The 69,046-nt window shown below is 54.3% G+C and overlaps 2 protein-coding genes and 1 long non-coding RNA gene across 9 annotated transcripts; 2 read left to right on the forward strand and 1 right to left on the reverse strand.

Annotated features, from left to right (window-relative positions):
• Window positions 1-4,104: 4,104 nt before the first annotated feature.
• CARD19 (caspase recruitment domain family member 19) lies at window positions 4,105-22,125 on the forward strand. Of its 4 annotated transcripts, none has more exons than XM_010375115.2 (6): window positions 4,105-4,321; window positions 16,144-16,286; window positions 19,188-19,341; window positions 20,679-20,738; window positions 21,023-21,094; window positions 21,798-22,125. In XM_010375115.2, the coding sequence occupies exons 1-6, from the start codon at window positions 4,315-4,317 to the stop codon at window positions 21,911-21,913; spliced, it is 552 nt and encodes a 183-aa protein (XP_010373417.1). In that variant the 5' UTR covers window positions 4,105-4,314; the 3' UTR covers window positions 21,914-22,125. The 4 variants fall into 4 exon arrangements, 2 of the variants coding, with proteins under 2 accessions (XP_010373417.1, XP_010373418.1); XR_749301.2 differs by having other exon boundaries at window positions 4,142-4,321; window positions 16,144-16,297; XM_010375116.2 differs by lacking the exon at window positions 20,679-20,738.
• An 8,733-nt stretch (window positions 22,126-30,858) lies between these two features.
• NINJ1 (ninjurin 1) lies at window positions 30,859-44,043 on the reverse strand. Of its 3 annotated transcripts, none has more exons than XM_010375117.2 (4): window positions 43,620-44,043; window positions 35,834-36,062; window positions 34,346-34,509; window positions 30,859-31,598 (listed from the first exon to the last, which is right to left on the reverse strand). In XM_010375117.2, exons 1-3 carry the CDS (start codon window positions 43,692-43,694, stop codon window positions 34,355-34,357), a joined length of 459 nt encoding a protein of 152 aa, XP_010373419.2. In that variant the 5' UTR covers window positions 43,695-44,043; the 3' UTR covers window positions 30,859-31,598; window positions 34,346-34,354. The 3 variants fall into 3 exon arrangements, with proteins under 3 accessions (XP_010373419.2, XP_030775537.1, XP_030775536.1); XM_030919677.1 differs by having other exon boundaries at window positions 30,866-31,598; window positions 35,834-36,002; window positions 43,620-43,784; XM_030919676.1 differs by having other exon boundaries at window positions 30,866-31,598; window positions 35,834-36,005; window positions 43,620-43,784.
• On the forward strand, window positions 43,196-50,601 carry LOC115893944. Of its 2 annotated transcripts, XR_004053987.1 has the most exons (3): window positions 45,605-45,775; window positions 45,970-46,135; window positions 50,001-50,601. It is a non-coding gene; the product is annotated as an uncharacterized LOC115893944 (long non-coding RNA). The 2 variants fall into 2 exon arrangements; XR_004053986.1 differs by lacking the exons at window positions 45,605-45,775; window positions 45,970-46,135 and adding an exon at window positions 43,196-43,267.
• Window positions 50,602-69,046: the final 18,445 nt, after the last annotated feature.

The following is a 69,046-nucleotide window of genomic DNA, read 5'->3' on the forward strand; positions in this document are numbered from 1 at the left end:
CTCTGGGTTGGGCATATGTTCAGGAGATCTTGTTGAATAAATCAATCAGTGGCTGAACGGATAAATGATGGCCCCTGGCCATGTGGGAATGTGGGAGGAGAATGTCCTTGCCCCTCAGTGTTCAGGTCCTTCATCACCCGCCATCACTTCTTGGCCTGGATACAGTTGGCTTCAGCCATGAAGGTCTCCCACAGCTCATGGGGGCCTTGTGCCTCCTGCTGTGGCCTAGGAACACCGTCTTCAGCGTCAGCCTCTCGGGGAGGCCACCCTGTCATCTTTATAGCATCTGTCCTTGCCCTCCTATCCTTAACCCTAATTGTCAACAGAGCTATCTGTGTGCATTCATTAAGTGCCTCCTGCATGCCAGCCTTTGTGGAGTGAACACTACAGCACAGATAATGGTCAGTGGGGAAACCATCATGAGGCACGGCTAGCGCTCTGAAGAACTGAGACTGGGGGTGGGGTGTGGCGGCGAGTGATGTGGTCCAGAAGGGCCAGACTCCAAGGCGGGGCAAGGATGCTAGGCAGGGAGCTGGGGAGAACATTCTGGGTGGTCACAGCACACATGAAGATTTGTAAATGGCAGAGGTAGCTCCTGGAGGAACAGGAAGGCTATGAGCCCGGGGTGGGAGAAGAGGACGGTCAGACTCAGTGTTATGGCCTGTGGCCGCCATGTGGGTACTGGGCTGTGGGGACAAGGATGGGGCACGTCTCGCATCTCACAAGAGACGTGAGAAGGCAGCTGTCACCTTCCAGGCAAGAGATAACAGGGATGGTGGTCACCGAGGTGGGAGCAGGGCTGGGCTTGGAAGGCAGAGCCCACAGGGGCGGGGTGCAGGTGAGAAGAGGCCTGAGTGAGGAAAGGCTGGCCCTATGAAAACCAGGGGGAAGTGCCCCCACCCAACCCAATGCAAAGAACCCCTGTGGAAATTAGCTTTGCCTGTATAATTTTAAAATTCTTCCTGCTTTCTAACGAGATCAAGCATGTGAATGGCAAGAAAATCCGAAAAAAGCAAATAGTAAGATGGAGGCCGTTCAGAGGAGCGGGGGAGTGTGTGTGTCAGGGCCCTGGCTTCTATGACATTCACAAAGATTCTCTGCTTGACCAAACTTTGGTCAGGCTCCTGAACTTTCTCCTTGGCCCATCTGTGAACTTCCTTATAAAATCCAGTTTCAACAAAGAATCCTCCTAGTGAGTTTAGAAAGAACTCCCCACCCTGGATACCTGATCACCCTTGATACCCAATCAGGGTCCTCAACCGCACCATCCCCCAGGTGAGATCTCATCAGCCCAGGCTGTCTTTGCAAGAATTCTGTCAGCTGGAGTCCCCTTCACCCCGATGTTTCCTCTTCCTAATTTTCCATCCTCAAAGCCCCCTCCTGTCCCAAGTGTCCTTGCTGTATTTGGAGTTGAGCCCAGTTCTCTGCTGCTGTCTCTCTTCCCTTATCACAAGAGTCCTGAATAAAAATCTGTTTTTACATCTGTAACCACAGTCCAGCTCTGGTTTTTCTTTGACAGTGTCCAAGGGCGGGACTTCCTGTCACATCTCAGTTCATTCCTCCTAAGGGGCCCCCCCACTTTCCCAGGAACTCACTTTCCATTTGGGGTCCAGGCAGCCATAGCTGGCAAGAGCTAGCCGGGAGGGAGGATGCATGTGCTATGCCTGGGAGAGGGGGAAATGCCCAGGACCAGCCCTTTGACCATGGGGGTGACCATGCCTGCTTGTGGCCCCCGTGGTGGGCATCCAGGCTGTAGACCCCTGGCTGCACTAGCAGCTGTCCTGCTTTCTGCCGTGACCTTCCATCCCATAGGCTTGGAGGGCACAACCCAGAGGGCACAGGGCTTTGAGTCCCTGCATGCAGGATTGGGTTCCTTGAAGTAAATTCTCTTCAAGCCCTCAGGTGGCCGAGGAGCAGCGACCTGTACTTGGGAGGCCACACCTGGCTGCTAGACTTTGGGCAAGGGGCTTCATGCTGCAAGCCTCAGTTTCCCTGTCCATCACATGGTCGGGGCAGTGCTGAGGGTGCAGGAGTGGTTGTGAAGGTGGGATGCTAGCTTTCCAAAAGGGGCTGGGGTCAGGGCTCCCTGAAGGTGGGCAGTGCATGGAGCCACTGCGGTCCCCACTGTGTCTCCCTTCCACTCTGTCCCCACCCTTATGGCTCTGACATCACTCAGGGGCAGGAGTGTGTGCAAAATAAACCCAGAGAGCTAAGTACTGGACGCCATAACAGTGTGATGGATGCAGAAGAATTGGGGTCAGGCCACATCCCATTGGGGCAAAAGAGGCCCTCTGGGGAAGCCCCCTCTGGGTCCTCCAGGGGAGCACCTGGAGCCCAGAGCCAGCCTGGACTTACCCAGGCACACAAGCAGATAAGAGGCCTGGAGGGACCCACAGGTTGGGCCACTACCCTCCTGCCCTGGGACTGGCCCTGTCCATGGGCCTGGGGCAGGCTGGGTCTGATGGCAGCCTGGCCTCCTGGGGAGCCTGGGCAGGGGCTCACCTTCAGTGTTTAGGGACAGGGGTGGCTGCTGTGTAGTGGCCATGACTGGGCCCCAAGAGTTTTGAGGTTTCCAGGTGACAACTGCACCCATTCTCCTGATGCCCCATATGCTGGCCCTGATGGGAGGTCATGGCACAGGGGAGAACTGAGGCACAGAGACAGATGGCGCATGAACTGCAGGGACCACAGTGTTGTCCAAGAAGGGGACACTGTGTTGGGCCCCGATTCCGGGTCAGGCTCCAGCATCTCATATTAGAGCTGCTATGAGGGAACGGCCGACACAGGCAGAGAAGGAAGCAGGAGGGCTAACTGCTGCTGCTGGCTGGGAGGGCGCTGCTTTGCTTCCCTTCATGGGTCTCCATCTCCTGGCTAGGGCCCAGTGCATTCACATCATATGGGGCTGGCGTCTTTTTGTGGTGGGCACCGGAGCTGGAAAGGCCAGGCCTACCAGAGAGGGAAAGCGGGAGGGAAGGTGGAGAGTTTGCCTGAGGTCACTCATTTTACAGTCCAGGAAACTGAGGCTCAGGCAGGTTAAGTGACCTCCCTAGTTACGGTCACACTGCCAAGCTAGTGTCTTTTGAAGGTGGGGGACTGGAGTCCCCCAAGAAGGCGTGGCCACCCCTCTCCTCCCCCCTGCGAGGTCACACCGTTGAGTCCTTCTCCCCCGGATTTGGGAGAGCATCACTGGGCACTGTCTTCTTTGGCTGGTCCCTGCGGCGTACTGGAGGCCAACCGGTCTTCTGCCCCAGGCCTGGCCCTACACTCCCCAGGGCCTGACTTTCTGTATGCCCTCGGATCAGTCACCTCCCCTCTCAGTCTCAGTTTCCTCAGCCGAGGGGTGGGGCGCGAAGCCGAGGGCGGGGCGGTGGACTGAGCCGGCCGCCGCCCGGCCACCTGGATCCCGACTCCGCCACCCAGCGCTGCAGGGCCCGGAAGGGCGGGCCCAAGACGGGCGGGGCCCCGGGCAGGAGCGGGCGCGGCCACGAAGGCGCGCGGCCGCCGTAGCTCTGGCAGCGCTGAGGGTGGGACTCGGCCGCAGGCAGGGCTCGAGTGATAGGCGGGGCTTAAGGCCGCTGCGACGGCGTTGTAGGCGCCGGCAGGACCGGGGCCCAGCAAGGGGAGGGACTCTGGGCCCCTCGCGGCGCCTTAACGGACGCTGGGAGGGGCGGGCGGGCGGTCCGGTGGCGCCCGCCCACGCCCGCAGTGGCTGGGTACAGCAGGAAGGGGCGGGGCTCAGGGTCCCTGGACGCCCGGAGGCCGACGCTGGAGGGGAGCGGGACTCGAGTGAGGGGCTGGCCCAGGGCTCCTGGAGGCGCGGAAGCCGTGCCGGACGAGGCAGAGCCCCAGTGAGGGGCGGGGCCCAGTGGGTCCTTGAGGGTTGGAAACTTTCGTCGGAGGGGGCGGGGTTCAGGTGCAGGGCGGGGCTCAGGACTCCTGAAGGCGCGGAAGCGGACCTCGGAGGGGGCGGTGCTCGAGTGAGGGGCAAGGCTCAAGGATCTTCTTAGTGGCCTGTCCCTGGACGACAAGGGGGCGGGATTCGGATGAGGGGCGGAGTTTAGAGCCCTGGCGGCGCCGTAGCGGGCGCGGAAGGGACGAGGCCTAGCGGGAAGGGGCAGGGCTCGCCGAGGGGCGGGGTTCAGAGCCCTCGAGTCTACACAGCCGAAGCCGGGGGGTGGGTCTAGCCAAAAGGGGCGGGCGACTACGGCCTGCGGGCGGCGGTCACTAGAGCGGCTGTACTGGACGACTGACCGAGGGGCTGACGCGCGGCGGGGTAGACAGCTGGGGACTGCGGGCGGCGCTGTGTCCGTCGCCATGACAGGTGGGCACGGGGCTGGCTGGGCGGCAGGGATGCGGGCGCGCTGGATGGGTGGCCTGGCCGGAGGGTCCGGCTGTCTTGCGAGTTGCCTGCAGGCCGCGCCTGGGCTGCGGGGGCCGAGTGACCTTGGCCCGTCAGCTGCCGGTGGTGCGCGGGTGCACCCCTGCGAGGTGGTGGGTGTCCCGGGCTTCTGCCTGGCGGGGCCGTGCCAGCCGAGGCGGGGTGGGGCACGATGGGTGGTGGCCAGGTGAGGGGCCTGAAGAGGGCGGGGGCGACAAGGCAGCTCCGGGGTGGGGCTGCATAGCCAGGGTCTGGACTCGGCCACTGCCAGTCTGTGTGTTGGGAGGTGTCCCGTGGTGGGGAATTTGGTCTGAAAGAGTAGGAGGTGGCAGAAATGACAACAGAGAGAATTCACAGCGGTCCTGCTGGGATTCTGGTCCTTGCAACCACCCCAACGACCTCGCAGCACAGGCGAGGCGTTCCTCGGCTGCATGTGGTTTCTGTGGTACTCTTGGAGCCTCCCAGACTCTTGGGGGTCCACGACGGTCTTGCCCCTGTTTAGGCCTAAGGGAATCGGGGACAACGACTGGACCCTCCAGTGTTGTGCTCCACACTAGTGGCCCCAGCCCAGCCTTCCTCCCCAGGGCCTCTCTGGGGACCTGCCCACCATCCTCCTAATCCCAAACAGGGTGACCCTGCTCTGTGGACCTTCCCCTGTTGGAGAAGCCCCATGAGGGTGATGGGCTGGTAAAGGACCCCACGGCAGCCCGGTCAGGGAGTATGGGGGTTCCCAGAAGCTATACTTGATTCTCACTGTTCTGCTTCATGGAGCGGAATTGGCTCAGGGGCTCAGGTTGGCCCTAGAAGTCCCTAGTCGTCTCTCAGTGCTCTCTCGCTTGAGTCTCAGCCTAGGTCCTGCACACAAACAGGATCTCATGGCTGGAAACTGATGACTTCCAGCCTAGGCCACAAGAGACCCCCCAGCCGCCACCTGCTCCCCTTTGTCCTCCCTTCTAACCCTTCTTATTTGTAGCTCTCATATCTGAGCACTTACTATGCATTGGACCCTATGTTGGGTGATTACTGTCTGAAAATGATCAGATGGGGACCGGGCGCCATCGCTCACGCCTGTAATCCCAGCACTTTGGGAGGCCCAGGCGGGCGGATCACAAGGTCAGGAGATCGAGACCATCCTGGCTCACATGGTGAAACCCCGTCTCTGCTAAAAATACAAAAAATTAGCTGGGCGTGGTGGCGGGCGCCTGTAGTCCCAGCTACTAGGAAGGCTGAGGCAGGAGAATTTCTTAAACCCAGGAGGCGTAGCTTGCAGTGAGCCGAGATGGTGCCACTGCACTCCAGCCTGGGTGACAGAGCGAGATTCCGTCTCAAAAAAAAAAAAAAGAAAAGAAAATGATCAGATGGGGACATGTGGAGTATCTTGTCTGTGTACAGATGGGGAAACAAAGTCAAATTGTGCCCTGCCCAGGCTGGAATTCCTTAACTCCCTTTGTGAGTTCATCAGAATGCGTGGGACACAACTCAGAGCTATGTTGGTCTCCAGGGAGCCCTGTCCCAGGGACTAGGTGTTGGCAGAGCCTGAGGCCTTGCTGTCCATTGAGGAGCCTTCCTGCACAAAGGGACCCTGTCCCTTGCTCTCTGTCAGGGAAGCTTGCTTGCATAAGGGGACCCTGGAGCTGGGGGATCATATCAGGCAGGGGTCCCTGAAGGCTCTGACTGTAGGCCTCACCTTTTCCAGTGTGTGCTTCCTGCCTGCTGGGTCTACTCACTGGGCCTGGAGACATTCCCTCACAACCCTTAGTTTTGGAATGGAGAGCCAAGGCCCATGGAGCACAGCTCTGGGAGGGTCACAGGAACAGCCCTGCAAGTCTGCAGACCCATAGTCCCAGGCTCACCACCTCCGTGCACCAACTGGGGTCCTGCCTCGCGCCAGCCCTCGCTGCGAGCAGCACGTGTGAGCCAGTGCCTGCAGAACGCTGAGGAGGTGTCTGCGTGGGGCAGGTGCTTGACAAGTTACCCCCCTAGGCTGTGCTGGGGAGTGAGCAGTTTTAGTTGGGCTGAGCACTGAGACAAGGGGACTCCCGGAAGAAATACGGGAGGGGGCCGGGCGCGGTGGCTCAAGCCTGTAATCAATCCCAGCACTTTGGGAGGCCGAGGCGGGCGGATCACGAGGTCAGGAGATCCAGACCATCCTGGCTAACAAAGTGAAACCCTGTCTCTACTAAAAATACAAAAAAATTAGCTGGGCGTGGTGGTGGGTGCCTGTAGTCCCAGCTACTCGGGAGGCTGAGGCAGGAGAATGGCGTGAACCCGAGAGGCGGAGCTTGCAGTGAGCCAAGATCGCGCCACTGCACTCCAGCCTGGGGGACAGGGCAAGACTCCATCTAAAAAAAAAGAAAAAAAAAAAACAAGAAAGAAATTCGGGAGGGGAAATTGATGCCCAAGTGTCTGGACTCCAATTGGCTGGGGATGACAGGAACTTCGGAAGCCCTCTTGCACGTAGGATAGCAAGGTGAACATGAATTAACCAGGTGGAAACCGAGGAACAGGTATTCTCAGCCTGGGGCAAGGTTCCCAGACAGGATGGTGCTGTTGGGGACTGCCAAGCAGGAAGTCTCATGGGCCTGGAGGGCCGGGTGAGAGTGGGTGGGGCCAGCTCCCATGGAGCCTCGAATGCCAGGCTGAGGGCATCAGTCTGAGCTGATAAGAAGGTTCATGTTGGGGTAATAGAGTGGGGGTCCATAGTCCTGGTGCCAACTTGGCAAGAAGAAAGGGGATGTAGGGCATGGTGAAGGCTTGCCGGGTCTGTGCCAGAGCAAGCCATCTTCCTTTGTCCTGTAAAAACAGTTCAGGGACTTGTTTGTGGGGAGCTGGCACTGAGATGGTTTCCTTTCTCGTGCCTTTTCTGGCTTCCAAGTGCTGCCTGTTTGTGTGCACAACTCGCAACCACAGGAAGCACAGAGCTCCCAAGCCGCGGAGCCTGGCTTCAGCCCCCAGATCTTGTGGCCTGTGCCAGCTGACTCACAGCTCATGGTGACTCATGGCTGTGCAGCAGCGGAGGCGCCGCCTGGCTAGCGGCTTGCAGGGCAGGAGGAGGCCGCTACAGGATGCTGGCCACCGTGCCCTTGGGCCTTGGACCATTCATTGCAGAACTCTTTTTTTGAGACAGAGTCTCACTCTGTCACCCAGGTTGGAGTGCAGTGGTGCTATCTTGAGTCACTGCAACCTCTGCCTACCAGGTTCAAGGAATTCTCCTACCTCAGCCTCCTGAGTAGCTGGGACTACAGGCGTGTGCCACCCCGACCAGCTAATTTCTTTTGTATTTTTAGTAGAGATGGGGTTTCACCATTGTTGGCCAGGCTGGTCTTGAACTCCTGACCTCATGATCCACCTGCCTCAGCCTCCCAAAGTGCTGGGATTATAGGCGTGAGCCACCGCATCCGGCCTGCAGAACTCTTTAGTGAGCACCTACTGGATGCTTAGCCAAGTGGGCAGTGCTGGGGAGGACAGCCTTGGGCCTGCTCTTGGTCTGGCAGGGAGTAGACTGCTGTCTCTGATTACAGTGAAGTCGCATGTTAGTTAGAGAGGCAGAATGTCTGGATGTCAAGAGGTGGTCCTCAACACGGCTGTGCCTGGGCCTGGATCTTGATCTGCCACTTCATATCTGGTTGCAGTCTTGGGCAGGTACCTTATCTTCTCACTGTGCCTCAGTTTCCCTATCTGAAAACGGCATTGGTGGTTGTCCTTATGTTGCAGGGCTATTGGAAGGATGAAGGTTGTAGGTAGACGTAGAGCTCACAGAGTGCCAGATGTATGGGATTGCTCTGTGAATCCTGGCTAATTCATCTTAGTTCTTTTAACTAGAGGACTGCAGGCGCTGGACCCAGACTGCCCAGCTGGGCCTGTGCGTGTGGCCTTGGCAGGCCACTTGACGTCCTTGCGCTCAGCTTCCTCACCATGGTGGGGCTGCTGACGAGTCCACGTAGGCTGCTGGGTGACTCAGTGCAGGTGAGGGCTGAGCCAGCCCCCAGCCATCTGCCTCCTTGCGCGGCCCATGGCAAGTGGCTTCAGCCAGATGATGGGGTGGCTGATGGCCTCAACGTGGGCATTACCAGGGACCCTGTGAACCAGGATGGCCCCCTGTTGTCCTTTGGAGGGCAGGTATCTGTGGGGTTAAGGATATGTTTGCGGGGTTGCTTGGTGAATGCCAGCCCACACCCCTACACTGTGAGCCCCTGGAAGATGTGGATGGATCTGCCCATCACCGTGGTCCCCAGCCCGGCGCAGGGCGAGCATGCTGAGATGGGCTGTTCTCACCTGGGCCTGGGTCTGTAGGGTCTGCACAGGGCCCCACAGAGCATGGCTGCTTTTGGGGCGGGTCCACCTTCTGGGGTGCAGAAAGACCAGCCAGGAGGAAGTGGCAACTGGAAAGAGGCATGAGAAAGTAAAACAGTCTGCTGAGTCTGTGCCTCAAGGAGGAAACCCAAGAGGGGGCCCCACTATGTCCAACACGATGACACTGTTTTTGTTTTGGTTTTTTCTTTGAGACAGTCTCACTGTTACCCAGGCTGGAGTGCAGTGGCGCACTGTCGGCTCACTGCAACCTCTGCCTCCCAGGTTAAACGATTCACCTACCTCAGCCTCCCTACGTGCTGGGATGACAGGCGTGAGCCACCACGCTCAGCCTTCATTTCTTTTTAGCACTGAATAATATTCGTTGTATGGATAAACCAGAGTTTATTTATCCATTTACATTTTTTTGTGAGAAAATATACAGAAACATAAAATTTACCTTCTTACCCATTTTTCAGTGTACACTTCAGTGATACTAAATACACTCACAATGTTGTGCAGTTGTCACCACTGTCCACTTCCAGAGCTTCTTTATCATCCCAAACAGAAATTTGGTACCCGTTAAACAATAACTGCCCTTTCTCCTTCTGCTCACACCTCCTGGTAATCTATTCTATTTTCTGTCTGTATGAATTTGACTCCTCTAAGTACTTCATATAATTGGAATCATATAATATTTGTCCTTTTGTGCCATGTTTATTGCACTTAGCATAATGTTTTCAAGGTTCATCCATGTTGTGACATCCATGTATCATAATTTCCTTCCTTTTTAGGGCTGAGTAATATTCTGTTGTACATAGGTATATACCACATTTTGATAATTCATTTATCTTTTGGTGAACATTTGCACTGTTTCCATCTTTTGGCTATTTTGAATAGTGCTGCTATGAAAACCAGTGTGCAAGTATCCATTTCAGTTCCTGCATTTATTTATTTATTTATTTAAGACAGAGTCTCACTTTGTTGCCCAGGCTGGAGTGCAGTGTTGTGATCTTGGCTTAGTGCAACCTCTGCCTCCTGGGTTCAAGTGATTCTCCTGCCTCAGCACCCTGAGTAGCTGGCACTACAGGCGAGTGCCACCATGCCTGGCTAGCTTTTTGTATTTTTAGTAGAGACGGGGCTTCGCCGTTTGGCCAAGCTGGTCTTGAGCTCCTGACCTCAGGTGATCTGCCCAGCTTGGCCTCCCAAAGTGCTGGGATGACAGGTATGAGCCACCACCCCCAACTGAGTTCCTGCTTTTTGTTGTCTAAGGTATATACCTAGAAGAATTTCTGGATCACACAATAATTCTTTTTTTTTTTTTTTTTTTTGAGACAGGGTCTCACTGTTGCCCAGGCTGGAGTGCAGTGGTGCGATCTCGGTTCACTGCAACCTCTGCTGCCCAGGTTGAAGCGATTTTCCTGCCTCAGCCTCCCAAGTGGCTGCGATTACAGGCGCCTGCCATCACACCTGGCTAATTTTTGTATTTTTAGTAGAGACCGGGTTTCACCATGTTAGCCAAGATGGTCTCGATCTCCTGACCTCGTGATCTGCCTGCCTCGGCCTCCCAAAGTGCTGGGATTATAGATGTGAGCCACCATGCCCAGCCATCATACGATAATTCTATGTTTAGATTTTTGAGGAATTGCCATACTGTTTTTTTCCACAGTGGCTGCACTATTTTACATTTTCAGCAGTAATGCCCATGAGTTTGAATTTTTCCATATCCTCACCAACATTTGTTATATTAATATATAGCTATCCTAATGAGTATGAAGTGATACCTCATTGTTATTTTTATCTGAATTTCCTTAATGATTAATGTTGACCATTTTTTCTTTTTCTTTTTCTTGAGACAGAGTCTCATTCTGTTTCCCAGACTGGAGTGCAGTAACACAATCTCGGCTCACTGCAACTTCCATCTCCTGGGTTCAAGTGATTCTCTTGCCTCAGCCTCCCAAGTAGTTGGGATTACAGGCACACACCACCATGCCCAGCTAATTTTTGTATTTTTAGTAGAGACAGGGTTTCTCCATGTTGACCAGGTCAGTCTCAAACTCCTGACCTTAGGTGATTTCAGGTGATCTGCTCGCCTCAGCCTCCCAAAGTGCTGGGATTACAGGCGGGAACCACCGCGCCTGGCCTGATGAGCATTTTTTTGTGTGTTTGATGGCTAGTTGTATATTTTCTTTAGAGAAGTGTCTATTCAAGTTCTTTGCTTATTTTTGAATTGGGTTCTTTGTGTCTTTTGCTGTTCAGTTGTAGGAGTTCTTTATAGAGTATGGATACTAATCCCTTAATGAGATATATGCTTTGCAAATATTTCTTCCATTTATGCGAACTGTTTTTTCACTCTTTTTTCCCACTCTTTTAATTAAAAATAGGGTTTAATTCTAGACTCTCTTATTCTATGCCAGTGACCCATATGTCTGTCTTTATGATAGTACCACATTGTTTTCATTATTGTATCTTTTTACAGTAAGTTTGGAAAGCAGGAAATGTGAGTCCTCCAACCCTGTTTTTTGTTTGTTTGTTTTTTAAGATTTTTTTCGTTGTTGGCTCTACAGGTATTTTGTTTTGAAATTCTATATGAATTTTAGGATGGGTTTTTCTGTTTCTGCAAAAAACTCTTGAGATTTTGATAGAGATTGCATTGAATCTGTAGATTGCTTTGGGTAGTGCTTGCAGCAATGTTTTGTGGCTTTCAGTGTACAAGATTTTTGCCTTCTTGATTAAATTTTTTCCTAAGTATTTTATTCTTTTCAATGCTATTATAAATTGAGTCGTTTTCTTAATTTTTGGATTGTTCATTGTTAGTATGTAGAGATGAAATATTTTTGTGTGTTGATTTTATATTTTGCAACCTTGTTGCATGCTTTTAATTAGCTCTAACTTGAAAGAAAAAGATTTTAGGATTTTCTGTATATAAAATCATGTCATCTGTGAACAGAGAAAATTTTACTTTTTCCTTTACAATTAGGATGCCTTTTATTCTCTTTTCCTTTTCTTGCCTAGTTGCTCTGGTTGGAACTTCCAGTACTATGTTGAATATAAGTGGTAAGAGCAGACATCTTTATCTTGTTCCTGATCTTAAAGAAAAAGCTTTCAGTCTTTCACCATGAAGGTATGATGTTAGCTGTGGGCTTTTCATATAAAAATGTCCTTCAATATATGAGGTGGGATGATTCCAGGAATCCCCTCAAAATCATCTGAGGATGTTCAAATCCCTTATATAAAGTGCTATGATATTTGCACCTACACACATCCTTCCATATATTTTAAATTATCTCTAGGTTACTTATAATACCTAACACAATGTAAATGCTATGTAAATTGTTGTACTGTATTTTTAAAACTTGTATTTTTTTGGCTGTAGTCTTATTTTTTATTGCTTTTCCCCAAATATTTTATATTGGCTGTTGATTTAATCCCTGGATATGGAATCTGCAGAGACAGAGTGCCAACTCTATGGCCTTTATCATGTTGATGAAGTTTCCTTCTGTCTTAGTCCATTTTGTGCTACTATAACAGAACACTTGAACCTAGGGAATTTATAATGAGCAGAAATGTATAGGCTCATGCTTCTAGAGGTTTGGAAGTCGGAGATCAGGGAGCCAGCATCTGGTGAGGGTCTTCTTGCTGTGTTATCCCATGGTGGAAGGCAGAAGGAATGCTACAGAGAATGAGAGGGAGCAAGAGGAAGAAAACAAACCCGAAACTTCAAGCCCTTTTGTAATTGGCATTAATCCATTCATGACGGTAGAGCCCTCATGACCTGTACGCCTCCCATTAAGTTCTCTCTCTCAGTGCTGTTCCTTTGGGGATTAGGTTTCCAATACGTGCTTGTTGACACGTTCAAACCATACCATCTTCTAGACCTAATTAATTAAATATATCAAGAAAGGATGTTGACATTTATCAAATGCTTTTTCTATGTCAACTGAAATGGCCATGTGTTTTTTCCTTCATTCTATTAATGTGGTATATTTCATTGATTGATTTTTGATTTTTACATGTTGAACCATCCTTGTATTCCAGGAATAAATCAATGTATACTTCTTTTAATATGCTGCTGAATTTGATTTGCTTGATTTTGTTGATTTTTTCCATCAATATTCATAAGGAGTATTGGTCTGTAGTCTTTTCCATTTTTCCTTTTTCATAGAGACAAGGTCTTGCTGTATTGCCCAAGTGTGGTCTTGAATTCCTGGCATCAAGTGACTCTCCTGCCTCTCTCTCCCAAAGTGGTTTTCTTTTCTTGAAGTGACTTTGTCTGATTTTGGTATCAGGGTAAAGCTGACCTCACAGAATTAGTTATGAAGTGTTCCCTCCTCTTCAGTTTTTTTTGTAAGTTTGAGAAGGATTGGTATTAGTTCTTCTTTAAATTTATGGTAGAATTAACCAGCAAAGCTATCTGGTCCTGAGCTTTTCTTTCTTGGGATATTTTTCATTATTGATTTAATCTTACTAGTTATTGGTTAGATTTTCTATTTCTTCATGGTTTAGTTTTGGTGGATTGTGTTTTTAGGAATGTTTTCATTTCATTTAGGTTATCTAATTTGTTGGTATACAAATGTTCATAGTATTCTCTTATATTCCTTTTTATTTCTGTAAAGTTCATGGTAGTGTCCTCACTTTTATTCCTGATACTAGTAATTTGAGTCTTCTCTTGTTTTTCTTTGTCAGTCTAGCTAGTTTTGTCATTTTTATTGATGTCATCAAAGAATCGACTTTGGTTTTCTTGATTTTTCTCCACTGTTTTTCGATTCTGTATTTCATTTGTCTTCACTCTAATCTTGATTATTTCCCTCCTTTGGTGAGCTTTGGGTTTAGTTTGCTCTTCAAGCTCTCTGGTCTTTACTTTTTCCTTTTCTCACTCCTTAAAGTGCAATGTTAGGTTACTGATTTAAGATTTTTTTAAATATGTGCATTTGCAACTATAATTTTCCCTCTCAGCATTGCTTTTGCTGCATCCCTTAGGTTTTGGCATGGTGTAGGGTGTGTGTGTGTGTGTGGGTGTGTGTGTGTATGTGTGTGTTTCCGCTTTTCTCATGTTACTTCCTAATTTCCCTCATGATTTCTCTTTTGATCCATTGGTTTTCTTGTTTGTTTGTCTGAGACAGAGTCTCGCTCTGTCACCCAGGCTGGAGTGCAGTGGCACGATTTCAGCTCACTACAACCTCCACCTCCCAGGTTCAAGGAATTCTTGTGCCTCAGCCTGGCAGGTAGCTGGGATTACAAGCGTGCACCATCATACCTGGCTAAGTTTTATATTTTTAGTAGAGATAGGGTTTTGCCATGTTGGCCAGGCTGGTCCCAAACTCCTGGCCTCAAGTGATCTGCCTGCCTCAACTTCCCAAAGTGCTGGGATTACAGGTGTGAGCCACCATGCCTGGCCCCATTGGCTATTTAATTTTCACATATTTGTGAATTTTTTAGTTTTCTATTATTGGATTTCTAGCTTCATTGTAGATGGTCAGAAAATATATTTTATATGATTTCAACCTTTTAAAATATATTAAAACTGATTTTTGTGGCCACAAACTTGTTTTGCGGCCTATCTTGGGGAATGTTTCATGTGCACTTGAGAAAAATATCTATTCTCTATTGTTGGATGGAGTGTTCTATGTATATCTACCAGGTATAATTGGCTTATGGTGTTGTTGAAGTCCTCTATTTCCTCATTTATCTTCTGTCTGGTGGTTCTATCTCTTACTGAAAGTGGTGTTTTGAAGTCTCCAAATATTATTAGAGAGCTATCTGTTTCTCCCTTCAACTCTGCCAGTGTTTGCTTCATACATTTTGAAGCTGTGATATTTGGTGCATATATGTTTAAAACTGTTGCATATTCTTGATGAATTTGTCCTTTTATTAATGCATAATATACTTTTTAATCTCCTGTAATAGTTTTTGACTTATAGTCTATTTTGCCTGATGTTAGTATAGTTACCTCATCTCTCTTTTGGTTACTATTTGTATGGGAATTTTTTTAGGTCCTTTCATTTTCAACTTCTTTGTGTCTTTAGATCTAAAGTGAGTCTTTTGTAGACAGCACTTAGTCGTCTCATATTTTAAAAATCCATTCTGCCAATCTATGCCTTTTGATAGGAAAATTTGGCTGGGCGCAGTAGCTCATGCCTATAATCCCAGCACTTTGGGAGGCCGAGGCAGACAGATCACCTGAGGTCAGGAGTTTGACACCAGCCTGGCCAAAATGGTGAAACCCTGTCTCTACTAAAAAAATACAAAAACCAGATGGGCGTGGTGGCGTAAACCTGTAGTCCCAGGGGGAATTGCTTGAACCCAGGAGGCAGAGGTTGCAGTGAGCCGAGATTAGGCCACGGCACTCCAGCCTGGGCAACAGAGCAAGACTCTATCTCAAAAAAAAAAAAAAAAAAAAAAAGGAAAGTTTAACCTATTTACATTTGAATTAATTGCTGATAAGGAATGTATTACTACTGCCATTTTACTATGTCTTTCCTGTATGTCTTGTAGCTTTTTTGACCCTCATTTATTCTATTACTGCCTTCTTTTGTGTTTTGTTCACTTTTTATAGCAACACATTTAGATTCCCTTCTCATTTTCTTCTGTGTTATGTTCTATAAATATTTTCTTTGTGTACATGGGGAAACAGGACAAGCTGCCACAAGCATGTAAGGTGATGCACATGTTCAGTCCCTCTGGGGATCCCGTGCGCCATCCTCTCCATGCCCTCCTGTCGTCATTCCACTGCTTAGCCTTGAAGATCTGTCATTCTAAGAAACATTCTTAATGGAAAAGTGGTACAATGATATTGTAATGGTGATTCTGGAAAAAAAAGAAAAGGCAAATGAAAAGCATTTCTAGCCCTCTGGGAGAACTCACTGGTTTACTGTTGGTAGAAGCTTCTTAAGGCCTTGCAGACACACTGTGTCCCATGGTGATCCCAGCACGGGCCACCCTGAGCCCTGTGTCCCTGTATCTGTGCCACTGTGAAGATCTGAAGAGCCCACGTGTGAGCATTCTTGATCTCAAACTCCTGAGCTCAAGTGATCTGCCCACCTTGGCCTCCCAAACTGTTGGTATTACAGGGGTGAGCCATCGCACCTGGTCTGAGCCACCATGCCTGGCCCTGGGCATTCTGAGCCACCTGTGCCACCCTAGGCCCCACCTATTTCCTGATGGCCCTGCAGGTGGCCCATGAAAAGTAGAGTCTTAGCCCCTCTGAGTTTGTTTTCTGTGATGAGCTCTGTGAAAGTGTGTTTCCAGCACAACTCTTCACTTCCATCTTCTGGTGAGGCAGGTTGGCAGGCCAAGGGGAGCTCTCAGCTGTGCAATGCACACCACACGGGCTGGGATGGCTGTGATTCTGTGGGTGCACCCTCCTGGTGGGCACCCACTTCGGGGGTGATGCCCTCCTGTGGTGTCAGTACAAGGCTGTCGTCTCTGGTCCCCTTGGGCTGTGCTGGCTCATGCCCCTGTGCTGTCTGTTTTAGATCAGACGTATTGTGACCGCCTGGTGCAGGACACGCCTTTCCTGACAGGCCACGGGCGCTTGAGTGAGCAGCAGGTGGACAGGATCATCCTCCAGCTGAACCGCTACTACCCACAGATCCTTACCAACAAGGAGGCGGAAAAGGTGCTGAGGAGGTGAGGGGGGTACCCGAGACACTGCTCAGTTTCCCTTCCCTTCTGGGCTGGGAGAAGCTGGTGACCAGCCCTGGGTCATTCTCTCACGGGAATGACACACTAGGTATGTCAGGATTCAGAGGTGACATATCTGGACCTGGCTACTAAGGCTGCCTGAGCTACAAACTGACCCTTTGGGGCCCTTTGGACCAAACAAGCCCAGAACATCAGCTCTCTATGCCTCGGTTTCTTCATATGTCATTGGGTATGCTGTCCCGGAGTTGCTGGGAGATTACAGGAGATAACATGTGACAATACATGAAGCACATGACAGTATAAGCCGTGGAGGGAGGCGAGAAAGAGGGCGAGAGGGAGGGGTGAGGAGGGAGGAGGCAGAGGGAGAGCTGAAGTGGGATGGGGAACCGATAGTCCTGGCCCACCCCAGTGCCACAGCGCTTTGCACCCTGCATCTTCCGAAGGTTCAAAGTGGGCAAACAATTGCTTCCTTTTCTCTAATTTCTACATTACTCTACGAGGCTGGAAAGCCCAGCATGTCACAGGTAGGCAACCGAGCTTCTAGGAAGGCAGATGCTGACCCACCCCACAGCCGCGCCACAGTCTGCATCTCTCAGCAGTGCTGAGCGGGCTGCTCCCCTCGGAACCCCAGCTTCCCCATGTGTGGAGCAGACGCTGAGAGCCCTGCCTGGCAGGTGTGGTGTGGACTGACTGAGCTGAGCCGGGTAAATGCCTGCCCGAGAGCCCTTATCACCAGATGGCCCTGCAGCCCTGTGGGCACCGCACCCATCACCCCATCTCACAGAGGTGATCCCAAGGCCCAAGAGGCAGCCGCTTGCCCGGGGCCACTCATCTCAGGAGTGCCAGGCCACATCCTGAGTTCATCCTATTGTTTGGGAAAGTGCCCAGGGCCAGTGGCTGTCGCTGTGTCACATGGCCCTGGCCTCTCAGAGCTGCAGAGCTGGGAACACCAGGGTGGCTCTGCTGGAGATGACATTTAAGATGCAATTCCTGGGTTCTGTCTTGGGAGGTCTGTCCTGCCCCATCACCCCAGTGCCAGGTGGCCCTGAGGGGACATTGGATGAGAGAGTTAGCCACACCTGCCAACCCCGCCCACATCTGTGGCTCTGGCGCCCGCACTGAGCCACCTGTTCCTTGACAGCCGTCACCAAGACCAGAGGGATGGGCAGTGAGTGCCGGAGACCGCTAGGCCTTCGGGGTACAGGTCCTGCCAGCCTTCTTCCCCTCTGGGTGACCCCAACTGAGTCCCTTCTCCTCTTGGAGCTGTCGTTTCCTCACTTGGCAGGGGGTCATGATGCAGGGCTATCCTTAGGGTTCGGGCATCTCCTGGCACAATGAGGTTGGCCCACAACAGAACACAAGTCAACAGGGCCCTACTGGCTCAGGTGCTTCTTCCATTGTGAAAGTGATACAGTAATTTTAAAAGTTAGGAGCTCAAATCCAACTCTTATTATTGTAATTGAAGTCTAACGCATGTTCACTTTTAAAAAGTTTAGAAAGTTTCAGATGTTTATACAAGAAAAACCACATATTCCTTCCTCACAGACACCATAGCTTCTGCCACCCATCTGGCTGTCATTTCCGCACTGCCCTGGTTTTACTCCAGTTTCCTGTGGCCATGTAGAATGGTATGCTGCCACCAGGTGGCAGCACTGGGCCACAGACTCCAGGTCCTGGTGGTCAAGGCCCAGTGGTCTGTCCACTGACCTTGAGAACCACACACTTCTCTGTCAGACACATCAAAAGAGCCAATACTTTTGTCACCCTTTTCTTTTTTTTTTGAGATGGAGTCTGTCACCCAGGCTGGAGTGCAGTGGCATGATCTCGGCTCAGTGCAACCTCTCCCTCCCAGTTTCAAGTGATCCTCTGGCCTCAGCCTCCCAAGTAGCTGGGATTAAACATGCACCACCATGCCTGGCTAACTTTTTGTACTCTTAGTAGAGATGGGGTTTCGCCATGTTGGCCAGGCTGGTGTCCAACTCCTGACCTCGAACTCCTGATCTGCTCGCCTCGGCCTCCCAAAGTGCTGGGATTCCAGGCATGAGCCACCGCGCTCAGCTTCAACTTGTTTTTTAAAAACGAATCACATTCCTGTAGACTCCAACATAACAGAAGTTGGCGCTGACACCTCACTTCACTCATTCCCTGCCACAGCCTGCATGAGGGCTCATGATCCCCTTTTTACAAATGAAGAAACCAAGTTTCAGAGGGCTGGAGTAGCTGGCTAAGGTCACACAGGAAGCCACACTATGTCTTAACACTTGGAATGATGTCACCAGCCCTGTGCTTTCTTCTTTTTTTTTTTTTTCTTTTTTTTTTTGAGACGGAGTCTCGCTCTGTTGCGCAGGCTGGAGTGCAGTGGCCGGATCTCAGCTCACTGCAAGCTCCGCCTCCCAGGTTCACGCCATTCTCCTGCCTCAGCCTCCCGAGTAGCTGGGACTACAGGCACCCGCTACCACACCCGGCTAGTTTTTGTATTTTTTTTAGTAGAGACGGGGCTTCACCGTGTTAGCCAGGATGGTCTCGGTCTCCTGACCTCGTGATCCGCCCGTCTCGGCCTCCCAAAGTGCTGGGATTACAGGCGTGAGCCACCGCGCCTGGCCAGCCCTGTGGTTTCTTTGTGACCGCTCCCGGCCTGTTTCCCAACTCCCACCCCACAGGGAGTATGAGGAGTAGCAGTGATGCCTGTGACAGAGGCAATGCCAGGCACTATGTGGTGTGGGTAAGGGGCAGGGTGTCACAGGAGCTGCCATCCAGCAGGTGTCCTGACACTCAATGGGGAAGCTGAGGCTGGGGGCCTGACCTTGGTGCCCTGCCCTGACCCACAGCCAGCCCCCCTGGCCTAATCTTCCCTGGCACCCCCTTGTACCCTCAGTTCCGGAACCCCAAGGCGTCCTTGCGTGTGCGGCTCTGTGACCTCCTGAGCCACCTGCAGCGGAGCGGCGAGCGGGACTGCCAGGAGTTCTACCGAGCCCTGTATATCCATGCCCAGCCCCTGCACAGCTGCCTGCCCAGCCGCCACGCTCTGCGTAAGTTCCACGTCCCCAACCATGCATGCTTGGTGCTGGCCCAGGGAGGGCACCCCAGCCCGCTGTTGATGGCATGGATGTTCTCCATGACCTCCCAAGTCTGCTGCAGCCCAGGCCTGGCATCCCCTTTCGCCTCAGCCCTTCCTCAGAGGCCACCCTCAGCCCTGAGGGGAGAGTGTGGCAGGCACAGGCAGTGCGGATGTTGGTCTCTGTCTCCCACTTTCTCCATCTCTCTCTGTCATGGCAGTTTTCACACAGAAGGGGGCATCTTGTGCGTCCTCTCTTGCCCTTCCTTTTCTAACCTCATTCCAGGGGGATCCCTTCCTGTCTGTGTGGACAGCAGCCTTGTTCCCACAGCTGCACAGTGCTCCTAGGCGGTCCCAGCTGGAATTACCCAACCCCATGACGAACCCTTTCATTGCCGCGATCTGCACACGTGTGGAGGTTTCCATAGGGCGTGGTCAGGCCCGGATGGCTGGTCCGAAGCACATGCATTTCAGCTCTGAGGCCCCTGTCCTCAGGCAGTGTGCGCTCAGGCCCCGGGAGTCATGTGGATGCCAGTAGCCTGGGCCCACAGAGCTGCCGGGACGTGCAGGGCGCCTCAAGGTGAAGATGGCGACTCTGATCTGACGCCTCTGTGGTCAGGGCCCTAGGAGGGGGGCCTACTGCCCCTTGGCCCTCAAACAACAGGACAGAGACCAGAGGAACTGGGTGGCTTACCCCAGGCTACTGGGCTGGGGGTCTCTGACCCCCCGGAGGCCTCCCCAGGCCTCACAGGACACAGTGCAGATGGTGGGCAGGGAGAGCTCGAGGGGAGGCCCAGCCCTGCAGGAGAGACTGGCTCTCCCTCCAGAGCCACGAGTGTGCCGCAGGGGGCTTTCAAAACCAGGCAGGGCCAAGCCTCGGCCCCACTGGAGGTAGAGCACCTTCTGTGGCTCCCACGTGCCTTGAGACCCATCCAGCAGGTCTCAGGCTGGGTAGCCTCCGGGGGAGGCCTGGGCAGAAAGCTTCCGGCCCGGCTGCACCCAGTGAGGCAGCCACCAGGCCGACAGCAGCCACGCTGTCCATAGCAATGTTCATGCCGCGTTTAGTACCTGTGGCCACCAGGGTACAATGACCTTCCCCATGCCTGTGGCACTTGAAGTCACAGCAGCTGGACCACCGGAGAAGACCCAGACTGTGCATAGTTCCCTGAGGAGGGTTGGTCTCGGGTGCCACGGCCTGGTCCGGCCTGGCGGCCCCGGGAGCCAGCAGTGGCCTTGGGCTTCCTACGGGGTGACTACCTTGCTCTCCGGCCCTGCCCATTGACTAACCATGCTCTGTGGTTTTGTTTCTAGAGAACTCAGATTGCACACAGCTAGACTCGGGCAGCCAGAGCGGCGAGCTGAGTGACAGGGGTAACACCTCCCTGCTGCCCCTCCCTCTCTCTCCCTCTCTCTCCCTCTCTTTCCCTCTCTCTTTACCCTCCCCAGGGCTCCATCTCTGCCTCAGGGGCTTCTCCACCCTGAGTGTGGCTCCATTCCTGGCCTTCTGTTGGTGACAGACCCCCTAAGGTGCTCGCTGGGGGCTCTTCAGACAGCACCTCAGCCTGGTACCCCCACTCCCCTGCGCAGCCCCCGAGCCTCAGGACCCCACCCCTCTGAGGCCCAGGGGAGCCCTGTTCACGCTGGTTTCTCCCCAGGACCCATGAGCTTCCTGGCTGGTCTGGGCCTTGCTGTGGGACTGGCCCTGCTCCTGTACTGCTATCCACCAGGTGGGTGCAGGCGGACCCTCACAGGGCTGGGCCTGCTTCCCCTCTGCCACCAAGCCAGGGCCCCCAGACCCTGCCCGATTTAGGACCCCTTGACCTCTCCACACCTCAGTGTCCACAAGTGTGCAGTGGGATGGTGTCACCTTGCAGGGCTCATGAGAAATGGGATGTGAGGAGGCTCCCAGCGTCCACCAGCTCCTGCCACCCTCGGGAACCAGAAAATGATGACCCCTAGTGGGAGGAGGGGTGCAGCCAGGACTCTGGGTGTTACAAAGCCCTGCCACACCTGTGACCTTGAGCCATGTGGGGCCCTTGAGTAGGTCACGTGCCCCAGGGCCTTGGGTCTCTCCACCAGCCACAGGCCTGATGCATAGGAGCCTTCCAGGGCCTGTCTACTGGCACCCAGCCTGGCCTGCCCCGTCTCCCTTTTCTGTGATGCCTGAGTTTGTCGTGCTGGGAGGCCTACTAGGTGCGAGGACACAGGCACACATGGCAGGACTCAAAGGCCCGTGGGTCACTTGGGTGGGAGCTGGGGGCTCTGGAATCTGCCCTAATTCTTGTCTTTTCAACGCAAGCCGAGACCATGACTGGGAGGGAGCACCCTGCCCCAGTGCCCGCTCCCACCCACCCCCGTGGGAGGGATGGGAACACAGAATTCACCTCTGGGACTGGTTCTTGAGCTTTTGCTTCCCCTTTTGTCTTCTAGACCCCAAGGGCCTGCCAGGGACCCGGCGTGTCCTCGGCTTCTCGCCTGTCATCATCGACAGACATGTCAGCCGCTACCTGCTGGCCTTCCTGGCAGATGACCTAGGGGGGCTCTGACAGACCCCGGACCCAGGGCCTCACCCGCCACTCAACCAAAGAGTCTTCCAGCCGGCCCGCCAAGGGGACTGCTGCTTCTTTTTCTAAATGCTTATTTTTCATTATTTATAATTTGTGTAAAAAACACACCTTTGGCCGGGCGTGGTGGCTCACGCCTGTAATCCCAGCACTTTGGGAGGCCAAGGCGGGTGGATCACGAGGTCAGGAGACTGAGACCATCCTGGCTAACACAGTGAAACCCTGTCTGTACTGAAAATACAAAAAATTAGCCGGGTGTGGTGGCGGGCGCCTGTAGTCCCAGCTACTCAGGAGGCTGAGGCAGGAGAATGGCGTGAACCCGGGAGGCGGAACTTGCAGTGAGCCGAGATCGCGCCACTGCACTCCAGCCTGGGCGACAGAGCGAGACTCCGTCTCAAAAAAAAAAAAAACACCTTCATCTTACAAGGTGCTGACCATATTAAATGTTCAAGTTCCCTCAGCCTGCCTCGTTCCTCAGTCTCAGGAGGGCTTCAGAGATGACGGCAGCTATGGCTGCTCCAGCTGGGACTGGCCCTGGTGTTCCCGGCATCTCCACATCCAGCTGCTGGCACAGACCCCCAGACAGGACGCCCCAACATGGGCTCACCTGCCTCGGATAAGCCCCCAGGCACTGCCTCCCCACCTCAGATGTCCTCTACACTGCCCCCTCCTCCCACCTTGTGTGCCTTTCTCTGTCTCACACACACACACACACACACTCTCTATCTCTCTCCCTCTCTCTCTGTCTCTGGCTGCTGAGCCTGGGCCGGAGACCTGCTTCCCTCCCCTTGTCAGCTCCTCCCCCAAAGCCTTTTTGTGGGGAAACAAGAATATTTGTCGCTGGCCGGGCGCGGTGGCTCAAGCCTGTAATCCCAGCACTTTGGGAGGCCGAGACGGGCGGATCACGAGGTCAGGAGATCGAGACCATCCTGGCTAACACAGTGAAACCCCGTCTCTACTAAAAATACAAAAACTAGCCGGGCGAGGTGGTGGGCGCCTGTAGTCCCAGCTACTCCGGAGGCTGAGGCGGGAGAATGGCGCAAACCCGGGAGGCGGAGCTTGCAGTGAGCTGAGATCGGGCCACTGCACTCCAGTCCGGGCGACAGAGCGAGACTCCGCCTCAAAAAAAAAAAAAAAAAAAAAGAATATTTGTCAACCCGCAGAATCATCATGAGTTTGCATTTTCCAGGGGGTTTCTGGAGGCACCCAGGCTTTGCCCCAAAAGGTGCTGGGAGCCCCTAACCCTGGGGTGATGCCACTGGCAGGGCGAGGCTATGAGTGCGGCTACTGGAGGGACCATGCTCAGTCACAGGGTCCCTGTGCATGTTACAGTGGGAACCAGGCTGCTGGTGGAGTATGGAGCTCCAGGACATGATGTCCCGTTACTGTGCGGCCCTACTGCTTGGGTCATCACAGTGCCTGCCCCTTCAGGGATCTGAGGGCCAGGGGCAAGGAAAGCCAGGGCCTCAGAGCCCTCCCATCTGCCAGGCTGCCACACGCCCACTGAGTGGGGTGGCGGGGGGACAGCCCTAGCTGCCCTCTCCCTCCTCTACCCTGAGCCGCGGGGCCAGGGCCTGTGCTCCAGTCTCAGCCCGTTTGCCCGCCTGTGAAATGGGATCCCTCCCTCGGGACTCCTCCTTGAGCATGGGCTCTGTCACAGCCCCCCTCCCTCAGAAATCCTGTTAGGAATTGACCACCTTGCTCCAGGTGCCCCTAATGCCTGGGTAAAGGAGACACATACTTAGTGAAGGTGACAGGTGTCTGGGTGAAGGGTGTAGGCAGGTGTGACTTGTCCCTGGAGAGTGAAGGAGGGGTCTCCAGGGACATTAACATTCTATTACTGCGTCAGCTGAAGGCAGAAAACCTCCGAGGCAGGCAGGGCACAGGCGGGTGTGTGGCCTGGGCAGGTCCTAGGTGGCCCGGCCGGAGGCTGTGGAGCACACACACCTCAGGGCTGCCTGACACGACCCGAGGCCCTGACTCCCCAGGCCCCGTGGACGGTGTCATCCCTCAGCGAGGGCTGCCTGGCCCCAGGACCGCTGCCTTCCCTGTCCATCTGTGTGCACTCACCGCCCTGCCCCGAGGCCCACATCAGCCAGGTCCTGAGCCCCACTGTCCTTGGACTGCCCTCCCAGCGCCCAGCTACCCCCAGCTCCATCCCTGACCAACTGGACTCAAGCCTGGGTCTGAGTCTGTGACATCCCTGACCACTAACCAGGCCCACTCTTGCATCTGCTGCCTCCCACCTGGGGGTTGCCCCACCCTTTGAGGCTGGAGCCTGGAGGAGGGAGAATGATAGGCACCCATGTCTGGGCCTCGGTCCACCCATCAGGCCCAGCCCTGCCAACCACCAGGCCAACCAGTTCCTGTGACGAGCAGTGAACTAGGTCCCCAGGGAGGGGAAGGCACCCTTGGGCAGTGAGGCCCTCCTGGCTGTCCTGAGTCCCTGCTTCCACACTACATCCACAGATGGCCGTGTCCTGTGCTTCCACACTTGTGCTGTGGGTGTTCAGGCAAAAACCATGCTGCTCCCTCAGCTTGGGACTCCTTACCAGCTGTGCCCATCAACTCATCCTTCAGGAATGCCACCTCCTCCAGGAAGCCCTCATGATACCCTAGTAAGAAGAGCAGTTTCCTCCAAGCTACCCCACCTGGACATGGGATGTTGTTCTCACATTCAGAACTGTGCAGGAGCTGGTAGGAGATACTAGGGTCGAGGGAGCTCCCATTACCAAAGCTTTGGTGTGAGGGAGGGGTTGTGGGAGAGCTGGAGGCGAAATGCAGAAGGTTGTGAGGGAGAGTGAGTGAGGGAAAGGGGGTATGAGGGAGGGGGTGTGAAGGATGGGCTGTGGATGAGGGAGGGAGATGAAGGAAGGAATGACGGGGTGTGTGAAGTAGGTGAGGAAGGAGATAAGGGAGGGGGTGAGGGGGTGAAGAAGGGGTGAGGGAGGGGTGAGAGGGGTGAAGGAGGGAGGTGAAGGGGTGAGGGATAGGTGAGGGAAGGAGTTGGGGGAGGGAGGGGTGAGAGAGGGAGCGAGGAAGAGGGTGAGGGAAGGATGAGAGAGGGTTAGGGAGAGGTAAGGGAGGGAGGGGGTGAGGGAGGAGGTAATGGAGGTGATGAGGGAGGGGTGAGGGGGGATAAAGGAGTGAAAAGAGAGGGATAAGGAAGGGGTGAGGTATGGGTGAGGGAAGGAGGAGAGAGGGGTGAAGGAGGGAGGTGGAAGTGGGTGAGGGAGAGGTGAGGGAAGGATTTGAGGGAGGAGGGAGAGAGTGAGGGAGGGGTGAGGGAAGGGCTTTGGGGGGCGCCTAGGATGGAACCCAGGAGTATATTTGTCACAGGTCAGCACTTGAGCTCAGAGCCCGGAAGTATAGCTGGGTCTTGCACAATCCGCGGTACCGGTCTGCGAGACATGACCCTGCTGACTACAAACACAGACTGGGTTTTGGGGGTGCTGACGTGGCTTTCTTGTGCTGTTGCTTCCAGTTCTGCCGGCTCAGTGCCTTGTGACCGAGGCCAGCGGCTCCTCCGCAGAGGGCTCACAGGGGTCCTGCTCACTCAGTGCCTCTCACACCTCTGCACGAACCCGGGTCTCAGCAGCCACAGGGTTCTGGCCTTCCTTGGGTGAGCCCTGGACACCCCCCCTCACGCAGACAGGTTCAGAATCTGGGAAGGGGTCCAGCCTCTTGTGCGCCCTACTGTCCCCCGCACCTGAGGGGCACTCGGGAGATGGAGTACGAGGGGCATGCTGTTGTCACCACGGCCTGCTGGGGTCATGTCACAGCTCAGAGCCTTGGTTCCCCCAGCTGTAAGGTTAGCATGAGCATGGCAGGTGAGGAACACCCACCCTCCCGCAGCCTGGCTGGGCAAGTGCTGGATGGGTTGCGGTGGGACCCCAAATCTTGATCAGATCTGGGGAGGGGACCCTAGCACTGCCTTGCAGAGGGGCGAGGGAGCGGGGGTGGGTCTCCACAGACCAGGCTGCAGCCACAGGTGTGGAGGGAGTGGGCTACACTGGCCTAAAACTGGCCTAAAGACAGCTGGTGGGAGAACCCTGCTGTCCACTGGCTGGAAGGACGAGGACGTGCTGGGCTGGGGGCCAAAGAGGCTGCAGCTGGTGGGGCAGCTTCCTGAGGTCACAGCAGGGCAGCAGCACCTGGAGTTAGTGTTTCCTCTAAAGTAAAGTATTTGACAGAAAGAGAAGAAAAATATGAAAGCATTCAGACCCCTAATTTTTTTTTTTTGAGACAGAGTCTTGCTCTGTCGCCCAGGCTGGAATGCAGTGGTGCGGTCTCGGCTCACTGCAAGCTCCACCTCCCGGGTTCACGCCATTCTCCTGCCTCAGCCTCCCAAGTAGCTGGGACTACAGGCACCTGCCACCATACCCAGCAAATTTTTTTTTTTTTTTGTATTTTTGTATTTTTAGTAGAGTTGGGGTTTCACCATGTTAGCCAGGATGGTCTCGATCTCCTGACCTAGTGATCCGTCTATCTCTGCCTCCCAAAGTGCTGGGATTACAGGCATGAGCCACTGCGCCTGTTTTTTTTTTTTTTTTTTTTTTTTTTTGTCTCGCCCTGTCGCCCAGGCTGGAGTGCAGTGGTGCGATCTTGGCTCACTGCAACCTCTGCCTCCCGGGTTCAAATGATTCTCCTGCCTCAGCTTCCTCAGTAGCTGGGATTACAGGTGCCCACTACCACACACGGCTTATTTTTGTATTTTTAATAGAGACGGGGTTTCACTATGTTGGCCGGGCTGGTCTCGAACTCCTGACCTCCTGATCTGCCTGCCTTGGCCTCCCAAAGTGCTGGGATTACAGGCGTGAGCCACCGTGCCTGACTTTTTATTTTTATTTTTTTTTGATACAGAAATCTCTCACTCTGTCTCCCAGGCTGTAGTGTAGTGGTGCGATCTCAGCTTGCTGCAACCTGCGCCTCCTGGGTTCAAGAAATTCTTGTGCCTCAGCCTCCTGAGTAGCTGGGATTACGGGCATGTGCCACCACACCCAGCAATTTTTTTTTTTTTTTTTTGTATTTTTAGTAGAAACAGGGTTTTGCCATGTTGTCCAGGCTGGTCATGAACTCCTGAGCTCAGTGATCCACCTGTCTCGGCATCCCAAAGTGCTAGGATTACAGGCATGAGCCACCGCGCCGGGCCCAGTCCTCTGATTGTTAAGAATAATGCAGTATAAAAAAAAAAAAAGAGGCCGGGCGCAGTGGCTCAAGCCTGTAATCCCAGCACTTTGGGAGGCCGAGATGGGCAGATCACGAGGTCAGGAGATCGAGACCATCCTGGCTAACACCGTGAAACCCCGTCTCTACTAAAAAATACAAAAAACTAGCCGGGCGAGGTGGCGGGCGCCTGTAGTCCCAGCTACTCGGGAGGCTGAGGCAGGAGAATGGCGTCAACCCGGGAGGTGGAGCTTGCAGTGAGCCGAGATCCGGCCACTGCACTCCAGCCCGGGTGACAGAGCGAAACTCCATCTCAAAAAAAAATAATAATGCAGTGAAGAAACAGGCACTCCACTCTGATTGAACACAGGTGGAAGTGGAGGTCCCTAGGAAATGGAGGGGAAGGCTGGGCGTAGGGTGTGACATGGGTTCTGTCACAAATGGCCAGCTCCTCAGTACACCCGGAATCATGGGCTCCTCCCTGCCTGGCCCTACCAGGCCTGGGCCCAGCACCTTGCATGGAGGCCCAGTTGCCTCCCCACTCATCTGACATGAGCTGCTGTCGTCCTTCCTCTGCGCATGTGGAAGGAATGGGCCAGGTCCTTCAACGATGAACCAGACAGGAAGCACTGCCCTGGGAGAGGGAGCCTGTAGATCCAACAAGACTTAGAAGACACTTCCAGTGCTTTTAGGTGGGCAGGAATAAGCAGTGTCAAGGACATGCACAGGGCACCTAAGCCATGAAGAGACCCGAGCGAGGGATCCCTGTAAGGGAGTGAGCGGCCGAGGCTGGGCTTCAGGCTGGCACAGCGGTACCTCTTCACCTTGGAACAACCCACTGAGATCTATGCCTGCCTACGTATCTATCTTCCATCCATCATCTATCAAACTATCCAATGTCATCTATTTCTCATCTGTCATCCATCTATCAATCTTTTCATCTTTTCCATCAAATTAATACAACAGCTTCTAGCAATCATCTCTTTCTAATCATCTATCTATCCATCATCTATCTATTATCTGTCTAATCTATCTGACCATCCATCCATCATCCATCCATCCATCCATCCGTCCGTCCATCCATCCGTCCATCCGTCCATCCATGTATCTACCATGTATCTATCTAATAATCTATTATAGGAAAGAGGTTAGGAGACCCTCCCATGGCACTCTGCCCAGTTGGTCATCTCCAGCTGTATGTGACTGCCCCTACCTGCTCCCACACCTCACTGCTTCCCCAACAACAGCCCAGCTCACAGGACTTGTGCACAGGCTTCCTTGTCCTCAAACCTTCTTCCCAGACCTCCGCATGGCCCCTCGCCATCATCCCAGGTCACCTACTGACCTCTCTGCCTATCCCTCCTGAGCTCCCTGTGTGTCCCTCCTTGTCCCCCCCACCACCCAACTTGGTGGGTACATCTTGTTGACTTTCCAGGTCCTTCGTGAGAACAGAGCTGAATCCACGGGCAGGACAGGCTGGAGTGGATTCATCAGGTCCTAGGATCCCATAGGGGCTGTCAAACCCTCCCAGAAGCTAGCTTGGCTCTCAGCAGCTCCTGGGCCTGTTTTTTGTCTGTCCCTTGGCTGCTGTGACAGGTGCACAGGGCCTAGCACAGACAGGCAGGTGAGTGGGTTCTGCCCCAGACATTTACTGAGCACTGAGCACCTACCATATGCTGGACAGTGCTGAGGACACAAGCTGCAGGTAGGTGGTGGCATCTGGTAGGAGTGCCAGGTCAGACCAAGGATCCTTAAGTAGGAGAAGCACAGACAGGGATGCGGGTGCCAAGCCCTGCCCCTGGCTCCTGCAGAGCCCCTTGGCCCTTAGGAGACCCAGCAGGGAGAACACTCATTCTAGGAGTGCCCGCCCTGGACTTGGGCTGGACTCAGACACCAGCTCCAGGGGGAGAGTCCACCTGGCCGCACTGTCTCTGGCAACATGAACAGTGACTCTAGCCCAAGGCACCAAAGCATAAACTGCAATGGGGCCAATACAGTGATCAGGGAGAGGCAGCCTCAGACTGGTCAGGAAGGCCTCCGGAGCAACCTTAGAGCTAAGCCCCGGCCAGCCGATGGGGGCCTGGAAGGACGCTCTTTGGGGGCAGCAGCACAGGCTGAGGACTGAGATGGGAACCCCAGAAGTCGGGGTCAGAGCTGGTGGAGTGGTTGGTGAATGAGCCTGAGAGTTGGTGGGCGGGGAGGTTGGGGGCAGCCAGCATGGGTGTCTGAGTAGGTGAGGCCACCTTGGCATGGGGACCGCAGGGGGTCAGGGTGCACATATCCAACTGGGGATGGCCCAGGGCCCAGCACAGCCATCTGGGTTTGCCCCTCCCCCTGGTGAACTTCCTTTCCTGGCCAAAGGAGGAGCTAAGACATGTGTTGGCCAACATCCGGCTGCTTGTGTGTGAGGCCAGGCACACAGGGGGCCTTCTCTCCTGCCAGCCCACACCGCAGGCCACGGCCAAAGCAGGGACCGAGTGCTGGGCGGCATGCATCTCAGTCAGCCCTGGCCACGCAACCTGTGGCCAACATCACATCGCCTCCTCTTAGGACACATTTCGCACCCACCATATATTTCGCAGCTTCCTTTTCCACTCAGCACATCTCAGAACCCATTCCCGTATCAACTGCTTTTCAAACCCTCTATGGGACAACACACGAAAGCGGAGAGAACAGTTCCACGAGCTCAGCTGCTTGGCATCCACGCAGTCCACCTACTCAGTAGTTGCTGTTGTTCGCCCCGGGAGTGCTTTCGAGCAGAGCACAGGTTAGACCCCTTCACTCAGGAGTGCTTCTGCTTTCCGTCACTTCAGCAATGGGGCTGTGCAGACCCGCTATCAGCCCAGACACAGGACTGCAGGGTGGGGGCCGCTCATCCATCCGAGGAACCGGGAGCTGGAGCCACCCCAAGTCATGGGGCCCAGCCCAGATGGGGACAGAAGAAAAGCGATGAGGAAGTAAGTGGGGGCCTTGGCAGTGCTGGAGGCCTCACCCCTCCCCTGTGCCCCTGGAAGGCTGCTTGGAGGAGGAAAGGGCAGAGGCTGGCAGGAGATGCTCAGGTACCACAGTGGGGACACAGAAGCAGTGTGGGATGGAGGATGGGGCAGGCTGGCCCTACTCCCACCTCAGGCCACCAGATACTCTGCATCCAGGGAGATGAGGGGCTGGGGCTGGGAGGGCCAGTGGGGAGAACAGAATGGGTAGTGGGGGGTTGGGGAAGGACAGGGGACCAAGGAAAGGAGAGTGAAGCACCAGATACTGGTGGCCCGGGAGCCAGATTTCCACTGGGTGAGGGGTCCTGTGGGGCAGGTGGGCCCTGAGAGTGCAGGGCCTGGTCCCGGCATGGCTCCCAGCTCCCCTCTGCCCAGAGAATGTCCCCGCTGATCACAGGCATCACTGGACACCACTGTGGTGAAGCAGCAGCTTCAAACTTGGCAGAGAGACCCAGGGGCAGGACCCCAAGGCCTGTCAGCAGGCGGGCAGGAAACAGTGCTGGAAACGTGGGGGCAACACGATGCTGCTCCGCACCTGACCCTGCCTGGGTCAGAAGTCACCAGGGGCTGCTGATGCCAGTGACCTCAGACTTCCACCTCTGTGCCTCCAAACCTCACCCCAGGAGATGTCAGGAGCCAAAGAGCTCCCCAAGCCAAGATTCTGGAGAAGGCGGCCCTGGCCAGAACTGTGTGCTCCTGACGCCCCTGCAGGATAGCTGGAGAGGGGACGGGGAGGTCAAGGCCGGTCCAGCCCTGGGAACAGGGAGCTGGCACATGGAGCCTGACAAAGAGCATGGGCTTTCTTGGTCATTCATGATTAGAAAAGTGGGTGCTGGGACCCCCGTGGAGGGGCTGGGCTCTGCCTGGTCACTGCTGGTGCAGGGTATATACAGGGTCTGTGGCCCTCGCAGGCCTGGCTGGCTCCCTCTTGATGGCCACCAAGCCCAGGCACCTGAGACCAGAGCCAGTGACCATTAGTAGGGCCAAAGGCAGTTCTGGCTGTGCAGGGTCCCTGGGTTAGGAAGTGGATAGAGGCTGCGGTCACCATGGCAACCCGGACAGGGCCCACGGGAGGTGGGGACGCTGGTGCTTCGCGAGAGGGAGAGACATCTCCTTGTCCTTCTGGAATGTTCTAAGACAGAGGCTGGCCCTGGTCCCTCATCCAGCCCATCCACGGACCTGCTGTGTGTCCTTGGGTGGGTTGAGACCCTTCTCTGGGCACGGGTCTCTGTGGCATCCAGTTCTGACCCTCTGGGCTATTGTGGCCAGCCCCCATGTGCCAGGAGGGAGCTGCCTCCTGGGAACAGCCGCCGAGAGACAAGAGTGGCCTCCTGCATGGCGCTTGGTCGCAGTCAGAGCAAGGGCTGGTCCGGGGACATGGTGCAGATGAGGCCGGCCTGGGCTCTGGCAGTCTGGGGAGTGCCACGTGCAGGGAGGTGGACACCTCACAGGTACGGCGGCTCCTGGGGTCGGGCGACTGAGTTGCAGGGCAGGCAGCATCCAGGGTCCTGGAAAGGAGAGAGAGGAGAGGCTCTGAGCCTGGAAGTAGAGAGAAGAGAGGTTCTGAGCCTGGAAGGAGGGAGAGGAGAGGCTCCAGGCCTAGGCCTAGAAAGAGGGAGAGGAGAGACTCTGAGCCTGGAAGGAGGGAGATAAGAGGGTCTGAGCCTGGGAAGGAGGGAGAGGAGAGGGTCTGGGCCTGGAAGGAGACAGAGGAGAGGGTCTGGGCCTGGAAGGAGACAGAGGAGAGGGTCTGGGCCTGGAGGAGGGAGAGGAGAGGGTCTGGGCCTGGAGGAGGGAGAGGAGAGGGTCTAAGCCTGGGAAGGAGGGAGAGGAGAGGGTCTGGGCCTGGAAGGAGGGAGAAGAGAAGCTTTGAGCCAGGCTGTGACCAGCCCCAAGTGTCGGGGCCATTTGGACACCCGGACTCAGGAAGGAGAAGAGCCTGATTCTGACATGAGAGGTGTCAAAAGTACTCCATGCCTCAGTTTCCCCTCTGAAAATGGAATGAATATAGCATGGCTGGGTTACTGCCAGGACTTAAAGGCCTGGCCCACCATGGGGGGCTGGGGCTGGGCAGCTGTGACCATAGCCACCCACGAAGCCTGAGACCTCTCTGGCTGCTCCAGGCAGGATACACAGCAGCTGTGGCCTCCGAGCCTCTGAGGCCAGCCTTCAGGTCCACTGCTGGGTCCCCACATGGCCCACAGGCCCAGACCCTCTTCCCGGCAGGCAGATAACTGATGTTTGGGAGAGTTAGGGACTGCATTCAGCACACACAGCAGGTGGTTAATAAATGGCCTGGCCACATGCCCCAAGCCAGGGAGCAGCTGACATCTAGGTGTTCTGGAAGGGGACAAATACAAACCAGAGGCAGCATCTCAACAGTGACTCGGACCCCACATGGGGCCACTCAGATCCGGGCCCTTTCAGAAAGGTGACTTCAGGCTCCACGGCCGGGACACTGGGGCTGGTGTGACCCCACTGGGGTAATGGCCATGGGTGTGGTAGGGGAGCATGGGTCACCACGAGCCGCAGCCACTCCTAGCTGGCCCCTGTGTGGGGAGGGGCGAGGCCGGGTGGATGCGGGGCGTTCCAAACCCAGCTGCTGGCCCCAGCACCCCGCCTCTTCCTCCACTACGCCCTCTTGGGGAATTTTTTTTTTTTTTTTCAAGACAGAGTTTCGCACTGTCGCCCGGGCTGGGGTGCAATGGCGCGATCTTGGTTCACTGCAACCTCCACCTCCCAGGTTCAAGCGATTCTCCTGCCTCACCCTCCAGAGTAGCTGGGACGACAGGCAGGCGCCATCATGCCCGGCTAATTTTGTATTTTTAGTAGAGATGGGTTTTCTCCATGTTGGTCAGGCTGGTGTCAAGCTCCCGACCTCAGGTGATCCGCTCGCCTCCGCCTCCCAAAGTGCTGGGATTCCAGGTGTGAGCCACCGCGCCCGGCCTGGGGAAATTTTTATATATCCTTGACATACAGGTGCTCTGTCCCAAGCACACTGCTCCTGTCTACTCTGCCGTGGGCCACCACTGGTGGAGAGATGGCCACCTGCCAGGAGTGCCCACCCCTCCCTTGGCAACTCACCTCCACCTCTGCTACAAACCGGAGGGGTGACCCCTAGGCCCGAAGTTGCAGGGACTGTGGTGTGTGGCCCTGGCCTGGCTGCATGGACTGTAGTGTGTGCACCATGTGGCCCTGACCATGGCTGCATCCTAGGCCTTCCTGTGGCTCCTGCTCCTAGGCTGTGTCACTGGGCAGATGCTCACCCCCTCCGAGCAAGGACACAGGGAGAGGCTGTGTGTGGTGTGGGAAGCCTTCCGACACTGGGTGCCTCGTCCTGTGGGGACAGCCTCCGTCTGCATCCCACACACAACCAGGGTCCAGCCTAGGGCAGGCAGCTAACAGACTCTGTGAGGCCCGGCACGGGGCAGACTTGAAGAGTCACAGGGGCTCATGTGACAAGTTCCTGAATCCCACCGTCCTGGTCAGACTGGCACAGTGGGGTGGGCATGTCAGGCAGGCGGTTATACCAGGGCCCCTTTTTCTCAGATGAGGGCTGGGAGGAAGCTTGACCTGCTAAGTGGAGCTGCTAAGGGGTGCAGAGCCCCTGACTTACCAAGAGAAGCCAGAAATCTCTGGGTTTTGGGTGTTTTTTGGAAAGAATCTCACTCTGTCGCTCAGGCTGGAGTGCAGGAGTACGATCTTAGCTCACTGCAACCTCTGCCTTCTGGGTTCAAGCGATTCTCCTGCCTCAGCCTCCTGAGTAGCTGGGACTACAGGGATGTGCCACCACACCCGGCTACTTTTTGTATTTTTAGTAGAGACAGGTTTTCACCCTGTTGGCAAGGCTGGTCTCGAACTCCTGACCTCAAGTGATCTGCCCGCCTCAGCCTCCCAAAGTGCTGGGATTACAGGTGTAAGCCACAGCGCCTGACCCAGAAATCTTTTTTTTTTTTCAGACGTTCTGAATACATAGAAATCTTATGTTTAAGTGAGTTCTCCAGGATGTTCAAATGGTGGCTCCTACACACATGCCATCTAAACACTGTGACCACAGGACCCCAGGTGGCCAGCACCAGTGGCAAGGCTGGCCTCAAGACAGCGGCCAGGCATTGGCCTTGTAGGTGTGGACAAGGATGCCCATAGCCTAGGAAGGTGTCCAAGGCTGGCCAGCCAGGGACTCGCCACACTGCGAGAGCCTCCGACAGCGAGCAACCCCAGGACTGCAGGCCTCGCGCCCCATCTCCCAGCTCACCTGGGTGCCCTATTGCTGGGGCGCCACGTCCATCAAGGGCTTCTGGACCCCGAAGGCCGTGATGAAGATGTTGACTACCACGATGATGAACACCAGGCCCGTGGCCAGGTTGTTGAGGAAGTCCAGCTTGGCGTGCTTGGCCGGGTTGTTAAGGTCGTACTTGACTGTGGGCGAGAGAGGAGTGGATGGTGCCAAGGGCAGCCCAGACACAGCACCCCAGCCTGGGACAGTGGAAGGGGACCCACCCCAGTGGTCAAGCTGTCCTGGGACATGACAGGGCCCTCAATCGCATTTAGGATGAGTTTTGTTGCCCAGAGAAAAATACATGTTTTGCTGAAACACTGACAACAGCACCCCTGGCTTGGGCAGCCCCTTAGTCTACGACCCCACCTTCTGTAGCCCCCGCACTTTCCTTATAGGAATTGAAGCTATGGACGTCAACCAAAGGCCAGGTTTGGGCAAATGCACTGAGCCCTCTGCGGGCCTTAATCTAGTGATTCCTGCCACAAACTGCAGTTCGATTATGATGCCTGTTCTATAGGTGAGGCCTGGGAGGTTCAGCCACTTGCCCAAGGTCATGCAGTCACAAGGAGGACCCTGGGCCCAGGAGGTGAGGACTGGCATGGCTGAGGCCATCTCATGGCATCGGTCAACAAGAACCCAGTGCAACACCTGCCCTAATGCCCGCAGGCCAGGCCCTGATCCCACTCTGTGCTCTTTCAAAGTGCTGGGTGGGGCCAGGCACGGTGGTTCATACCTGTAATCCCAGCACTTTCGGAGGCTGAGACAGGAGGATCACATGAGCCCAGGAGTTTGAGACCAGCCTGGGCAGCATAGCAAGACCCCGTGTCTAACAAAAACAAAAAAATTTAGCCGGCATGGTGGCACATAGCTGTGGTCCAGGCTACCTGGGAGGCTGAGGCAGAAGGCTCGCTTGAGCCTGGGAGGTTGAGACTGCAGTGAGCCATGAGCAAGACAGAGAAAGACCCGGTTTCAAAAACGAAACAAGGCTGAGCGTGGTGACTCACGCCTGTAACCCCAGTATTTTGGGAGACTGAGGCTGCTGGATCACTTGAGCTCAAAAATTCAACCGGGCAACATGGCGTAACCTCATCTCTACAAAAAATACAAAAATCAGCCGGGCATGGTGGTGAGCACCTGTAATCCCAGTTACTTTGGGGGCTGAGGTGGGAGGATCGCTTGAGCCCAGGAGATGGAGTTTGCAGTGAGCCGAGACTGCGCCGCTGCATTCCAGCCTGGGTGACTGTTTCAAAACACGAAACAAAACAAAACAAAAACCAAAGTGAAGGGCGTGGGGGGGGGGGGGGGGTACCACTTCCTGGACTGCATGCCTGGGGGATGAGGGCCTGGGGGACTCGGCAGCTCCTTGAGAGCCAAGTGTGCAAGGTGGTGGGCACCTGTCCCGGGGGTGCGAGCAGATGCCAGCAGGGCGAGCAGGTGGCCCGGCTGCCCCACCCAGGGACTTACCGAGGAAGATGAGCAGCACCCCCACGCTGATCTGCAGCGCAAGGGAGATGGAGATGAGGACCACCAGGGGCACGTAGAAGGCGAAGCTGGGGCCCTGTTCCATGACGGCCTTCAGCTGGGACGCGTTGGCCATCAGCAGCGCGATATCCAGCATGCTCTCGGCCGCGCTCTTCTTGTTGGCATAATGGTTCACATTGATGGGCCCGTGCCTCCAGCCCCAGCGGGCCGGCTGCGGGGAGGGGGATGGATAGCAAGGTGGGTGGGGGAGGGGCAAGGGCTGCCCCTGAGTTGGGCTCTGGGGGTCGCTGGGCCCTGCAGGTGAGGGCTTCCCCTGCCCCCACCCCTGGTAAGTGCTCAGTCAGAAGTGCTTATTACCCTAAGGAGAGGCTGCGAGAATGTGCTCAGTCTTTATGAAACCTCCCCTAGGAATACAGTCCAGGAGAGAACGGAAATGACATAGCAGCCCTAGTACATGCACTCTGGTTTTCCACTGGAAAGCGTTGCCCGATCCTTGCCCTCCTGCCATAGGCGCGGCTGCTCCTCCCTGCCTGCCCCTACCCGTCTGTGCCCCCGGCCTCCTCTCCCCCCGCCTCAGAGTCTGAGCTCCTGATGCCAGGAAAGGAAGTGACGTGTGGGTGGACGGATCTGTGCACACTGGCCCAGGCAAGAAACGAGTCTTCCTGGGCCGGACCTAAGGGCTGAGATTGCCCCTGCCACCTCCCAACCTCCCAGACTTGGGGCCCGACAGGCCACTCAGCCTCCAGGCCTCAGCACAGGCCTTGCAGAACTATCCAGCCATCAGCAGCAAGCCCTCACTGAGGTGGGCCACCCAGAGCCGGGCCCCCACACAGCAGAGGCTCAATAGATGCCTCGGCATACGACATACAGTGGAGCTTAGCCTCCACATTACTTCTCAGAGTAATCAAATGGGAATGCCAGTTCTGATGGAATCCTCTCTGCCTTAGGGGCCCATCTGGGAGGGGCCCCCTACAGGTCTCTTGGAGCCCCCAGTGCCTTTCCCTGTTGCCAGATACTCTCAAGCTCCAAGGCCCCACACAGAGGCCATTGCTTCCAGGAAGCCTCCCAGGACTTCCCCTGGCAGGACATGGGCCTCTCTCCTGCCACAGGAAGGTCCTATCTAGCGCTGGCCCTTCATTCCAAGGCAGCCCTAAGTATCCAACTTCCTCTTTCTGTGGAGCAAGAGTCTGCCCCTCTCAAGCTGCCCTGGTGGCGCCCTTCTTCAGTCACTCAGGACAAACCTGCCAGCCCCTTGGCCCAGCCCTTTGTCCACAGGCGCCCCTGAGCTGCCAGGCCCTGGACCACAGCCTCCCAGGACTGGTCACCTGCTTGGAGGCAGCTGTGAGAACCCACTGCTGGCAGCCGACCTCCTGGGGCCTGCTCTGGGAGATACTGTTTCCAGACTCATGAAAGATGCAGGCCGGGAGGCCGGGGTGCTGCAGGGCCACAGGGAGGGGCGGACACGGGCATCCATCCAGGCCTTGACTTTCTGCAGGCTGGAAGCATGCACAATGAAAAATACATGAGGCAGCCAATACAGAACCAGCAGAGGGCAGGAGCCTTGCTTTCATGCTGTGCGTTTTCAGTTTCATCTAAACTTATGCGCCCAGGAGAAAGAGACAGTGGGCGTCAGGGGACACCAGCGGGCTCTGCTGCTTACACCTGGGCCTGGGCATTCCAACAACCTGCCTTCAGCATCTGCTGCTCTCTAAGTAGCAAGTTCACGTGGACACGGGTGTGCACAGGGACAGCCGCCTTTACCTGGGCCAGCCAGCAGCCCTGTCCCTGGGGCCCTGGTGTGCTCTCGGGTCACTCCATGTATATCCCGAAGCCACTATGGGGTCTCTACTTCGCCTCTCCCACCCTGGGCCTGACGCTGCACTCCCTGGGATTCCCCCAGGCCCCAGCACAGGCAGGGCACTCACCGACTGGGAGGCTGTGTTCCTCTCCCATTCTACAGACCAGCAGATTGCAGCTCAGAGGAGGTTTGCCCAGAGCCACCTCCTAGGACTGTGTGTCCCTGTCCCACCATTGTCCACTTAGGGGCTTCCTCCCAGGCTGCCCGGGGTCTGGGTGAGGACGGCCCAGACGTAAAGGCCTGTGCCTGGCACTGAGGTCGTCTCCAGTTCTGCTCTTGTAAAGCTATCCAGCGGGTCACACCCCATCACACGTGTGCTCCGTGAGGTGCAGTGTCGAGGGGGCTGCTGGCCACAGTGGGCAGGTGCTCCTGTTTCACAAACCTCAAGTGCCAAAGTGCCTTCCTTCAAGGCCACCCTAATGCTTATCCGGGTCTCCATCCCAGGACTTGTGCTGGGAGAAGGCGGCCAAGTGTAGACCTTGTGAGGATTTCCACCTTCCGGGGGCATCTACACAAATATGTGCATGTTCCTAGTCACACAGGCACAGAAACACACATCCCCCAGAAAGACACACATAGGCACGTGAGACACACAGGTGCACACAATACAGCACACACAAATACACATGCACATACATACACAAACTACACACACACATGCATAAACACACACACATGCCCAGGCTAACTGTGTTGGCCTCTGGGCAGGAGGAAGAATTCCCTTTTTTCTGAGCTCTGCAGAACCGCTGAAATATTTCATAGCCATGCTGTCACGAGGAAGACTCAGATCGATTAAAAAGGACCGTCCGCGCAGAGCCCCCAGCTCCCCAAGCCTCAGCTCTCAGCAACCCCAGCCATGGGGAGCCTGTGCCCCTGCTGTCCTCAGGCCCACTTAAGGTGGGTAAACTGAGGCCCAGCAAAGGCAGTTCCTTACCCAAAGCCACATAGCAAGTGAGGGCTATCTAGGATTTGAACCCAGGCACCGGGACTCAGAGCTCTGGTAGCTGACGCCATTGTCCCCTTAGGGGCTGAGGTCTCAGAGGCTCCCTGCCTCAGGCTCCAGCTGTGTAACTTCAGGACAACTAGCCCCACTTTGTGCCTCAGTCTCCCATGTGTACCATGAGGCTGTGGAGCAGATGCCCTGGGATGGCCTCCAAGCCCCGAGTAGCCAGCAAATGCCCTGACCACATACCCCTGCTGGTGAAGGGCACTTCCAGCCCATCCGGCCATCTGCTTCCTGTCCAACCTGCAGCTAAGGGAGCGTCTGCATGCAGGTCAAGCCCTGGCTCAGCACAGACCAGCCCGCGGCCCTGACACAAGCTCCCCTCCGTTGGCCTCAGTCTCCCACTCAGTATATCTAGGGTTGCAGCCTGGAAGCTCCCACTCACCGAGGCAGAGGCTGTGCTCCCCTCCATTCTACAGACCAGCAGGCTCGGAAGAGGTTTGCCCAGAGCCACCTCCCGGGACTGTGTGTCCCAAAGCATAGGGCTGCCCCAGGATACAGCGTAGCTGGCAACCACCCCGGGCAGCAGGCCACACTGGGAGTGTCATGTGGAGGGGAGGGCAGCAGGGCCGGTCTGCTTCCCTGTCCCTAACCTCGGTGCTCTGGGCCTTGGAGCCCTGGAGCTGACCACCGCACAGGAAATCCCAGGGAGGACGACCCCCCTCTCCCCAAGTCCTGGGCACTTGCCTCTATGTTGGGATGGGCCTTAGGGTGGCTGGGGGACCCAGCTACCACAGGTGAGGGAGCCCTGTGGTCCTGACCAGCCAGCAGGAGCTGCCAGGAGCTGAGCCCTGCCGAGACCTGTGCCTACGGTTTGGATGGGGCAGGAAATAAACACCCTGGTTAATATATTCCCAGGACCAGCGGGACTTCCCCAGAACCTCAGCAGCACCGGGGGCCTGGGGCCAGGCCAGATATTTTTCCTCTGAAAGTTAGGAAGGAGGCTTGGTGAGGAGGGCAGCTCTGTGCAGGGGCGTGGCTGGCTCTTCGTGCAACCTTCTGTGGACAGTCAGCCTCCCCACTGCAGGCTGCACGTGTTGGGGCTGGGCCACACGGTGGGTCCCAGGGCCACTGCAGTGAGCATCCTCAGCTCAGGCAGGAGGGGCTGGCACAGAAGTGGGATATGAACCAGGCTTGCTGCATCCACGGGCCTGGCTCTGGCCATAGCATAATGGGTGCTCCGGCTCACCCAGGGCTTGGATGGGCAGAGACAGGGTCGGGGTCTGTGGGTCCACAAATGTGGTGATGCATATCATCCACCCCTTCCAAGGCCCTGTGAGAAGCAGGGCTGGAAGCTGCCACAGCACCTCCTTTACCTCCCCAGTCCTGCCTCAACACTGACCACTCTATGCCTCAGTTTCCTCATCTGTAAAATGGGTAGACAAGGATGTGGAGGCAACTGAATGGGATGGTCTCAGAGGCCCCATAGCTGGTGGAGCACATGGCAGTAGGTGGCAGGGCTGTTCTTCCTTGATGCCTGGCTCTCACTGTTTTGAAAGGCTCTGCTTCCCCAACCAACTCCACTGACTCAAAAGCAGCTGAACAGGCTCACATAACAGTCACACGGCAAAGAAAGACAGCCTGGGGCACAGGCTCTCCTGTGCTGAGCAGGACCCAGCGGGACAACAGGGATGAGGTGCCTGCCCTGGGTGCCTGGGGGGTCCTAGTCTAGACCTTGGCTGCTCGCAGCCTGTCCTGCTCACCGGCCCTAACGTTGGACTCAGCAGGCATTGGTAGACAGTGGGGGGACCTGAGAATCAGGCAACCCCTCTTCTCCCCTACCATGTGCTAGGACCTGCCTGGGGCCTCCGGCATCCCTTGTCTGACCCATCAGTAGGGGCATGAGCTGCTGTGCCCTTCCCCAGATGCCACACAGACAGGCGGGGACTGGCACTGGAGCCCTGCACCGTCTCCTACCGGCCAGCCCAGGAAGCAGGCCCCGAGAGGGTCTCCCAGCTCCACGTCTGTGTTCCTGGCAGGAAATCCCCAGCAAGATAGCAGGAAGTACTGGGAGGCGGGGTTGCCACCGCAGCTGGGCCAAGCAGACCCACTTACCGTGGACTCAGCACTGACCAGGAGTGGCCCTGAGACCATGTTACGGTTGCCTTTCAGAACTTGGCCCAGACCCTGTCAGCCTCAGGATCTGCCAGGAAAGCAGAAATGCGAAATAGAGCAAACCTCCCCCTGCGCAGCTGAGGCCATGCACGGCCCAGACGGCAGGTGTACCGGGAACAGCTACCTGCCTCCGAAGACCATGGCTCTCGGCCCAGATGTGGCCCCAGGAACCTTCAACCTGCAGGCCGTGAGGGTCAGGAAGGTGTGGCTGGCACCAGATGGCCGTGTCCCAACCCAATCCCCACCACCTCCCTGCCTTGAGACGCCCTGGGGATAACAGATTCAGGCCATTTTCACATTGAAATTGTTGTTTACTGTTCCTTCTGCTGACAGCCACAGCGAGCTGACTCAATCCCTGGACACTGATGGGGGCCCTCACATGAAGGGCCCCAGGGGCACAGGGCACACGGGGTGGGGGAGACCTGAGAGCTTCCCATGGCCATGGCCCAACAGAGCCCACCCAGGCCGGAGTTCCACATGCGGCTCCTCCCTGAGCCTCGGCCACCCTGGGAGGTGAGCAGTTGTGCCCCATTTTACAGAAAAGGAAACTGAGACTCTCCTTGTGCCCCACACTGGGCAAAGCACTGCCCTCTCCAGGGGTCACCACTGGGAGAGGGTCTCCATGGCAGGCAGAAGTAAGGATGAGGGCGCTGAGTGCTGGCCTGGCTCTAAGCACTTCATGTACATCGGCCACTGAGTCCTCACCACCCTCTGTGGCAGGCACCGCAATCATGCCCATTTCACAGATGAGAAACTGAGGCACAGAGTGCTGACATGATGTGCCGAAGAAACGGAGAAGCAAGGTCTTGAGGGTAGGAAGAGGAACAGGTGTGTTGGGTGGTCCTGGACCTCCAGACTCGGTGAGTAGAGCAGCCCTCGAAGTTTTTACCCTTCAAGGGGAAATGGGCTCATCCTCACACTGGCTCATAGCCCTTCCACAGCTCCCTGGACACCAGACCGTGATCAGGTCTGCAAGGCCCCTCCCATCGGCCTGGCTTCCCATCCCCCCACCTTCTACCCAGCCCTCATGTGCTTTGTGGTCCAGCCTCTGAGCCTTTGCTCCTGCTGTTCCCTCTGCCTAGATGCCCTTCCACACATCTCAGAGAGCCAGATCTGCCCACCCGTCTTCCCCACCCTCCGGGGCTCAGTGCCAATGTCCCCACCTCCACAGAAAGCCTTCCCTGACCACCATGCCCCGCCCCCCACAACGGGCTGCCAGCCCCTAGGGAACCCCATGCTTTGCCTTGGCCTCTCCCGCCCTGTCTGGGTTGGGCTGCTCTCCAACCGCGCGTGGTGAGGCGGGGCTGTATTTCCCTCCCTCTAGTGCCCAGAGCCAAGACAGTGATCCGGGAACAAATCCAACCCAATCTCCTCTGGGCCTGAGATGCACCCATCTCAGGAGGCACAGCCCATCCTGCTGCCCGCAGAGGTGAGCAGAGACTGCTCTGAGTGGAGGGCACTGCCCAGGCAAGGTCAAGGGTGGGGGAGCAGGAGTATCCCTCCCTTTCCAAGGCGCTTCCAAGCCACTACCCTGTTTACTACCTGACTTGCTTTCCCCAACTCCCTGAAGGCAGGTGGGAGCCTCTGTTCTGTCTTTATAAAACCATGTCTAAAAGGCCCAGCGAGGTGCGGCAACTTCCCAGGGACACACAGCCAGAGAAGACCCCTGCCTATTGCTCCAAAATGCTCACACACTGGGGTAGAGGCAGGTCCCTGGGGTCCTGCACACCGGTCAAGTCCTGCAGTGGGACAGCTCCTCTCAGCCCTCAGTTTCCTCATCTCTAACCTAGGGACAAGTGTCCATGCAGCCCCAGGGTCATCCTATCCCGGGGCTCATGGGGCCTCACCTCCCTGAACATGGCCTGTCCCCACAGCACCAGTCTAGGACTGTTCACCAGCAAGTGGGCAGAATATCTTTGCCGCCGTCTGATCCACGCCACGGAGAGGCCTGGAAAAACCCACAGGCTGTTCCCTGCCCCCATCCCTGGGGGAATTGGAAAAGGAAAGAATGTCCAAAGTAAACAAGTCATCAGAGGGCCATGCCAGGACCTTGCAACAAACACAAGGTGCTCAGTGAGTGCTGAGTCCTGGGATGAAGAATTCTGAAGCAGAACCATTGCCAGGGCCTGCCCCTGCCCACAGTCCTCCCAGGCCGGGCAGGGCAAGCTCTGGAGGGCCTGTGGGGACATACACTGAAGGTTGTGTGACGTTTCTGTTTCTCAAGGCAGGTGAGTGGAATAGGGACCACAGCGGGCCCCAAGTTCCCCCATCAAGGCACGCATCAGATTGTGTAGTCAGCGTGGGGTGACGTAAGTGTCTGCATGCCGCTGGTCTGGAGCCTGGAGGCTGTGACTCCTCTCCGCCCACCCCCGGGCAAAGTGCGCTGAGGAGCCGCACGGCGAGGCTGAAGTTAGAGGCGGCCGCGCGGGAGTCGGGGGAGGTAGGGAAAGCCGGGCGCCGGCAGTCCTTAGCCCGAGGACCTGAGCCCAGGCCCCCTCCGCCGCGCAGCCAAACGCGGGCGCTGCTTAGTAGGGCTGGGGACGCCCGCCCGCCCTGCGCCCCCACGCCCCCACATCCCCCCCCACTTGCCGGGGGTGGCTGGAACTCCCGTGGGCATCGTTCTGACCCTGATAGGGCAGGAGGGACTTGGCCTGGAGCGGGACGTCCCCCACCACTCCGCAGTGCGAACGCGGCGCGCACTCGGCCGGGCGCCCACAGGTGCCCGGGGAGCCGCGGCGCCCGGAAAGGACAGGGCCGGGCAAGATCACGCAGCGGTGGGAGGAAGGTCTTACCGAGGCCTCCGGGGAGCCGGGTGTGCCCGGCGGCAGGCCGCCGTTGAGCTCGTACTCCTCGGTCCCCGAGTCCATGGTGCGGCCGCCCAGGCCGCCAGGATCCGGGCCTGAGCGCGCCGGAGCCTCAACCTCAGGCTCCAGCTGCGTGCCCGCCCCCGGCCCGCCCCGCCTGCCCCAGACTCCGCCTCCACCCGGGGCGGAACCGGGTCTAGAGGCCGTCCGCTGAGAGCGAGCGGTTCGGGGCCACTCCGACCTCTCCAGCCTGAGACGCTCCCCCGGGACCCCCCAAGGGCGGGGGCGCGACGCCGATGGCCCCAGAGGACCCTGCGCTGCGTCTTGCTTTGAACCTGCGTCGCGGACACTTTTAATACACAAAATGAGGCCAAGAACAGACCTTTCCCTGGCCACCAGGCAAACTGCATGAAAGCGAGCGGGGGTTGCCGCTGGCGCCCACGTTGGGTTTTTCCCAGGCGGGGTTCGCTCTGGGAACCGCAGATCGCTCCAGCACAGCGCCTACTGCGCCCCTAGTAACAGCGTCAGAGAGTCCGGGGTTCCCCTGACTGCGGGCCACGCTGGCACGAGGTTTCCCACTCCCTGACCTCAGGCTTTCTTGCTGGGAAATGGGGGTTATGAGGGCACAGACTCCTGAAGGGGCGGGGGGGTGGGGGGAGGCACAAAGGGGATGAAGGTGCGCTGGGTCTCAGCCCCTCCCACGTGATGGAGCCGTCTCTGCGTCCGGGGGCTAGAGGGAGCCTCACTTGCCCTAGGGTGGCACTCTGTGCCCAGGCTAGTCACGAGGGGCTGGGCAAAGTGTGTTGGACCTTCCAGCCCTTGGTTCAATCGGCCCTTTTTTCCCCAGGACGTGCTGGTAAGCCTCGTCCAGGCTGGAAAGCCAGGTGAGATGCAGAGGACATTATTTCCCCTGGTGGCACTGGGCTGCAGGAGCTTGGGGTGAAGGCTGGGGTGCTGTGTCCAATTGGGCGAACCTGCCCCCGATAATTCAACGTTATTTCACGTAGGTTATTTTCTATTTCCCTAAGTGTCGGCCAGTCTGAGAAATAAAGGGAAAGAGTACAAAAGAGAGAAATTTTAAAGCTGGGTGCCAGGGGAGGCATCACATGTCGGCAGGTTCCATGATGCCCCCCAAGCTGCAAAATCAGCAAGTTTTTATTAGTGATTTTCAAAAGGGGAAGGAGTGTACGAATAGGGTGTAGGTCATAGAGATCACAAATATCACAAGGCAAATGGAGGCAGGGCGAGATCACAGGACACGAGGCAAAATTAAAATTGCTAATGAAGTTTAGGGCACGCATTGTCATTGATAACATCTTATCAGGAGACAGGGTTTGAGAGCAGACAACTGGTCTGACCAAAATTTACTAGGTGGGAATTTCCTGGTCCTAATAGGCCTGGGAGTACTATGGAAGACCAGGGCTTATTTCATCCCTTATCTGCAACCGTAAAAGACAGACATTCCCAGAGTGGCCATTTTAGAGACCTACCCCTAGGAACACATTCTCTTTCTCAGGGCTGTTCCTTGCTGAGAAAAAGAATTCAGCGATATTTCTCCTATTTGCTTTTGAAAGAAGAGAAATATGGCTCTGTTCCTCCCGGCTCTCAGGCAGCCAGACCTAATGGTTATCTCCTTTGCTCCCTAAACATCGCTGTTGTCCTGTTCTTTTTTCAAGGTGCCCAGATTTCATATTGTTTAAACAATTTGTGCAGTTAATGCAATCATCACGGGGTCCTGAGGTGCCATACATCCTCAGCTTACAAAGATGGGATTAAGAGATTAAAGTAAAGACAGGCATAGGAAATCACAAGAGTATTGATTGGGGACGTGATAAATGTCCATGAAATCTTCACAATTTATGTTCAGAGATTGCAGTAAAGACAGCCGTAAGAAATTATAAAAGTATTACTTTGGGGAACTAATAAATGTACATGAAATCTTCACAATTTATGATCTTCTGCCATGGCTTCAGCCAGTCCCTCTGTTTGGGGTCCCTGACTTCCCGCAACAGTGTCTTCTACTTCTGGCCTTGGCCTCACTCCCAGATCCCACTGCTTCATAGCCACCCACCCCTCCAGGACCCACCCAAGACGTGCATTCTCTCACCGTGTCTGCTGGTGCCTCCACTAAAGCCTCCAAAACAGTGAGCGGACTCTTGACCCCCCAACCTTCCTGGGGAGGTCAGATGGGGGTCACCCTTCTAGGACTCTACATCCCAGAATTGCCACTGGTAGTTATGTGGGCTCAGGCAGGTGGCTTAACCTCTCTGCATCAGCTTCCCTTTCGGTGCTATTAGCATTAAAGCACTAACCTCTCTCTGCTCTTATTTCTTTACAGGCAGGGAGAAGGGATCATGCTCACATGGCCTTGACCAAACCCCAGCCTTATGCTGTAGCAGGACGAGCCACAGACAAAACTCCTCAGACACCGAGTTAAAGAAGGAAGGGGTTTATTCGGCCGGGGGCATCGGCAAGACTCCTGTCTCAAGAGCCGAGCTCCCCAAGTGAGCAATTCCTGTCCCTTTTAAGGGCTCACAACTCTAATGGGGTGCATGTGAGAGGGTCGTGATCGATTGAGCAAGCAGGGGGTATGTGACTGGGGGCTGCATGCCCTGGTAATTAGATGGGAACAAAACAAGATAGGATTTTCAGAGTGCATTTCTATACAACATCTGTAATCTATAGATAACAGAACCTATTAGGTCAGGGGTCGATCTTTAACTACCAGGCCCAGGGTGGTGCTGGGCTGTCTGCCTGTGGATTTCATTTCTTCCTTTTAGTTTTTACTTTTTCTTTCTTTGGAGGCAGAAATTGGGCATAAGACAAAATCAGAACTCCTGAGGAGGCTGTGCTGTCCTCTAGGCCACAGCTTGCTTGCACTGTCTCCTGCCTCATTGGACGTTCTCTAAGGTTAGGTCTGCTCGGCCCTCAGGCTGCACAGGCGGCCACCCAGCCAGCATTGGAACCCAGTGCCTGCCTCGCCTGTGTGGGGCTCCCATTCTCCCCCTGACCCATGCCTCACCCCTGCTGGGGGAGGGGTGAGTTTTGTAAGTGGGGAAAATGCAAGTCACCATGAGCAACTTTTCAGGAAAAAAAGGATCTTCCACTCCACCCTGTCCAGGCCTTGCTCCTGACTCATGGGGACATCTGTGCCACCTGTGGCAGGAGGTGGGCTGGGGGCAGCACAGTGCCCAGAACACTGGCCAGATGCCAAGCGGGTCCCCACCTGTTGTATGATTGAAGTGGTTGCTTGGCCTCTGTTTCTCCATCTGTTCATTTCTCAGCACTGTGCCCACCTGGGGGCCCTGGGGTTGACAGCATGTGAGGGCCACCCTGGGAGGCCAGGGGAGTTCATCCTGACCACAGCATAGTCAGCATGCGGCAGCATGGCCACCCTATTTCTAGAAGGGCAGAGGAAGGAAGGCCAGCTCAGACCCCAGGCTCTGTCTGACCAGGCCGCCAGCGGGACAGGAGGTAGGAGTATGTGGGCATGGGCAGGGCAGCAGGATTGCGCTTGTCTGGCTCCTCCCAATGGGGTCATCCCATGAAGGAGGAGCTGTTGTTGGCCCACTTCAAAGCAGAGAAACTGAGGCTCAGGCTGTCACCGTCCCAGCTCTGCCTCAGAGGGGATCTGCAGGACAGGGTCTGGCATGGTGACCCACAATGGGGATGGTTGCTGTTGTTCTCGCATAATCAGGATACTGTTGGCACACCTGAGTGTTCACCAGCAGCTGGAAATCCAGCACCATCCACACAAAAAAGTGTCTCGTGGCTCAAAACTGTAATCCCAGCACTTTGGGAGGCCGAGACAGGCGGATCAGAGGTCAGGAGATCGAGACCATCCTGGCTAACCTGGTGAAACCCCGTCTCTACTAAAAAATACAAAAAATTAGCCGGGTGCGGTGGCAGGCGCCTGTAGTCCCAGCCACTCGGGAGGCTGAGGCAGGAGAATGGTGTAAACCCGGGAGGCGGAGCTTGCAGTGAGCTGAGATCCGGCCACTGCACTCCAGCCTGGGCAACAGAGAGAGACTCCATCTCAAAAAAAAAAAAAAAAAAAAAAGTGTCTCACAGTATGGGACAAATTCCTGTTCTGGGGATAGTACCGGCCCATGAGGGCTCAATTCCTGGAGGGGCAGGAGGTGGGGGACCACAGAGAAAACACGGCACACCCAGAAAGGGCCCTGGGAAGGAGCCCTGAGACCTTGGAAGGCCAAGGGCGGGTGGAGAGGCCCTGAGGTGGGAGGGGTTGTGGGAGGGGTTGGTGGGAGGGGTTGGTGGGCGGAGACCCCATCCTGAGAGTGTTCCTTCCTTCCGGCCATGTGGCAGCTCCTGCAGTGTGCTTCATCATTCCCGCTGTTTTTTGTTTGTTTGTTTATTTGTTTGTTTTTGTTGTTGTTTGTTTTTTTAGATGGAATCTTGCTCTGTCGCCAGGCTGGAGTGTAGTGGTGCGATCTTGGCTCACTGCAACGTCCACCTTGCAGGTTCAAGCCATCCTCCTGCCTCAGTCTCCTGAGTAGCTGGGACTACAGGTGTGGCACCACTACACCTGGCTAATTTTTGTATTTTTAGTAGAGATGGAGTTTCACCATGTTGGCCAGGCTGATCTCAAACTCCTTATCTCAGGTGATCCGCCCACCTCAGCCTCCTAAGTTGCTGGGATTACAGGCGTGAGCCACAGTGCCTGGCCCCATTCCCACCTTCTAAGAGGAAGCCAGGAGGTCTCAGCGCCAGTGACATTGGGAAATCAGCCTCAGGGTTTGTAAACCTGCTCTGTGCTGGCCATCCGACCCTCTCCCAGCCTCAGTTTCTTCAGCTCCTAGGGCTGCTGGGAGGACGTGTGGGTGTCAGGGCTCAGGCAGGCTGCAGCGCCCCGGAGTTCCCGTGTCTGCTCCGTCATCCTCATTTGCGTATGTAGTGTCTGTTTTCTCCACTGTGCTCAAGGCTGTTTACCCAACTGTTCTCTGCTGGATCCAACCCAGGACAAGTCTTAAAGGCACAGTGTCCCCCGTGTCCCCTCCATCTACCTTTTTTTTTTTTTTTTTTCTTTTTTTGATATGGAGTCTCGCTCTATTGCTCAGGCTGGAGTGCAGTGGCGTGATTTTGGCTCACTGCAACCTCTGCCTGCCAGGTTCAATGATTCTCTTGCCTTAGCCTCCTGAGGAACTGGGACTACAGGCGCCCGCCACCACACCCAGCTAATTTTTTGTATTTTTAGTAGAGACGGGGTTTCGCCATGTTAGCCAGGATGGTTTCGGTCTCCTGACCTTGTGATCTGCCTGTCTCAGCCTTCCAAAGTCCTTGGATTACAGGCGTGAGCCACCGCGCCTGGCCCATCCACCTACTTTCAAGTTATCCTGGAGACCGGCCGGGCGCGGTGGCTCAAGCCTGTAATCCCAGCACTTTGGGAGGCCGAGACAGGCGGATCACGAGGTCAGGAGATCGAGACCATCCTGGCTAACACGGTGAAACCCCGTCTCTACTAAAAATACAAAAAAAAAAAAAAAAAAACTAGCCGGGTGAGGTGGCGGCGCCTGTAGTCCCAGCTACTCGGGAGGCTGAGGCAGGAGAATGGCGTGAACCCGGGAGGCGGAGCTTGCAGTGAGCTGAGGTCTGGCCACTGCACTCCAGCCTGGGTGACAGAGCAAGACTCCGTCTCAAAAAAAAAAAAAAAAAAAAAGTTATCCTGGAGACCATGAGTGCATGAGCTGTCCAAGACCAGTTTCTAGTTTCTAGATGCTGACCCTGAGCTGAGGGACATGCCCCCATGAGAGACACAGAGGAGGGCTGTGGCTGGGAGGAACGGGCTGGCAGGTGCTCCGGCAGAGCAGGCCCATGTGTGGGTGGGCGTGCACACACAAACACTGTATATGCACGAGCGCCCCAGGCCTCTGCGGAGCAGCCCACAGAGTATTTCAGGATGCCTCTCTGGTGCCCAGGGAGGCGTGGTGCATCCCTCTCCCCCATCAAAGACTGGTGGATTCTTCTGGGGCTGGTGTTGAGTTGAGTTCAGATCTGCCCCTTCTGGCTTGGGGTGCGCTTGCTCGTATGTAAAGTGGGTATATGGCAAGATGGCGTGTGAGGACCATGGAGGCGTCACCTCAGCCCACTCCTCACAGTGCCACCTCAAGCAGGTAACTCCTTCCCGCTGACCAAGAATGAGACCCCAGTGGGGCAGAGGACAGGCACACCGGAGGCCTGGGCCTCCCACTCACCCACTGTCCTAGGAGCTGGGACTGAGCACGGTCTGAGCACCCCCCACCGCCTGCTGTGGGGAGTACAGTTGTGTCTCTCGGACCTGGATAACATGTGGTGAAAATATCAAGCTGTTGAAAGGTCAGTGGGTCAGACGGACCATGTTTTCACCCACAGAAAGCCTTCAGAAGCAGCCAGTCCCGGGCCGCCTCCACCTCGGAGAGGCTAGCAGGCAGGGATGCCATTTCCACATCACCAAGGGAGAAAGCAAGTTTGGCAAGGTGGCGTGGCATGCCCGAGATGACCCAGTTCTGCATGCCCACCTGCCCGCCTGCACATGCTCTTGCTAACGTGAGTAGTGTTTGGACGAACGGAGGCAAGATGGCTGCATTTCCGGGTTCTTCATCACCAACTTTTCCCTTGTGCGCGAAAATGCAGCTGGCACCCGGGAAGGTGCAGATCAACCAGGCATGCGCCAGGTGATGTCAATCCGAAGAGACCAAGATTTACCTGGTGGCACCTGTGGAGCCCCTCGCCCTCCCCGACACGTCCGTGCCCCGTCTATTGCCCTTCCACTCCTAGAAAAGCCGCTCCTGGCAGACGCACAGGGCGGGCTTCCTCAGCCCCCACCTTTGTTGGGACTGCATTAGGAACTCTGCCTGAGAGCTCTACCGGGTGACTCTCTCGGCCTCCTTTGCCGGAGGCCAACAGACTTCACCCCCATACCTTTTTCCCTGGAGCTAGATGACCAAAGAATAAATTTGCAGTTTTGCTTTTAGCCTTGCCTACTCGCTGGTTCTTTTGTGCTCGCTCTGGTGGTCTTAGAAAAACAAATCAAGTAGGACGAGGACGGAGCTGGCAGTTGGCCCAGGGCAGTGGCAACTCCCTGGAAGCCTGTGGTATTGCCAGCACCAGGCATGGCCCATCCGCTCCCCACCCACCTGGGGGAGCCGTTACCTGGCATCAGGGTGGGCCCAGAGTCTGCATTTCTATCAGGCGGTCCCCAGGGACCACAGCTCCCACCAGGCCAGTGGACAGAGCAGGGAGGTAAGGGAGGCGGGTGGGCAGCACAGCCACCCCATTTCCAGAAGGACAGAGGAAGGAAGCCCAGGCCTGTGAGGACTGGATGTGGCCATGCCATCATCCCCACACTAAAGATGGGATGGCAGAGACTCGGAGAGCCAAGGGACTCACCAAGGTCACCAGGCAGGCCTCAGTGGGAGGGGGTGCACAGCCAGGTCAAGGATGATTAGGGGCTAGGTAACAGGAGATGAGCACCACACAGGTATGACAGCCTCTCATGCTGTCCACCACAGAGGAGCAATGTGTTCAGGCTGCACAGCGAGGCACAGCTGGCCCTAGAAGGCCACATAACAGCAGAAACAAAGTGGATGTCCACCACAAGGGAGTAGCTAAGTGGATAATGGCCATCTGCATTCGGGAATGGGATGCTTCGTCTACAGAGCAAGCGAGCCCAGGCCAGGAGACGTAGAGGGGTCCAGCCGCACTGCGGGCAGAGAACAGGCAGGAGCAGGAGGCTGGCCCAGCTTCCTCTGCTGCGCCCTGACACACTGCTCTGTTCCTGCCTGTTTGTGCTTCCGTCTCTCCCACTGGGGCTCCCAGGGGCCAGGCTGGAGCTGATGCCACTTTGCATTTATGGACATCTGTGCCCAGCAAAGCTCTTGTCCCCAGCTGCCACAGCAAAGTGGCAGGGAGAGTAGTCATCCCCCACTCTCTGTTCTCTTCTTCCCCCTCAGTCACAGGCTGCTGACTTTCAGCTGCACCGGTGGCTTCTCAGAATCAGAGCTTCATTTCCATCTCCCCTGCAGCTAGAGATACCCTTATGGCTACATCTGGAAATGAAAGTGCTGTGTGCAACATCCGGGAAGAGATCCTAAACAGAAGGGGTGTGCCATTCTTTATTACTTCCTCTATCCTGCTGGCTGGAAAGTGGATGTAATGGCTGGAGCTCCAATAGCCATGTTGGACCATGAGGAGACCTTGGCTGTGGGAGCCTCAAATAGTGGAGCCGAAGACAGAAACAACCTGCATCCACAAAGCCTGCAGCACAGGCCCCCCTGGGCTGCCCACCTCCAGACTTCTTAAGTGTAAGTAAGGAAAAAAAAAAAAAACTATCCTGTTCAGAGGCTGCTGTAATTTAGTTTTTTTCTGATAGAGCTGATGTCAATCCCACTTTGGAAAAGTGAATTACATTATGTCATCGACCAGCTTAAATCTCCCTGAAGGCTCCCCGTGACCATCCTTACCCCTGGCCCCTGCATACTGAGCCCCCACATTGCCCAACCCCCTGTCCTCCCCTCGCCCGCTCCACACTGGCCATCCCCTTCTTTTGTTCTGTTGACTTTTCTCTACCTCAGGGTCTTTGTCCTCCCCATTTCCTCCACCTGAATATCCCACGCCAGATGGCCACATGACTGGCTCCTTCCCATCATCACCTGAGTGCAGAACATCTGTCTACACCTGGGTCAGTGCCGGCGCTTGTGTGAGTGTTGTCTGACCTTCTCCCCAGAAGGCTGGCATCTCCCCAGAAGGCTAGCATAAGTGGCAGTGGACCCAGAGGGAGGGAAATCCACTTCAAAGCCCCCAGGTGCTGCCGACCGTCCCCCACCACCCAGGTGGTTGCCCGGGGCATGGCCTGGCCACGTTCTCTTTGTCCAGCCTCCAGGCACAGTTCCTAGGCGTCCCTCTGTCCAGCCTGCTCGGCCCAGCCCATGCCCAGCAAACCACTAATGACAGGGGCCGCCCAGGCTTCTTATTCTTGGTCCTGACATCGACCGCTGACTCAGGCCACAAAGCCACGGGGCCAGAGAGCATGGGAGCAAGGATGGGCCTCTGGCGGGGCAGGTGGTCTGTGGTTTGGCGAACAGACATCCACCTGCGAATCAGATTCAGTCTGGGTACCTCCCCCTTCCTCTCCCAAGAGCCCAGGCCAAGCTCTGAGCTCCGAGCTCAGCCTCATCTGCTGGCCTTGGCCCATCCAGGGAGCCACCTGGGCTGAAAGCCCAACCGTGGGGCTACAATTAGGTAACATCTCTTTAGTGAACTGGGTCTCAAAGCTCAGTGCCTGGCCCAGGGCTCAGTGCACAGCCATTAACGGGCCAATGTGAGCTCGTATCAGATGGTGGTGGGGCTAGTGCACCCAGCCAGCAGGTCCTGTCTCTCCTGCCTCCTCTGCCGGGGACCAAAGTCCCCCTTCTCCAAGTCTGGGGCACCTCCTCCAATAAACTCCCAGATTCCTCTGAGGGCATCCTCTCTGCACACACGTGCCCCCTCACTAGGTCCACTGGGGCCCACAGGCTTCCCTTCCCACCCTCAGCCCCCTCCGTGGACACTCCATGCCCCAGGAGGTTCAGAGGGATGAACAGTAGCTGTTTCCCTCTGTTAGCACCCAACAGCCTCCAAGACATTTTCCCACCCGTCCCAGGCTGTTGGGGTGTCCAGGGCTATGAGTTATGGCTGTTTTCCTAAAAAATTTGAGGGCCAGGCACGGTGGCTCACACCTGTAATCCCAGCACTTTGGGAGGCTGACGTAGGTGAATCACTTGAGGTCAGGAGTTGGAGACCAGCCTGGCCAACATGGCAAAACCCTGTCTCTATTAAAAACAAAAATTAGCTGGGCATACTAGCGGGTGCCTGTAATCCCAGCTACTTGGGAGGCTGAGGCAGGATAATCGCTTGAACCTGGGAGGCAGAGGTTGCAGTGAGCTGAGATTGCACCACTACACTCTCGCCTGGTGACAGAGCGAAGCTCCGTCTCAAAAAAAAAAAATTGAAAGAGTGATGACACCGCCACCACTGAGAGGCTGAGTATGGAAATGTTACCAAAACACCAGGGTTCAGTCTAGGTCCAGCTTCCCACCGCACACAAAGCTAGTCACTGAGACAAGTATCGCCAAAGAAGAAGCTTTAATCAGGTACTGCAACTAAGGAGATGGGAGCTCAGTCTCAAATCCATCTCCCTGACTGACTAGAACTAGGGGTCTACAGAGCAGGGAAAAAAAGTAACAATGTGGCCGGGCGCGGTGGCTCAAGCCTGTAATCCCAGCACTTTGGGAGGCCGAGACGGGCGGATCACGAGGTCAGGAGATCGAGACCATCCTGGCTAACATGGTGAAACCCCGTCTCTACGAAAAAATACAAAAAACTAGCCGGGCGAGGTGGCGGGCGCCTGTAGTCCCAGCTATTCGGGAGGCTGAGGCAGGAGAATGGCGTAAACCCGGGAGGCGGAGCTTGCAGTGAGCTGAGATCCGGCCACTGCACTCCAGTCTGGGCGACAGAGCGAGACTCCGTCTCAAAAAAAAAAAAAAAAAAAAAAAGTAACAATGTGTAAGAAAACAGGAACTAGAGAAGGACAAGAAGCAGTCATGGTGAATCAGGGGTCGGGCATCTCATTGTCTGGTTGTGGTGATTTATTAAAAAAAAAAAAAAAAAAAAAAAGGAAGGTGGGGGCAGTGGCTCACACCTGTAATCCCAGTACTTTGGGAGCCTGAGGCACGTGGATCACTTGAAGTCAGGAGTTCGAGACCGGCCTGGACAACATGGCAAAACCCTGTCTGTACAAAAAAAATTAAAATGGGGCTGGGCGTGGTGGCTCATGCCTGTAATCCCAGCCCTTTGGGAGGCCGAGGTGGGCAGATTACCTGAGGTCGGGAGTTTGAGACCAGCCTGACCAACATGGAGAAACCCCATCTGTACTAAAAATACAAAATTAGCCAGGTGTGGTGGCAGGCGCCTGTAGTCCCAGATACTTGGGAGGTTGAGGCAGTAAAATCGCTTAAACCTAGGAGGCAGAGGTTGCAGTGGGCCAAGAACTCACCATCACACTCCAGCCTGGGCAACAGAGGGAGATTCCATCTCAAGAAAAAAAAAAAAAAAAAAAATATATCTATATCTATATCTATATCTATATATATATATATATATATACACACACACATATGTATAGAAGAGAAAAGAAAGCCTGTCTATGAGACTATTGGGTGGGTTTGAACAGCAGTCACTGCTGAGCACATTGTAGCCCAGGTGTGATGTGCATGATCTCATTATGGGGTTGTGTCCTTTCTACAGATGGGGAAACTGGGGCTCTGAGAGCTGAGATTCAAACCCACATTGCCTGAGTCCACACTGCACCCTCTGCCTACTTTGGCTGGGTGCCAGGAGCTACCTTGCAGCCAAGGCAAAGCCCTTTCCTGTCCTGCCTAGGGAATTTCAGCCCACCTCAGGCCCAAGGCTGCCCCTAGCTTCCTTGATGGAGACATCTGTGAATGTCACAAGAGCCCACGGTGGGGCGGGGGCTTCAGGCTCAGGCTGTGGAAGCCTCCGGTCCCCACTACCTCCCTGTGCTGTGGCAGGGAGGGCACAGAGGTCAGCCTGCAACTTCTGAGCACGAGCTCACACCAGTAGAACACCATCACTGCCGGCCTGGAGGGGCTTGTCTGGTCCTGCTTCTGGCTGGGCCCGCGGTTTTCAAACTTGGACGTGCCTCAGAACCCCAGGAGAGCATAGCTCACTGGGCCGAGTCCCAAGGGGCTGGTGCTGCTGGCCCAGGAACCCTACACCAAGCCAATGGGCACGGCTGTCCCTGGAAGTCCTGAGGTGGGGATGTGGGCCAGGCTGAAGACTGATGCAGGGGCACGGGTAGGGGAGGGCCTGCTTCTGAGCAACTGCCCACTGTAAGCCTGGGGTCCAGTGCCTCCCACAAACCCTCCCACTGTCCCTCAGCGTGAGGCAGGTGTCCCCCCGCTGTGGAAAAGTCAGGAGTCATCAGTGTGGCATGTTGGAAACAAACATACTGTAAACATGCCATTTTTAGTTATTTTCCTTGCATAAATCCGTGAAGGGACGAGGCCTAAAGAGGATTCTGTCCCAAGCCCGAGAGAGTCAGCCCACATGTTTTCATGCTAGTTGGGATCATTGTGGTCAGGCCAGGGATGTTCTCACTGGGTCAAGTAGAGGGTTGGTGAGCACATTCAGGCCAGCAGGGAAGCGAATGTCGCCTTCATTTTGGTCAAGGATATGTCATCAGGGTCCAGGTATGGTGGCTCACACCTGTAATCCCACCACTTTGGGAGGCCGAGGCAGGCGGATCACTTGAGATCAGGATTTTGAGACCAGCCTGGCCAACATGACAACACCCTCTCTCTACTAAAAATACAAAAATTAGCTGGTGTGGTGGTGCATGCCTGTAATCCCAGCTACTTGGGAGGCTGAGGCAGGAGAATTGCCTAAACTAGGGTTGGAGGTTGCAATGTGTGGAGATTTCGCCACTGCACTCCAGCCTGGGTGACAGAGTGAGACCCTCTCTCAAAAAAGAAAAAAAAAAAAAGATATGTCATCTGGGACAATAACCTTGAAAAGCAGGGGTCCCAGATGACCTTATTTGCAGAAAATGTAACTGCAGACAGCAAGCAGTGGGCTTAACTTTCACCATGCCCTTCGTTCTCTGTCCTCTGCCCTCTGCCCTCTGCCCCAGCCACTGCTGGCCTCATCTGAAGGTCATCTGTGCCTCACGGTCTGAAAACACTGGTTTCCACAGCTGCTTCTCCTTCCAAATTTCCCTGGAATCTTGCTTTGGCGGCGAACCTCTGGTTCAATTCCTTCCTTTTAACTGAAGTCTACAGGAAAAATTTGGAAGTTGAAATATGCTAGTCCAAGGAAGTGGACGTGAAGTTCTGGGGACGGTGGGCTGCCAGGTAAATGGCACTGTGCAGGGGATGGCTCCTGGGACCCCCTGGTTCCTGTCAAGGGCAGGTAGAGGCCGGGCGCAGTGGCTCACGCCTATAATCCCAGCACTTTGGGAGGTCAAGGAGGGTGGATTACCTAAGGTCAGGAGTTCAAGACCAGCCTGGCCAACATGGTAAAACCCTGTCTCTACTAAAAATACAAAAATTAGCTGGGTGTGGTGGCGGGCGCCTGTAATCCCAGGTACTCGGGGGACTGAGACGGGAGAATAGCTTGAACCCAGGAGGCAGAGGTTGCAGTGAGCTGAGATCGCACCACTGCACTCCAGCCTGGGTGATAGAACGAGACCCTGTCCACACACACACACACACACACACACACACGCAGATCAGGTATGATGTGAGGTGTGTCCTCATGGCCAGGCATGGGGTGGCTGGGGCCGGATGACCACAGGGACTTGTCCTGTGGCCACTGCTGCTCAAGAAGTGGATCGCAAGGAGCAGAGTCGCCAGACCCTTCAGTTCCCAGCTCCACATTTAAGGCAGATCTGGCCATGAGCCAGGCCTCTGCCTGTGACCCGGGGCCTCACTGTGGCGTGGCTGCCTGTCCCGCCTGTGGATGTTGCCTGTGCTGTGCGGAAGCCACACAGCCTCCGGGGCGGCTCCCCAGAATGCCACATTTCCTGTCTCTGGCTCTGATGGCGTCTAGGCTGGCAGGGGTCCCAGCCCCAGCAGGCCTGTTGCTGGGCAGAGCCCAGGGCCACGTGCAGTTGGGTCTGGCTGAGAGCATCTCATGGGTTGGTGAGAACCCTTCCAGCACAAAGGGGCATTTATCAGACGGGGATGGCATGTCTCGGTCTGAACACAGGAAACACAGAAATAGCCTTTCACAGAGCGCCCGCAGGGCTGGGCTCGCCTGCTGTGGAGGGTGTCGGCTTTCCAACTACTTCTCCAAGCTGTGCGACCCCTCCATGTTCCCCAGCGAGTTGTTCTGTCCCCGACGGCACTCCCTGAGAACGGTCCTGCTGCAACTGGAGGGAGAGAGACAGGGAGGGGAAAGGGGAAGACTTGGGGGAGAAGGAGGAAGGGAGACAGATGAAGACAGACTGAGGGAGGGATGGAAAAAATGAGAGCGAGAGAGAGGGAGGGAGGTGGAAACGTAGGTTGTCTCCACTGGAACAGTCTGCCTCCATGGTTCTCCGTGATGGGAATGGACTTCATGTCTCACCTGACAGCAAGGGTCTCCACAGTATGGCTTCACCTTCTTTCTCTTAGTAAGGCAAGAGCAGACAGGCACATACTCTGGGAAGTGCCGGCTGTGTCCCTGAAAATGCCTGTCTTCCCCAGCTCGTACAGCTTTGCTTGTGTTATCTCTTCTGCCTATAATGACTCTCAAAATACCCAGACTGAAAAAGAATTAAGCCCCACTTGACACCTATAAATAACTTCTCTCATTGTAATATGCTCAAAGAAAACAATGATAGTAAGGTTTTGGAGAGGTAAGAAGCAGTCATGTTGCTAGTACAGAGATTGAAGATTCAAAGGCTTCACTAATTAGGATGTGTTTGTCGCTCACATGAAAAAAGCCTGGAGACAGGCAATCTAAGGTCAGCACGGTACCCCCATATATATATATATATATATATATATATATATATATATATATATATATATATATATTTTGAGATGGAGTTTCGCTCAGGCTGGAGTGCAATGGCGCAATCTCCACTTACTACAACCTCTGCCTCCCGGGTTCAAGTGATTCTCCTGCCTCAGCCTCTCAAGTAGTTGGGATTACAGGCACCCGCCGCCCCACCCAGCCAAATTTTTTTGTATTTTTAGTAGAGACAGGTTTTCATCATGTTGGCCAGGGTGGTCTTGACCTCCTGACCTCAGGTGATCCACCCACCTCGGCCTCCCATGGTGCTGGGGTTACAGGCCTGAGCCGCCGTGCCTGGCCTGTGTCTTTTGTTTTCATTTTTTGAGACGGAGTCTTGCTCTGTCTCCCAGGCTGGAGTGCAGTGAGGCAGTCTTGGCTCACTACAACCTCTGCCTCCTGGGTTCAAGCGATTCTCTTGCTTCAGCCTCCTGAGTAGCTGGGATTACAGGTGCCCACTACCATGCCTGGCTAATTTTTGTATTTTTAGTAGACAGGGGGGTTTCACCCTGTTGGCGAGGCTGGTCTCGAACTCCTGACCTCAAGTGATTTGCCCTCCTGGGCCACCCAAAGTGCTGGGATTACAGGCGTGAGCCACCATGCCTGGCCCCCATAATGTTACTGGGGATCCTTCTTTTCTGTTTGGCAAAGTATATAACTTCCATCCTCAAAGTAGCCTCATGGTGCACGAGGGCTGCTGGATAGCCAACTGTCATAGCAGGAGGCAGATGCTGGGAGCACAGGAGGGCTCATTTCCAGTTGTCTGTCCCCTCTTATGGAGCTTTCCAGATGACCCACTCAATTAATCCTTCTTACATTTTATTGTTACAACTATTTACAAGGTAGGCTAGGTACAGTGTCCCTCAGAATAAAATCAGAGCTCATTTGCTGTGGAACATGAGATGGGTTATCTGCATTGTCTGCCTCAGTCCGGCACCTGTAAATACAGCTGGTGGAGAGGGGCAGTGGCTGATTCTTCTGGATGGCAAAATTTAAAATATATGCCAAGAGGGATTAAAATATTCATTTCCTCTCATGTAGTCTCAAGTGTGTAACTTTATGTTTGGGAAACCCAAAGAAAGGTGGAGAAGCACATGCAGGAAGATATCCATTGCCCGATGGTTGTTAAGCATGACAAATCAGAAACAACTGAAATTTCCAACAGTGGGAAAAACACAAGCATACTATGTTCTGAAATTCACTTGGTGGAATGTTCTGTCAGTCACTGTGATGTGGTTTGGCTGTGTCCCCACCCAAATCTCATCTTGAATTGTAGCTCCCATAATTCCCTCATGTTGTGGGAGGGACCCAGTGGGAGATAATTGAATCATGGGGGCGGTTTCCCCCATACTGTTCTCGTAGTAGTGAATAAGGATCATGAGATCTGATGGTTTAGTAAGGGGAAACCCCTTTCTCTTGGCTCTCACTCTTCTCATGTCTGCCGCCATGTGAGACGTGCCTTTCACCTTCCATCATGATTGTGAGGCCTCCCCAGCCACGTGGAACTGTGAGTCAGTTAAATCTCATTCTTCTGTAAATTGCCCAGTCTCCGGTATGTCTTTATCAGCAGCATGAAAACGGACTAATACACACTGCACACTGTCAATGTTAGTCATGGAGTATGTGTACCAACATAGAAGAGTGTTTACAATCCATCTTTAGAGAAAAGATAGACTCTCCAAGTATGCGTGCTGGGATGATCACTAGATTACCACACATCTGGGTAAGGAGCAGAACAGAGACATAGGGTGAGTCTGTGGGCGAGGTTTTCTTTTTAAACTTCCCAAAAGTTTGCTTTACATACATGTAGGCTTAAATCATTTTTTTTTTTTTTTTTGAGAGATAGTTTTGCCCTTGTTGCCCAGGCTGGAGTGCAGTGGCATAATCTCAGCTCACCACAACCTCCGCCTCCTGGGTTCAAGTGATTCTCCTGCCTCAGACTCCTGAGTAGCTGGGATTACAGGCGCCCGCCACCACGCCTGGCTAACTTTTTGTATTTTTGGTGGAGATGGGGTTTCATCATGTTGGCCAGGCTAGTCTTGAACTCCTGACCTCAAATGATCCACCTGCCTCTGCCTCCCAAAGTGCTGGGATTACAGGCATGCTCGAGCCACCGTGCCCAGGCAAATAATATTTTTCTTATTTTAAAAAGTAAGTTCATTGTAAAAAAGTTTAGAAAACAAAGGTAAGAAAAGAAAATAATTCTATTGCCCAGAAATAAAAACTGTCCATGTTTTGATATTGTATCATCAGTAACAGCAGCCATGAACCTCAGAGGCAGCCAAGGGTGAGGATTTATGTCTTGCTCTTGTACCTGTGGGTTGGTTGGCATTCGGCTAATCTTGGTGGACTTGGTCCCAAGCTGTGGCCTTGCTCCGTGTGTCTCTCATTCTCCTGGGCCCACCTGGTTCTTGGGAAATGTTCCTCCCATATGGAGAGTCAGAAGCTCCCAGAGAGGCAAGCGGAGCATACAAGTCAACTGATGGTGTAGTCTCAGAACTGGCCATGGATACTGCTGTCCACTTTCCATCGACCAAAGCTAGTCCAATGTTGTGGGAAAAGGTCCCTTACCCACAGTGGGAGGTGAGGGGTGTGGACACTTGCTGATTGATGACCAAAATATCCCAGGTATATACCCTTTCACACTTTCCCTATGCTTTTTTTTTTTTTTTTTTTTTTTCTGAGACGGAGTCTTGCTCTGTCGCCCAGGCTGGAGTGCAGTGGCCGGATCTCAGCTCACTGCAAGCTCCGCCTCCCGGGTTCGCGCCATTCTCCTGCCTCAGCCTCCCGAGTAGCTGGGACTACAGGCGCCCGCCACCTCGCCCGGCTAATTTTTTGTATTTTTAGTAGAGATGGGGTTTCACCGTGTTAGCCAGGATGGTCTCGATCTCCTGACCTTGTGATCCGCCCGTCTCGGCCTCCCAAAGTGCTGGGATTACAGGCTTGAGCCACCACGCCCGGCCTCCCTATGCTTTTTAAAATAAAGACACTCTTTACCAATCAGAATCACTCTACATATTATTTTGCTGCTCAGTTATATGTACGACTATATCTTTTTATGTCATAAAAATTCTTCTGCAACATGTGACTGCTTGCAGTTCTATTTTGTGGTCATATCATGATTTATTCAACCTGATGGACATTTATCTTTTCCTTTATTTATTTATTTATTTATTTACTGAGACAGAGTTTCACTCTTGTCACCCAGGCTGGAGTGCAATGGCACGATCCCAGCTCACTGCAACCTCCACCTCCTGGGTTCAAGCGATTCTCCTGCCTCAGCTTCCCGAGTAGCTGGGATTACAGGCATGTGCCACCACACCCGGCTAATTTTGTATTTTTAGTAGAGACAGGGTTTCACCATGCTGGCCTCGAACTCCTGACTTCAGGTGATCCACCTGCCTTGGCCTCCCAAAGTGCTGGGATTACAGGCGTGAGCCACTGTGCCTGGCATCCTTCTTTTATTCTTCTGAAAACAATGCTATAATGACCATCCTCTCTGGTATATAAATCTCTGCATACATACTTGAATGATTTAAGAATTAATTGCCAGCCTCAAGATGGCCCCCAATGATCCTTGCTTCCATATTCATAACCAGCGTAGTCTCCCTTCCCAGTAAATCAGGGAGAGTGCATGTGGCCAATAAATTCCAGCAGAGGTAGATGGTGTGTGACATCTGAGGCTGGGTCATAAAGCACATTGTGGCTTCAGACTTTCCCTTCTGGACTGCTCGCTTTGGGGGAAGCCAGTCACCATGTCATGAGGACAAAGCAGCCCTGAGGAGAACCAATCCCTTGTGGGGAGGAGCTCGGCCCCCAGTCAGCAGCTGATACCAACTTGCCATGTGTGAGTGAGTCACCTTGAAAGTGGATTTGCTGTCCCAGCCAAGCCTTCAGATGAGACCACAGCTCTGGCCAACACCCGACTGCAGCCTCATGAGAGACCCAGAGAAAGAACCATCCTGTTGAGTCTCTCTTGATTTCTTGGCCCGTAGAAATTGCTAGTGATAGTAAATGATTATTGTTTTTTTTTTTTTTTTTTTTTTTGAGACGGAGTCTCGCTCTGTTGCCCAGGCTGGAGTGCAGTGGCCAGATCTCAGCTCACTGCAAGCTCCGCCTCCCGGGTTTACGCCATTCTCCTGCCTCAGCCTCCCGAGTAGCTGGGACTACAGGCGCCCACCATCTCTCCCGGTTAGTTTTTTTTTTTGTATTTTTTAGTAGAGACGGGGTTTCACCGTGTAGGCCAGGATGGTCTCGATCTCCTGACCTCGTGATCCACCCGTCTCAGCCTCCCAAAGTGCTGGGATTACAGGCTTGAGCCACCGCGCCCGGCCCAAATAAACCACATCTTGATGGCTAATACGATAAGGTTTATTTCACCCTCACTTACGTCTGATGTGGGTAAGAGGGCTCTCCTGCTTGGCACTCAAGTCCCAGGGATAGTGGGTATTTTCACCTAGAAGCAGGACACTTCTTCTCACATTCAGGTGGTGAGAAATCCATGTTATCACACCCAGCAGTATGGGGCCAAGAAACATAGCTTAGTTGTATGCCCCACAATATAACTAGATAATTTTTTAGTATTGCGTCTGCCACAGTGAATCAAGAGAAATAAAAGTGACTACTATGTATTTGAAAAGTAAAAATTCCCAGAAGTACAGAAATGCATATTGAAACTGATTCACAGTGTTTCATTTCCTATGACATAAACAAAACTCCCTTTTTGAAATCTGAGAACACCCAAACTTTCACAATTGCTACAGGATAAACACTTCTACATACAGCTGATAGGAACAAGAATGGGCTTGACTTTTCCAGATAACAAAGTTGCAAGATTTATCAACAGCCTTTAAAATATTTATATTCCTTGACCCAAATAATTTTGCTTCTGGGAATGCATTCTAGGGAGATATTTTTTAATAAGATAAAAGCTTTATGCATAATTCACCATAGCATTATATGAAATAAGGAAAAGTTGTAGGCAACTTAGATGTATGCCAGAGAAAAGATAAATTATGGCACCTCCCTGCGATAGAATATGTGCAAGCATTACAGGAAGTACAGTGGAGCCCGTCAAAGCTGACGCTACAGCCTCACTTGGAAAAGACTGCAGAGTTGAATAATCAGCAACGATGTAAATGCAGACACATAGGAAATAAACATTGAAATGTTACCAGTGGTGTCCTCTGGGTGATGGGATGAGGTTTGCCTCCTCTGCGTCCTTGCTGTCCTTTCCCAGTTCCCCCAGGGGGCGCATGGCACATTTGTAGCCCTGCTGGTCTTTCTCTGTCCATCTGTTTATTTGTTAGATAACAAAAATGTCCTTCTTCAGAGGGTTTGCCTCTGGTGCAGTGCCATATGTACTTCCTACATTATTAGCATTATTATTATTTTGAGATGGAGTCTTGCTCTGTCGCCCAGGCTGGAGTGCAGTGGTGCGATCTCTGGTCACTGCAACCTCCACCTCCTGGGCTCAAGCGATTCTCCTGCCTCAGCCTCCCGAGTAGCTGAGACTACAGGCACCCGCCACCACACCCAGCTAATTTTGTGGAGACAGAGTTTCACCATGCTGGTGAGGCTGGTCTTGAAATCCTGACCTCAGGTGCTCCACCTGCCTCAGCCTCCCAACGTGCTGGGATTACAGGCATGAGCCACTGTGCCTAGCACAGAGGTTCCTTTTGATTCAGTGTCCTGGATCGCAAATGCAGGCAAGTGAGGTAGTAGTGGGGCCTCACAGTTGTGCCATGATGGGTCAGGAACATGGGGTCTGAGTACGGAAAACACCGAAGAGCATAGAGTTCTTGGAAAGCTTCACAGAGGAGGACAAAAACGAGAGTGTGGAGAGAGAGAAAGAAGGGAGTAGGGAGAGGGAGGGAGGAAAAAGGGTGATGACGGCCGAGCCTATCCCATTTCTCCCCCACCCCAGCACACCTGCATGGTCTGGTTGTCCTCTGAGGCCACTGCCCACCTTCTTGCTGACTTTGCTCGGGCTACAGTGACCATGAGCTCCCTCTAGCAAGTGGAGCTGTCCACGACCAGTCTGCCCCTGTCTGCAGTGATTGGCTTGGGCCCTTGCCACATGAGGGCTTGCTTCCGGCGGCCTTGCAACAGTTATCCTCGGCCAGGATTGGCCCCTTTCCTCTCTCCCAGTGGCCGTTGGACATGGGTGTCCAGTTTCCCAATTACGGTGGCAGTTCTGGCTTTGGTACAGGACACATCATCACCAAAGGCCCGTAACCACAATCATCACCCATCCCTGCACTCAGAGTTTGAGGTGGGGGCCACCCGTGGGGTGAGGCACCAGCTCGCAGAGGCCTTGCAGGTGGCAATGCTATCTCCAGCGGCATCTAACAGCTGCCCTCACTCCCTGGGACTCACTGCTGTCCTTGGGGTATGGTGAAAGGCAGGGAGGAACTGCGGTCACTAGGATCTGCCTACAGGGTCTGCCCTTAACCCTGGTGTCCACAAGACTGTAGGACAGAGGAGTCAGAAGCTCTTTTCTCTGTTAAAAATTCTAACTGCATTAGAAAATAGCAGCATTTACTTCCCTCCTTTTTCCCCCTTTGTTTCTGTGAATTTGCATTAAACATAAATGTCAATTAAAGTGGACTCTGATTATCATTTTTCTTCCTTCTCTCCTTACTGGGCTCATGTGCTGGCCCAGCTGGGGATGAGGGAGGCACCCATTCGTCCCAAGATGGGTTTCAGAAGCAACATGAGGCCTCTGTTCATGGAGATACAGAGGTAGATGAAATGCTTGTGCTTCACCTCCAGGCCAGGTGAGAGTGAATGTTTTAAAGGCAGCATCACAACTTATCACCAAATGTGCATCCTCCCCTCTGGTGTCCAGTCTGACCTTGGGAGATGGTGGCCAGAGAATTCATCCTTGGGTGCGCTGCCAGAGTTGGTCTATAAGCTACCCATGTCCGTCCACTAGGAATGGGATGGGGCTTCATGTAACAGAAAGAAAATTTCCTCCCATCCATCACTACAGCAGACCTGGGCAGCGACTGTCTTGCTCAGAGGCTTGCTGTTGTGTGGGCCTCATCTCTGGGATGCTGTTGTCCTTCTCCTCAGGGCTGCTGCCTACTGGTCACAATAGGGCTGCTTGAGGTCCAGACAGCATGTTTGTGTGCAGTCCGGGGAGAAACAGGGAGGAGACCACAAGCCACATGGGCCCCGTTTTCTCTTGAAAGCAAAAGCCCTAAATTTCCCCAGTAGACTGCACCTTAGGTTTCAGAACCACCCTTATCTTCGAGGAAGGCTGGGAAATATGGAACTGAATTGGCCACGTCTTGACCTGTCACCTGGACTGAATATGCTGTCCCCTGGGGCAAAGAATGGATATATCCAGTATCCATTCTTTCGTTCTTTTTTTTTTTTTTTTCCGAGATGGAGTTTCGCTCTTGTTGCCCAGGCTGGAGTGCAATAGCATGATCTTGGCTCACTGCAACCTCTGCATCCCAGGTTCAAGCGATTCTCCTGCCTCAGCCTCCTGAGTAGCTGGGACTACAGGCGCCCACCACCATGCCTGGCTAATTTTTGTATTTTTAATAGAGACTGGGTTTCACCATGTTGGCCAGGCTGGTCTCGAACTCCTGACTGCAGGTAGGAGTGTTACCTGCAGTCCTACCCAGAGTGCCATGATTACAGACATGAGCCCCCTCACCCGGCCACAAAATGTTTTTGAGGCTCATCCATGTTGTTACCTGGATCAGCGGTTCTGAAGTCCTTCTCCCTGCTAACCAGCACTCCTCTGCTGGGATGCACCCCAGGGTGTTTACCCACGTACCTGGGAATAGACATTTGGGCTGTTCAGCTTTAGTTGTTACAAATAAATCTATTCCTTAAGACACTGGTGTATAAGTACTTGTTTGAGTAAAGGTTTTTATTTCTCCTGAGTAAACAGAATGAAATTTCTGGATTATATAGTAAAAGTATGTTTAGTTTTATAAGAAACTGACAGACCATTCTCCGAAGTGGCTGTGTGTTCCATTTGCTCCGTGTCCTAACACTTGATGTTTTCTGGCTTTTGAGATTTTAGCCATTACAATGTGTTTGAAGTAGTAACTCATTGAAGTTTTAATTATCCCTTCCCTGGTGACTAATGGTACTGCATACAAATTCATGTTCATTAACTCTTCATATATTTTCTTTTGTGAAGTGTCTGTTCAGGTGTTTGGCTCATTTTACAATTCAGGTCCATCTAAGACATTTTTTGTTTTAATTAGCTGGGCATGGTGATGCATGTCTGTAGTCCCAGGTACTCAGGAGGCTGAGGTGGGAGGATCCCTTGAGTTCAGGAGGTCAAGGCTGCATGCAGTGAGCTGTGATCGTACCATTGCACTCTAGCCTGGGCAACAGAGCAAGACAGTGTCTCTAAAAAATAATAATAAATTTCAGGTTATTCATTTTTTTTAGCATTGGCTTTTAAAAGGAGTTCTTTATATATTATGGATACTCGTTCTTTTCTTTTTTTTTGAGACAGAGCGTTGCTCTGTTGTCCAGGCTGGAGTGAGGTGACTCGATCTCGGCTCACTGCAACCTCTGTTTCCTGGGTTCAAGCGATTCTCCTGCCTCAGCCTCCCAAGTAGCTGGGACTACAGATGTGCTCCACTATGCCCAGTTAATTTTTGTATTTTTAGTAGAGACAGGTTTCACCATATTAGTCAGATTGGTCTCAAACTCCTGACCTCAGGTGATCCACCTGCCTCAGCCTCCCAAAGTGCTGGGATTGCAGGTGTGAGCCACCACGCCTGGCCTGGATACTTATTCTTTTTCAGGTATAGTTGTAAATATTTTTTCCAGTTCTATATCTTGTCTATTATTTTCTTAGTAGTGTCTTTTGATAAGCAGAAGGTTTAAATTTTGAAGTCCAACTCACCAAATTTTATGGTTATTTCTTTTGGCATCCTGTCCAAGAGGTCTCTTTTTTCCTCTAGGGTCACTGCATCTGTTCACTACCTCTGAGCTCCAAGTCACCCTTCAGTTCCCGCTCTGGGATAACATTTCTCCCTCCCAGTGAATGCAGTGCCAGCCTTTTGCTATAGAGGGCGCTGGGGAGCACGGCATGAGGAAGGGCTCTTTTGCCGACTCCGGACTCCCAAAGCTGCAGGGTGGGTCCATGGTGTGGGGTGATGGTGCCTGGTGCTGGCCATGTACTCCAAATGCGCATCCCCTTTTGACCCTGGCTGGTGACTACATTTCCATGCCCTCTTGATCTGGAATTCCACATGCTCCAGGCCTGCCTGCACCCAGACTTGCTGCACGCCTGGCCAGCAGGGCCCCAGTTCCACAGTGCCTGCACCCCACCAGCAGCGGCTGCAGACTAGCCTGGCCCAGGCAAACCCACGGACCTAGCAGCAGACAATAGCACATCTAGTGAGCCTCACATACACCTTCTCTGTGGAGGCTCCTTCCACATGGGCCTTCCTGGTGCCTCCCCCGGCCCTCGAGCACCTGAGTTTTCTTGTGTCCTCTCAGTGCGTTTCCTATCCCTGATGACACAGTCACAGAGTCACTCCTCTGTGTCTTCCTCTGGAAGCTTTAGGTCTATGGTCAATGTGACATGAGTTTTCTTTTGCCATTTTAACTGCTTTTTGTTTTTGAGACAGAGTCTGGCTCTGTCGCCCAGGCTGGAGTGCCATGGCGTGATCTCAGCTCACTGCAACCTCTGCCTCTCGGGTTAAAGCAATTCTCCTGCCTCAGCCTCCCGAGTAGCTGGGACAACAGGCACGTACCACCACGAACGGGTAATGTTTGTATTTTTAGTAGAGATGGGGTTTTGCCATGTTGGCCAGGCTGGCCTCGAACTCCTGACCTCAGGTGATCCACCCGCCTCGGCCTCCCAAAGTGCTGGGATTACAGGCATGAGCCACTGCGCCTGGCCTTAACCATGTTAAGTGTATAGTTCAGTAGTCTAAGCATATCCAGATTTATGAAACAGATCTCTAGAGCTTTTTCATGATCCCAAACTGAAACTCTGTCCCCATTCAACACTGACTCCCCATTCCTCCCTCCCCCAGGCCCTAGGAGCCACCATCTGACTTTCTGTTTCTATGAATGCAGCTCCTCTGGGTATCACATATACATGGAATCATGCAGTATGTGTCCTTTCATGATCAAGTTATTTCATTTAGCATAGTGGCTAAATGATGAACCTCAAGGTTCATCCGTGTGTAGCATGTGCCAGAATGTCCTTCCTTGTTGAGACTGAATAACATTCCATCATATGGAGACACCACATTTTGTTTATGTGCTCATCTGTTGCTGGACGCTTGTGTTGCTTCTGTATCTTGGCTCTGTGGCTAATGCTGCTGTGAACCTGGTGTGCAGATAGAAGAAAATGTGTCAGCGAGTGCGGCAGGTAGCAATAAGGAGATGACTTCCCCGTGCCTGCTCAGTGCTAACGCAGGGCAGTGAGGCTCAGGGCGTGATGGGGGAAGGGTGCCAATGGAGCCGTCCAAAGCCTGCACATGGTGTTTAGGATTTAGAAGACAAGCAAACAAGTGCAGCGCGGCCTGAGACTGTGCTTTTTCTGCGCTGGTCATGCTGGGAAGAACCCAAGAGGCATTAGTACTGTGCTATCCGCCTCCCTGCCTCCCCTCCACACTGTCTCTCACACGCCCCTCCCCTCTTAGTTGACCATAAACCTATTTTCACAAGTGTTCAGTGTGAGAAGGGCTCTTGACTAAGTTAAGGCTCAGGCACTGGGTTTGGAAGCAGCCGAGTGCCCAACCCCGTGTGTGGGACCACTGCCTGCGCAGAGGGGCAGCCCAGCATGGGGCCTCCGCAGAACGTCACTGCAGCCTTTGTTCACTGGCGTCTGTGGAGCCTTTTCCATTCTGGGCTGCCATCCCTTTGGC

The sequence above is a fragment of the Rhinopithecus roxellana genome, chromosome 16 (assembly GCF_007565055.1).
Source record: "Rhinopithecus roxellana isolate Shanxi Qingling chromosome 16, ASM756505v1, whole genome shotgun sequence".
In the NCBI taxonomy this organism is placed as follows: Eukaryota; Metazoa; Chordata; class Mammalia; order Primates; family Cercopithecidae; genus Rhinopithecus; species Rhinopithecus roxellana.

Bases quoted from the DNA above. Each gene is read 5' to 3' on its own strand.
- NINJ1 (XM_010375117.2), bottom strand. From the start codon at position 43,694: ATGGACTCGGGGACCGAGGAGTACGAGCTCAACGGCGGCCTGCCGCCG. The intron at 36,063-43,619 runs GTAAGACCTTCC...CCCTCCCCGCAG, and splicing joins CCGGCTCCCCGGAGGCCTCG to CCGGCCCGCTGGGGCTGGAG. The intron at 34,510-35,833 runs GTAAGTCCCTGG...TCTCGCCCACAG, and splicing joins GGTGCTGCTCATCTTCCTCG to TCAAGTACGACCTTAACAAC.
- CARD19 (XM_010375115.2), top strand. The intron at 16,287-19,187 runs GTGCTGAGGAGG...TTGTACCCTCAG, and splicing joins CCAACAAGGAGGCGGAAAAG to TTCCGGAACCCCAAGGCGTC. The intron at 19,342-20,678 runs GTAAGTTCCACG...TTTTGTTTCTAG, and splicing joins GCCCAGCCGCCACGCTCTGC to AGAACTCAGATTGCACACAG.